We start from the raw sequence: 72,089 nt of genomic DNA, 5'->3' as shown, positions 1-72,089 counted from the left end.
GCCTATAGGACCTTCTGTCCTCCTTGAGCTTCCCTTCTTTGTGGATGACCACTATGGAAGGTTGTCACTGGTCTAACAGGAGTACTCCCCCATTCTGGTTCTACTGAAATATCTGCATCAGATGTGGGTTAAGCTTAGTGGCTGACAACTTGTAGAGTTCTATTGGTATTCTATTGGACCCTGATGCTTTGCCTGGCTTCATATCCCTGTTGGCTCATACTATTTCCTCCTGAGAAAGTTCTTCTTCTAAGCATTCCCTATCCTGTGTAGGGAGGGTTAGGAGGGGGATATCACCCAGGAGCTCAGCTGCTTCGCTTTTCATGGAGAAACTCCTTGCTGAATAGATTGTAGAAAGTAGTGGGCCAGAGTTTAGGCTATGGCTTCTCTAATACTTCATAAATGTGGTGCTGTGTTGCCTATGGTGCATTTTAGCAGCTTCCTTGGCCAAATCTCGGTATTCCATTTGCTTAAGGGCTAGGATGTGGGCTTCCCTTGACCCCTTCTTGTTGGATAAGCCAGCCTCAAGGGACATTAACTCACATTCAAATAGCCTCCAATTTGGCCTTTTTTTTCTACTTTTTTCCCTCCTGCCAAAAGAGAGAAACCCACCCCCTTGACTACTGTTTTATAGGCTTCCCACAACAAGAGTGCAGCCTCAACTGAAGTGTTGTTTTCCTCAAAATAATGGTCTGTTGCGGCTAACTCCCTTCTCAAATTTGTGAAACTTTAAGTTACCAAGGGCTCAATATAATGTGGATAGTTTCCGGCCTCTTATCCGACCATACACCAGCCACAGGGGAGAATGGTCAGAAACTTCCCTGGCTAAGTTAATAATCTCCCTGATTTTTAATAAATAGAGAGCCGGCATGAGAAAGTGATTACTTCAGGAGAGACTATCATGCACTCCTGAGTAAAAGGTAGAATGCTGGGTCACTGGGTTAAGGGTACGCCATACATCTGCCAGTCCTTGGGCAGTGAGGAAGTCTGTAAATGGTCAACGGAGTCCAGGGGCTTGGGGGGATGTTGGTCCATGCTATCACTCTGCATTGCATTCCCCTCCTATGATCAATTCCCCATATGGAAGACTGTACAGCAGAGGGGTCAGGCCTGTAGTACCGAGCTGTGAAGTCATGGTGGGATATATACTGAAAGTATGTTGAGGAGGTCCCCTTCTCCAGTGCCCGGAGAGCACCACATAGGAACTCTGCTGATCTTGCCATAATTGCTGAATGACCAGGGGCAGCGTTCTTCTCAACAAGATTCCCACTCCTCTAGAGGAGGTGGTATGGCCTGCATGAGCAGCCATTTTATATCCCCAACAGTTCAGGGCATGACACCTATTACCCAGGCAGTGAGTCTCTTGTAGGAGAACTATATCTGGGGAGCCTCGTTTGACATATTACCTTTGGCCAACCCGCTGTATGATTAACAGACCACATCCTGGGGGTGCGAGGCCAACGTTGGGTAGGGTTCAGACTGTGTGAGTGAATGTCCTCTGTGTATCTTGCCTGAACGTAATTGAGAAAAATAATCCAATAACCCCTCTTGAAACATGAATCCTCCTTCCCTAGTGCACTGCGCTGTATAATCCAAACTGCCCGCCTCCCCAACTGCACAGAGCGCCTGTTGCCCAAACTAAACATACTGCAAACTAGGAAGCGTAACTACCATCTTCTGGTCCCCACTCGGCCCCTTACTGGAATGTTTTAACCAAGTTGGTTTCTTATATCCTCAGTCTCTATCTTTCCCCAATCACCGATTTAGGACCATCGAGGGCTACTCCCTGCTGACCCACCAGATGCTGCGGGTGCATCTCCAGTGAAAAAATCTCAATCTCCATGGCCTCTCTCATCTCCCCATAGGTTCCAAGCTCTATCCTGGGGATCAGGGTGATGGCCTCGGCTAGGCAAACTGTTTTTGCCCCAGCAAATCTTAAGGTGGTTGCATTGTCTTGACCCTCCTGCCACCTGCCATCCATGCAACCAATCACACCCAGCTTCTGGGATTGAAAAAAAAGTTAATTTTTTCAGCTGCAACTACTCAAATCTGCTCCAGGAAAATCATTGAATACTTGAGGTTCTGTTCCCTCATAGCTTTCTTCACCTCAAGGAAACTGCGGTGCAGCCTCTGGACCCAAAGAGTCCAGCTCTATGCTCTATGCAATGAAGGAGCAAAGCGAGATGCTTGGAGAATCATTTCCTGGTCTCGGAGGTTGAAGAGTCTTGCTACGGTGGGATGAGTGGGTGTGTCCGGCTTCAGTGGTGTGCCTGGGATGCAGTGAGCTTGCTTAACCTAAATGAAGTTTGAAAGTCCATGTGGTTGCAGCTGTTTCAGGAAGAGATCCTCCACGAACAGGGCCATGGCCGACCCATCGGTCTTTTCAGGTACCCCTATTATCCATACATTATTTCTGAAGGATTAGCGCTCCAAGTCTTCCAATGTATTTCTCACCTGTTCTGCTGTAGCCACACCTCCTTCACTCTGCAGCAAGGACCTAGTGCCTCTTTGTGACGCCTCTGCTCCTTCACCCCACAGCACCGGAACTGATGCCGCACCAGATCCAGAGATGCTGCGATCCCTGACTCCATGCACCAGCGTGTTTCCTCATTTTCACAAAGTACTGTACTTGGGAGTCCATGTGACTCCATGACCGGCTCCATTGGCTTTGGTTTGCTGGAAACCACTCCATCCCAATGCCGCGATATCAACAATTCAAAACATTTGTGTTTCTACGCGCTATAATGGAGATTAATCTTTAAAAAGGTATAACTTTTCTTGTGTATGTTGGAGTTTTGTTCATTCTCAGGATTTGGCCAGTGTAGCTCTTGGGGAGGAGTTGGTTCCAGCTGGGATGACCCTTGTCTCACTAGGGGACAGGTCAAGACAACTCTTGTGCCTGAGAACACTAAAAAGTACAGTTAGTGAGTGACCATCAATGGACAGCTGGTGGAGGCTCTGAGAGACACAGGAGCCATTGTGATTACTGTGAGAAGTCATCTGGTGTCTGAAGAGCAGATAGATCCCCATGTACTTCATCAAGTACTTGCGGTAGACAACTCAGAGCACCTGTGCAGAGTGGCACAGGTTCCCTTTGAATGGGGGTTGGGGTCTCAGGTACCTTGAGAGTAACTGTGACTCCAACCATGTTTGTAGATTGTCTGCTTGGCAATGACCTGGGGGATTCACCTTGGAAGGAGGTGGAACACTGTCTCACCTGGGTGGGTGTGTGTCCACCCAGTTGATGGCAGCCCGTCAGGGTGATCAGGAGACCCTGGAGCCTGAAAGAGTGGCCCAGGTGTCTACCAGAAGGAGGAAGGGCATAGGGCACGGGAAGCCCACTCCATAAGTTCCCACAATCTAGGAGGAGGCTGAACCTGAGGAGGATGCCCGGAGCCTACAGGGGGACAGGTGGCTGAACTGGGTGAGGTCCCTGAGCTGACTCAGTGGCAGCAAGAAGGGGTACCCACCAGGGAAGCAGTCTGTGAAGCACAGAAGGTATGCCCTAATGTGGTGGCTGCAGACCAGGCATCTGGAAACAAGTCTGGTTCACATCTGATGTATTGGGAAGATGGCCTCCTATATGGCGAACCTAAGGTTGCTGAGCCTGGGTCAGCCCGTGTGCTGGTGGTACCCCAGTGTTTCAGAGCTTTCCTTCTGAGTCTGGCTCACGATGTGCCTTTAGCTGGACATTTGGGGCCGCACAAGATCTTTGAACGGCTTGTCACCACTTTTACTGGCCCCAAATGCACAGGCACTCTGATGCACACTGTAGGTCTTGCCAAACTTGTCCGTCAAGTGACAAGTGTGGGGGTAAATGTAAGGCTCCCCTCCAACCATTTCCTGTAGTCAGCATTCTCTTTGAACGGGTTGGTATTGACATTGTGGTGTCTCTGGATACCAAGACAGCCCTGGGCAACAGGTTTATCCTGGTCTTGGTGGACCATGCCATCAGGTACCCAGAAGCCCCTGTGGTAGGACGTGCATTGATGGGGGGGTTTACCCACAAGGGGTTCCTCAAGCAGTGGGTATCTGATAGGGATATCAACTTCATATCCACATATATGAAGTCTCTGTGGAAGGAGTGTGGGGTGACCTACAAGATCATCACTCCTTACCACCCCCAATGAAATGGTCTCATTGATAGAATCAACCACACCATTAAGTGGAGATGATCATGGCCCTGTCAGAGGCCTTGAGGCGTAAGTGGGACATCCTCTTGCCATGCTTTCCGTTCGCCTACAGAGAGGTGCCACAAAATGGTCTTGAATTTAGACCTTTTGAGTTACTGTATGGCCACCCTATGAGGGGACTTTGAATCTGTTTAGGGAAGTCTTGGAGAAAGCCTCCAGTAAGCCCCGCCAGGATGTATTCAGTGATATGCTGGCTTTTAAGAACCAGACTTCCCACATCAGGAAGCTCTCACAAGAGAACCCGGAAGCAAGTCAGGAAGATATGAAGCAGTGGTACAACCAGAATGCCACTCTGGTTGAGTTTCATTCTTGACAGAAAGTGTGAGTGATGGCCCCAGTGGAGCCTCATGCTCTCCAAGAAAAGTGAACTGGACTTTTTGAGGTGGTGGAGGGTGAGAGTGATGTCACCTACCTTGTGAACTTTCAGACTCATAGGAACCCTTTGAGGCTCCTACATGTGAACCACCTCAAACCTCAATTTGAGAGGACAGAGGTGACAATGCTCCTAGCAACATATAATGGGGTGGAGGAAGAGATTGAGCCTCTTCCTGACCTCCCCTCTGCTAAGGAGAAAGATGGGGTCTGTGGAGGGTGTGAACCTCTCCCCCTCACTGACCACAGAGCAACAGAGGGACTGTTGCCAGGTGTTGGGACAGTTGGCCTTGTTCCCCTTGATCCCAGGGGTCCCTCATTGGTGTACACATAGGTGGTCATTCTGACCTCGGCGGTAAAAGGCGCCTACCGCCGGTCAGAAATCCTCCATAATTCCGCCGCGGTAACCCGCCACGGTCATTCTGACCCGCAGCAGCCAAACCTCCGAAAATCCGACAGCCACAACAGACCGCCAGACCAGCGGTCGGCGGAAAAGTGGAGGTGACCAAACCTCCACCGTCACGCCAACAGAAATACGCCCATGCCATTACGACCCACGAATCCACGCGGCGGTCTTTCAAACGCGGTTTTCCATTGGCGGTACACACCGCCGCGGTCAGAATACACACAAACGAACAAAACTCAGCCACATTGGCCGATTTGAATTCCACACACCTGATACACATACACACACCACTCCCACACACACAATACAATATAAAACACACACCCACATCACCCACAAACCCCTTCGACCAAAATCCAAAAAGAAGCACTGAGAGACACAGCAGCGATCACAGAACACAATCACACAGAGGCACACTACACCATCACCCACACAATATCCACACACAAAACAACACACACCACCACACTCAACACACTTAACTACACATACTCCACCCCACACATCATACACACCACTCCATGGCACCCCAAAGACACCCCCGCTTCTCAGACGAAGAACTCAGGGTCATGGTGGAGGAAATCGTTCGGGTAGAGCCCCAGCTCTTCGGCACACAGATCCAATACACCAGCATTGCCCGGAGGACGGAGCTATGGCAGAGGATTGTCGACAGGGTCAACGCTGTGGGACAGCACCCCAGAAATCGGGAAGACATCAGGAAGCGATGGAACGACCTATGGGGGAAGGTGCGTTCCATGGTATCCAGGCACAACATCGCCGTGCAGAAGACTGGCGGAGGACCCCCACCTCAGCCCCCACAATTTACAACATGGGAGGAGGAAGTCTTGAACATCCTGCATCCTGACGGCCTCGCAGGAGTCGGCGGAGGAATGGATTCTGGTAAGTTGAAGCTTCACTACTGCTTCCCCCCCACCTGCATGCCAAATCATACCCCAACCCTCACCCCCATCCTCGAACCCCACCCTCACCCCCACCCCCATCCTCACCCCCACCCTCACCCCCACCACCATCCTCACCCCCACCACCATCCTCACCCCCACCACCATCCTCACCCCCACCCCCAGCACACCTATTCCCTGCCAATGTCTCACCATCACAACCCACACATCCCAAAACCTAGGCCTGCATGCGTCCACTAAGCATGGACACCCATCACCAAAGCATGCCCAATGCATATACACATCCCCCCCACAAGCCACCCTCACCAAAGCCCCCACACACGAATGCCAGCACTTGGGGACACGGGAACCCACAGATACACCCATATGGCACACATTGAAATTATAACCATACCTCTATACCCCTGCAGGACCCGACCGCCAACACACCGCCACGGAGGGCCCAGAATTCTCCACACCCCCCACCCAAGAGGCCGTCAGCGATGACAGCAGCTCTGTCGACCTGGACACTGATGACCAGCCCGGACCATCGGGGACCTCTGGACAGTCGGTTCCCCTCACACAGGCACAGGCCACTACAGACCCAAACCCCTCTGGGAACACCAGCACAGCTCCCACCCAGCGGGCCCATGCCTCTGTCTTCAGGGCGCGTCAATCTGCGGTGTGTCTACCACTACAGGGCACCCAGGATAACCCACCACCCCAACAACAACAGGGACCTGGGGGCAGTGGTAGTGGGCACACCGGCCAGGGGGCAGAGGCCCATGGAAACAGGGCAACTCGGAGGGCAGCTGTTCGACGGGGGGGGACGGGCCCAGGGAACCCACTCTCCACGAGGCCCTCACCACCATCATGGGAGCATACAACCGCTCCCAGGAGACGATGGCGACGGTACTGGCCAGGTTCCAGGAGATCCAGGTACTGCAGGAGGAACACTATCGGGGGTACAGGGAGGACATCAGAGCCCTCACCTCCACCCTGGTTACCATGGTAGGGCTGCTGCAGGAACTCATCAACACCAGGACGGACACTCAACAACAACAAAGGGCCCCTGCCACTAGCCTGGACCAAGAACAGCCAACCACCTCCGACGGCGCTAGTGGACAGGAGGCCCCCGCACAACAGCAGCCCACCAGACCCCCACCTCCTGCAGGAGAAGAACCACCCCGCAAGAGGGCCCTGAGATCTCGCAAGAAGACAGAGTAGGATGTCAAGACCCCCGACAGCAAAGGATACCACCTGATGTCATCCCACTGTCCCACATTGTCACCCTGTCCATCCTTGAACTGCCCATGCTCCATCTCTCCACAGGCCTATGGACAATGCACCTGTGTGACTGTTACTCTGGACTCTGCCATGGACATTCCTTCACCATAGCCCCCACCCACTTGAAACCACCGATCCCATTTTGAGCACTGAAATAAACACCTATTTTGCACAAAACTTTCTGGAGTCTGGCTGTGAATTCAAAATATTGTAATTGACATGACAGTGCAAATATGTCCTTGTACATAGTGAAGTCAACAAACAGTTGCCACAAAGCTGTAGTCCATGGGGAAACGAAGCACAGGACTCGTAGTGGGGACCCCAGATCTGAAATAGGGAGGGAAAAGCCACAACTCAGTCATCATACACTGGGGCAAATAGACAGGCAGCAGAGATGCAGGAGAGTATTTTACATTTACAAAATTATGTTTGAATTGTTACCTGTGTCCTATTGGAAGTACTGTGCAATGATTCTGTCCCTGTTGTCTGTTTCATCCCCGTCGTCTTCCTCCTCTTCACTCTCCACAGGTTCCACAGCGGCCACAACACCACCATCTGGACCATCCTCCTGCAGGAAAGGCACCTGGCGGCGCAAAGCCAGGTTGTGAAGCATGCAGCAGGCCACGATGATGTGACACACCTTCTTAGGTGAGTACATTAGGGATCCACCTGTCATATGCAGGCACCAAAACCTGGCCTTTAGGAGGCCGAAGGTGCGTTCGATCACCCTCCTAGTACGCCCATGGGCCTCATTGTACCGTTCCTCTGCCCTGGTCCGGGGATTCCTTACTGGGGTCAGTAGCCACGACAAGTTGGGGTACCCAGAGTCCCCCAATAGCCATACACGGTGTCTCTCTAGCTGTTCCATCACGTAAGGGATGCTGCTATTCCTTAGGATGTAGGCGTCATGCACTGACCCAGGGAATTTGGCATTTACATGCGAGATGTACTGGTCAGCCAAACACACCACCTGGATGTTCATGGAATGGTAACTTTTTCTGTTCCTGTACACCTGCTCCCTGTCTCTTGGGGAAACCAAAGCCACATGGGTCCCATCAATGGCACCAATGACGTTGGGAATATGTCCAAGGGCATAGAAATCACCCTTCACTGCAGCCAATTCGCCCACCTCAGGGAAAAGGATGTAGCTCCTCATGTATTTCATCAGGGCCGACAACACTCTGGATAACACCTTCGAAAACATGGGCTGAGACATCCCAGAAGCAATTCCCACTGTTGTCTGAAATGACCCACTTGCCAAGAAATGGAGTACTGACAGGACCTGCACCAGAGGGGGAATCCCTGTGGGTTGGCGGATGGGGGACATCAGGTCGGGCTCCAGCTGGGCACACAGTTCATGTATAGTGGCACGGTCAAGCCGGTAGGTCAGGATAATGTGGCGTGCTTCCATTGTCGACAGGTCCACCAGCGGCCTGTACACGGGAGGATTCATCCGTCTCCTCGCCAAACCCAGCGGACGGTGCCTAGGAAGGACAACATGGAGCACACAGTCAAGCAACCCACAGGTACGTACTCACAGCTTGCACAGTAAACGATTCTCTATGCAGTGAATGGCGTGTCTGAGTGGCTATGCAAGGCCTAGGCCTGTGTGTCGCAGTCAAAATTAAGCCATGTGGACCCTCGAAATGGCGGCTGCCTGACCTGTGAGGTGTGACAATGGGATGTGAGGTCAATGCGCTGGCGTGGCACACCGCGGCGGTCGGCGGTCGAAGACCGCGGCGCGAAGCCGCATTGGTTAACATTGAAGCCTATGGGTTTCAGGAGCCAATGGCGAAGGGCACCGGCGGTGGCGGTACGCACCGCCGTGGTACGCACCGCCGCGGCCGTGACCGCCATTTTCTATCTACTTATTCACTCGCAACTTGAACTTTCACAGGAGAGGACCTATACTGCAAGTGTTGCTGTGACCTCGGTCTGGAAGGGACAATGGCTGCTGCGCCTGGGGAAAGGGCCCCTGCCTTCACTGGAGAAGAGTTGGAGAAACTTGTGGATGGGGTCCTCCCCCAGTATGTGCTACTCTACGGTCCTCCAGACCAACAAGTGAGTTTAATTCAATATGGATTTGGGGCCACTGGCTGGCTTGGGGGCCTGGCGGGGGGCCTGGCGGGGATGGGGGGCATGTTGGGCCTGGCAGGGATGGGGGGCATGTTGGGCCTGGCGGGGGGGCCTGGCGGGGGGCCTGGCGGGGGGCCTGGCGGGGATGGGGGGCATGTTGGGCCTGGCGGGGGGCCTGGCGGGGATGGGGGGCATGTTGGGCCTGGCGGGGGGCTTGGCGGGGGGCCTGGCAGGGGGCCTGGCGGGGATGGGGGGCGTTGGGCCACTGGCAACGAAAATGCAGACAAACTTGAACGTGGTATTTCTCCCTCCCTGTACGTGTCACATAGGTCCGCGCCCATGAGAAGATCGGGATTTGGCGTGCCATCGGCAAGGAAGTCCGGACCCTGGGGGTCCACCATCGACGGGGCACCCACTGCCGCAAGAGGTGGGAGGACATCCGCCGCGGGACCAAGAAGACCGCCGAGTCTCTGCTGGGGATGGCCTCCCAACGTAGGCGGGGTGCCTGCCGTCAACTGACCCCCCTGATGTTCCGGATCCTGGCGGTGGCCTACCCTGATTTGGATGGGCGCGTGAGGGCAGCACAGCAGACACAAGGGGGTGAGTACAAGCATAGTCTACTCTGTTGTCGCGCAGTGGAGGTGTCTGGGTGGGGGAGGAGGGCTGTGGGTCCCCCTAGGCCAGGGCGATATCTGTAGGCTGGGCACCCCCGTAAGCCCCTGTGTCCCCAGCCACCACCCTCAGTAGTGTGCCAGTACAGCCATCCCTGGGCTGTGTCATCCATGGGTGCAGTTGTCAACTCTAGGCGTGTAGGGCATGTTCCACGGAATGCGTAGGGGACCCCAAGTGCGCAACTTAGTGCAGGGGGCATCTGTGTCTGTCATGTCCGCTAACTGTACCGGTGATCCATGTACTCAAAATCTCTTTATTTCTCTCTCCCCCCCCCTTTTTGTTTGTCTTTCTGTGCTTGTGTGCATCAGCATCATCAGGCGGAGGAGAAGTGGCATCGGGGCAGGAGGGAGCTGCATCTCACATGGTGCCACAGAGTCTGACTGGACCAGTGAGACGGAGGGCGAGGGGAGCTCCACAACGGGGACGAATGGACCCTGCAGCGACACGGACACGTCCTCGGAAGGGAGCTCCCTTGCGGGGGTGGCACCATCCGTGCCCCCCGCCATTACAGGTACAGCGGCCACCCAGCGCACCATCTCCGCCCTCCCAGCAGCCCCTCAGCGTTCGCCCCGTGCCCGCTCTGCCAGGAAGCCGGGCATCTCCTTCGCCCCAGGCACCTCAGGCCCTGCCCCTGTTACCCCCGCTGCCCTCAGTGAGGAGGTCATTGACCTCCTCCGAACGCTCATTGTTGGGCAGACTACCCTTTTGAATGCCATCCAGGGGGTGGAGAGGGAGGTTCATCGCAGCAATGCGTACCTGGAGGGCATTCATTCGGGTCAGGCTGCCCATCAGCGATCGTTCCAGGCTCTGGCCTCAGCACTGACGGCAGCCATTGTCCCTGTCTCCTGCCTCCCTCTACTAACTCCCTCCTCCCAGTCTCCTGTTCCTCTGCCTGTCCCACCCACACCATCAGACCAGCCTGCACACACCTCAACACCCAAGAGCAGCTCATCCAAACATAAGCAACACAGATCACGCAGACATTCACACAAGCAACATTCCGATGCAGACATGCCAACAGTCACTACCACCTCTGTGACCCCCACCTCCTCGTCTCCCTCCTCCCTCCCTGTGACGTCTACACTCACACCTTCATTCACCTCACCATCAGCCAGTGTTTCCATCACCAGCACACCCTCCAGTACAGTCCGCACACGTGCAGTCACCACCCCCACTGACATTTACACGTCCCCTGTGTCCTCTCCCACTGTGTCTGTCACCCCCTCTTCCACACCACACAAACGCAGCCACCCACCCACCCAACAGCCATCCACCTCACGACAGCCTCCCGCTCCTGCACCTGCACCCAAAGACAGCAAACTTGTCTCGCCTACAACCACATCCTCTCCCTCCACTCCCATACCCACTGTACCTACCACTATCCATTGTCCCAGGAAAATCTATCTCTCTACTGCTACCTTCTTTCCTGACCCTGAGCCACCCCCTCCTTCTCGTCGGGGTAAGAAGAGCACCTCAGCCACCACCAGCCCTGCAGCCCCCTTGACAAGGGTGCAGGGGTATTGGAGCCCAGCAGCCCGCAGGTCTGGATCTTCGCCCAGCAGCAAGGGGACAGCCAGCCCACCCCCTGGGAAGAGGAGCAGAAGGCGGAAGGGCCGCCGCAGGAGCCCGGGTTCTATATCCCCCCAGGACACTAGCCAGCCACCGTCAACAGCCACAGCTCCAAAGGGAGGAAAGGGCCACAGACTCCCGACTAAGGAGGGCAAGGGCAGCAAGGCGGAGAAGTCAGGCAGCAGGCCTGCTGCCCATGGAGGACCCGTCACAGCTGCCCAGGAGGAGCCCGCAACTCCCATAGCCGCTGCCCAGGGAGGAACCGTCACAGCTGCCCAGGGAGAGCCCACCACCCCCATAGCCGCTGCCCAGGGAGGACCCAGCCCAGCTGGCCAGGAGGGCCCCACCACCCACAGCCCAGGTGGGCATTGAAGGAGCACCATCCCCGCTGCCCAGGAGGGCACCACCAGGCAAAGAGCAGTTGGCCATAGAATGGCCGCCGTCTCCAGCACCGCTCCGCTGGGGACCGCCGTCTCAAGAACCGCTGAACTGGGCCCTTCAAGGCAAGAACCGCTGAACTGGGCCCTTCCAGGCAAGAACCGCTGAACTGGGCCCCGCCGTCTCCAGCACCGCTCCGCTGGGGACCGCCGTCTCAAGAACCGCTGAACTGGGCCCTTCAAGGCAAGAACCGCTGAACTGGGCCCCGCCGTCTCCAGCACCGCTCCGCTGGGGACCGCCGTCTCAAGAACCGCTGAACTGGGCCCTTCAAGGCAAGAACCGCTGAACTGGGCCCTTCAAGGCAAGAACCGCTGAACTGGGCCCTTCAAGGCAAGAACCGCTGAACTGGGCCCCGCCGTCTCCAGCACCGCTCCGCTGGGGACCGCCGTCTCAAGAACCGCTGAACTGGGCCCTTCCAGGCAAGAACCGCTGGCCCTTTGGCAGACGTGGCAGGGCAGGATCTGTCTCGGGCAGGGCTGCAGGATGTCCTCTGGCCAACATGCCTCCTCCAGTGGCAGTGGAGTCTGTTATGGACTGTTTGGACTGTGGCTTTGCACTCCCCAGGATGGCCCAGTGGGCAGGCCACCCACTGTATGGACTGTATGGACTGTGGCTTTCCTCTCCCCAGGATGGCCCAGTGGGCAGGCCAACCACTGTATGGACTGTATGGACTGTGGCTTTGCACTCCCCAGGATGGCCCAGTGGGCAGGCCACCCACTGTATGGACTGTATGGACTGTGGCTTTGCTCTCCCCAGGATGGGCCAGTGGGCAGGCCACCCACTGTATGGACTGTATGGACTGTGGCTTTGCTCTCCCCAGGATGGCCCAGTGGGCAGGCCACCCACTGTATGGACTGTATGGACTGTATGGATTGTGGCTTTGCTCTCCCCAGGATGGCCCAGTGGGCAGGCCACCCACTGTATGGACTGTATGGACTGTGGCTTTGCTCTCCCCAGGATGGCCCAGTGGGCAGGCCACCCACTGTATGGACTGTATGGACTGTGGCTTTGCTCTCCCCAGGATGGCCCAGTGGGCAGGCCACCCACTGTATGGACTGTGGCTTTGCACTCCCCAGGATGGCCCAGTGGGCAGGCCACCCACTGTATGGACTGTATGGACTGTGGCTTTGCTCTCCCCAGGATGGGCCAGTGGTCATGGAGTCCCCTCGTGGATCTGGCGTCGTGTACTCAAGTGGCTGAGGTGCCCCCCCTTCCCTTCCCCCTGAGGTGCCTGTCCTTTTTTCTTTCTGATGCCCCTGCAGTGTTCTCTCCGTGGAGTTCTTGTCGTGGGACTGGGCCTTGCCCCTTTGCTCAGGACCCCTGTGGTCCACGGACAGTGGTTGGACTACATATAGTAGATGTATATATTTTGTACATAGTTTATTTATTTATTTGAATTACTGCTGTCCATTTTTCAATATATCTGCCCGTTTAAGATCTCTTCTTTTGGTCTTTGCATTATTTCGGAGGGGGGGGTTTGTGGGTTGTGACAGTGATCTGTGGGAATGCATTGATGTGTGTGTTGTAGTGGGTGTGGGTGGGTGGGTGTGTGCCGGTAATCTTTTCCCTCCCCTGTGTCGTAGGTGCAGTACTCACCGATGTCTTCCGCGCCGCCTGGCGTGCTCCTGGTACAGGAGCAGGTATAGGAGTGCGGGGATGACCTGTAACTCGGGTTCCATACTGCCGGAATCTCGCGTGGAGTATGTGGAGGTGAGCGTTTTCCCGTTCGTAGTCTGTTTCCGCCGTGTTTTTATCGGCGGTGCTCCCGCCCCGGAAAAGGTGGCGGATTGGTGGGTCGTGATAGGGTGGGCGGTACATTGTCTGCCGCCTGGCTGTTGGCGGGGACCGCCGCGCTGTTTGTTTGTTCCGCCGTGGCGGGCGGAGTGTTAATGCGGCGGGCTGTGTTGGCGGTTCCCGCCAGGGTCAGAATTGCATTTTTTGGACCGCCGGCCTGTTGGCGGGTTGGCCGCCGCTTTATCACCGACCGCCAGGGTCAGAATGAGGGCCATAATGTAGACACTGGGAAAACTCTACCTGTCAAACAAAGTGTACAGGGTGACTGACAAGGTTAAGGCCAACATAAAGGATTAGAAATCTGAAATGTTAGCTCTTGCGGTTATTGAATTCTGCAGTTGTGGTCTTGGTCCCAAAAGTTGCTGCCCCTGGTGCTACTCCAGAACTAAGGTTCTGTGTGGATTACTGGAGACTCAAGGCGGTCACTAAAATTGACACGCACCCAATCAGCCGAGCTGATGAGCTCATTGATTGGTTGGGGGCTGCCAAATATCTCAGCACGTTTGACTTAACGTCTGGATATTGACAGATTGCTCTGGCTGAGGGGGTCAAGGAGAGGACTGCATTTTCTACCCCAGATGGGCATTACCAGTTTAGGGTGATGCCATTTGGGATGAAAAATGCCCCTGCCATCTTTCAGAGGCTGGTTAACTAGGTGTTGGCTGGATTGGGTGATTTCAGTGCAGCCTACCTGGATGACATTGCCTTGGTTTCAGCTCTACATAGGAGGAACACTTGCTGCACCTCTGCAAAGTGCTTGAGGCCCTGCAGAAGGATGGCCTCACTATTATGGCTAGCAAGTGACAAATAGGGAAGGGATTTGTAGTGTACTTGGGGCACCAGGTAGGGAGTGGCCAGGTGGCACTCCTACAACCCAAGATTGACACTATTCTGTCTTGGGAGCCTCCCAAGACCCGGACTGAGATGAGAGACTTTTTAGGTCTCACAGGTTACTATAGGAGGTTTATTAGGCGTTATGGCACCGTTGTTGCTCCCTTAACAGAGTTAACTTACTAGAAGCAACCAACTAAAGTGATCTGTACTGAGTCTTGCCAGACAGCATTTGATGCCCTGAAGACAGTCATGTGCACGGCACCCAGGCTAAAGGCACCTGACTTCTCTCAAGAATTTGTCATGCAGACTTGTTGAAGTAAGCCTCAGCAAGGCCTACTAGTGCAAGGGGTTCGCCCTTCTCTGCACAAAGTCCTCAGACCATATAGGAAGAAGTTGGCACAGAAACTGAAATAAAAGACAAAGTTTATTAAACATCATGAGGTGGTACTACAGTTCAAACAGCACCCTTCGGTAATGTTTGAAGTAGCACAATGAACTGAGAGAGCATGGTCCTTTTATACCCACGCAGGGGCTAAAAGGAGGTGGTACAATTATAGAAGCAAGACTTGCATACATGTAAGGTCATGTGGAAATGCACAGTCGACAGGTAGGAGGGGCTAACAGTTTTCAAGGACTAACAGCTGCAGACCTTACTGGGCATGTGCAAAAGTGGGAGATGCTAAATATAACTTGTCACTAGGCAGATTTTCAAGAGTATGGGACAAGACGGCCACAGCACACAGAATGTAATGTCCAACAGTAAAGCAAGAATAGATATTCCTGATGTCGTTCTGTAGGTTGGAAGAAGTATGAAGTTGAAACGAGTCTCAGATCCTGTTTGCAGATGGTGTCTTTATTTATAGTTGTTAGAAATCATTGAGTCATCATGGAGATACAGCCAACACGTGTTTCGTCACACAGGTGACTTCATCAAGGCTGTAATACAGTAATGAAAGCAAACATTGGATGTATATGTGTGTTTTTAAAAAAAATTGTGTGGAACCCAGAATCTGGTAACCAGTGGTACGAGCTTGAGTAAGTGAGTAATTAGTGAACATGGCTAGAAAGGTAAGTAGTAGTTGGGACCCAAATTGTGAAGCATGAAGATACAGAGTAAATCACCGTGATCAAGTGGATAGTGTTGGAAAAAAAAAAAAAAGTGTTGGAAAGCTTATACCTTAAGTATTATGTAGGTAGAAACAGTGTTATTTAGTAATAAGTATGCAGGTGGGTGACTCGTGCAGGATTAAGACAAACCAGGAAGAGAAAGTGAGTAGAGACTTCAAAGAAAGGGGAGCTACGGCTATGCACATGGTGGGAAAGCAGAGAGGTAATAGGGGCGGGGGGCCCCGGAGGGCACACAAAAGTAACTCATACCTGTGGCAGCTGGCCGATGTGGGTAAGTGGTGATGCTAAGTAGCAAAATAGCTCAGAGATCAGTTGAATGGGCTGGAAGGAAAGTAAAAGAGATGAACCAAAGAGAGAAAAAGCAGAGACAGGGGGGAGGGGATAATTACAGCTGTGAATAGCTACTTATGTTGAAAAGGGGTGATTAGAAAATAAGCGTAGGAATATACAAAGAAGGTAGTCTGGAGGAGAGATTTATGATAAAAATTAGACTTGAAAGAAAGAAAAGAGAGAAAAAGAAGTGGGTCAAATAAGAACATACCTTAGTAAAATGGTAAACCTGTAAGTAGTATTGCTGCGCCAAGCAGCTGCAGGTGCGTAAGGTAGAGAGCTTGTGTGATAATGCAGATATAAGAGGCCCTGATACGCCTGTGATCATAACCTATGAAAGTACCAGGAAAAAATAATGAAATCACGTTGGGTTTTAACCTGGATGAGGGGAACAATAGGCAATGTAATATAGATATGTGATATAGAGCAAGATCCGAGTCAGGGGTTGTGTAATAAGATTCAGGGCTAGTGGTGAGTCTAGTATTAAAAAAGGCAGTAAGAAAGTCCTGATAAGGTGAGAGATAACCAGTAAGTCTAAAAACAGGGAGGAATGCAGGCACGGGAAGACTAACCACGGAGATTAGTGTGGAAAAGCAGGTGGGCTTAAAGCGACATATTATCGTGAATGTGAATTGTACGAAGAATATGGACATAAGGAAGCCAGCGTGGTCAAAATACAAGTGAAAACAGAACGTGCGGTCGGATAGTGAAGATTTAGTTACGTGGTAATGTGCCAGTAGTTAAAACGAAACTAGTTTGAAAAGGCAGAATCGAAGCACCCAGTAATGTCGTGTTGGGCACGTAGCTCAACCATAAATAAACCGTGGTTAAAAAAGTAGAAACAGCCCATATGGTGGTGGGCAGCTAGTGAGGATTTGAACAAAGTGTATCGAGATTTAAACAGTGAATGCAGGAGCGTGGGCAAGGAATCAGCGAGTAGAAATGGCAGGAATTGTCAAGTAGTTTTCGCGGTAAGGTAAACGCTACAGAATACATTGTGAATACGAGTTACAATAAGTGGAAATGGCCGGAACTATAAGGTCATGTTAACGGTGAAGTAAACTCTACAGAATACGTTTGTAAAAACGAGTTGGTCACTTACCATGAAATAGAGTAGCGGTGAGTTTCCCGTAGTCGCGAGATCGTGTAATGGTCTGCGAGGGATGGTGCTCGCTAATGAAATAGGAAATGGAAGTGCAGTAGAGATAAAAGAGGGACTGGGCTGTAATGGCTAAAACGGCGGCCATCTTGGGTGTAAATGGGAGAAAGTGTAATGTAAAGGAAATAGGTACGAAAAAAACGCTGTCAAGATGTGAATGAGGATGCGGCAATGATAGTATTGATGCTAGGCACCGGGTAAGTGCCTAAAGCAAAGGTAAGGAAGATAAAGTCACACCGTAAGTGGGAAAAGGGAAGTAAGAGGAAAAATGGGAAGGAGATGAGGAGAAAAATGGTAACAAAGCACACACAGTGAGACCAATTAAAGTTATTTGATAGTGGAGAGTGTGAATAGAAACTATAGCTGGCTATAAGTTATAGAGCGTGACAGTGTAAAGGTGTCCAATGATATTAAAAGAATGTAATAATGCAACGCTGGGCAAGGACACCAGTAGACGATAAGTAAAACATATAGGAGCCATTACCATGAAATGCAGTGAAAAGGTGCAACTGTCAAATCGTAGTATATAGGTTTACAGTTGCGACAATAAATAAAACATGTAAGAGCAGAGACCAAGAAGTGCAATAGTTAGGTGCAACAGTTAGAACATTGTATATATGCATAATTACATTAGTGGGATACACGGTAAACCACAACATTGTGAGAGTTAGAAAATAATATTGTGTACATTGTTGCAGACAGAGGAAAAGAACAATCATGCGAGAAAGAAGTGTAGTTCACGATCCGTGTTCAGGCCTAGTTCCACTGCGCGGAGTTTTATAATCCATTTGGATTCGCATCTACGCAGATCTCTGGTTCTGTCACCCCATCTCGGTGAGTTGGAGACCTGAGTGATGCCATGGAACCTGATGTTCAGGAGATCCTGTTCCCCGTGTGAAGTGTTAAAATGAACTGCCAGAGGATAGTTAGTGTTGACATTTCCGATGGCTCTGACATGTTCCTGTATGCGTTCCTTCAATGGGCGTATGGAACTACCAACGTAGATCAGACCACATACACATATCAGGCAGTAGACAGTAAACTTTGTGTTACAATTCATGAAAGTCTTAATATGGTGTGTGGTCACTGTGTTGTAGGAAAAGGAAATGGTTTTGTTAAGGGCTAGTTGGCAGGATATGCAGCAGCCACATTTGTAAAAACCATTCGTTTTCTCTGGAAACCACCCTGTAGGTTGTGTCTGAGGGGAGGGACAGAGAAAAATAGGGCACAGAATGTTCCTAAGGGTCCGACCTCTGCTGTGTACGATGGTAGGTGACCTGCCTATTGAGTCCTTGAGGCACGTGTTAGATTTTCAAGAGTAGTTAACAGGAAGGTAGGACAGAGCACATGGTGAGCACATGGCAACATGTGGCAGAGAAAATGGCTGCCATGAATACAAAATGGATTCCGCGAAATGTTCACAATAGTTACTAAATACAAGATGTCTTCTGCTAATGCTTAATCTAATCGCTGCTAAACTACAACAGACGACCCTTTCAGTATTAGCTGAAGACATTCGTCTTTCTGGGATAATCTAAATATTCATCCTGTATATAACACACTGCAGAAGCAGCAGGAAACTAAACAGGGGTTCTACGCAATCAGTGGCTTCCCACACGTCCTTGGTGCAATCGACTGCACACATGTACGTCTTGTGCCACCTGCTGCAACTGAACACCTCTACCGCAACAGGAAGCACACACATTCCATCAACGTGCAGGCCATAGTCGATCACCGGGGATTGATCACCAACACCGTGGCTAAATATCCTGGGAGTGTGCATCAAAAATTTTGATGCACAATCAGCGCAAACGTTGCCCCGTATTTAAACTTTGATGCTCGAGCCCGCGGATGACAAAAATCTGCTGCGTGCATCATTTTTTGGATGCGGCAACCCACCTTGCGTTAATTATATGCAAGGTAGGCGTTCCCATCCAAAAAATGGCTTAAACGGCTGTGCGTCGTTTTTATGCTTTCGAGCAAAAATGACGCACGGCCGGTAGGCGGAGACAGAAAATGACGCACAGCCCGGTTTGCGTCAAATTTTAACGCCTGGGTCAGGGCAGGCGTTAAAATGGGGCAAACACACCTGTATTTAATCAGAACACACAGAACAAACAGCAGAGCAGCAGAGCAGCAACAGGGAGCCATGGAGGTGATTCTAATCCAGCGTGCACGCAGACGCAGAGCCCAGCGGCAACAACAGCAGCTACAACAACACCAGCAGGGACCCCAAAGGCAGCGCAGAAGGCAGGAGAGGATATTCTGCCCAAGAACAACCCTTCATGGCCTCAGGGAACACAACATCATACAGAGGTACCGGTTGAACTGGCAGGCCATTCAACAGCTGCTGCAAAACATTGAACAGCAGTTGGCCCCCACTTTGGTGACAACCCACACCATCCCAACAGAAACAAAGCTGCTTGCCGTACTTCATATGCTGGCAAGTGGCTCTTTTCAAACAAATGGTGCCCTGGTTGGCGGAATATCACAACCATCATTCTCCGCCTTTTTGCCCAAAGTACTGGACACCATCATTCGACTGACACCCCGCCACACCTGCTTCCCTAACACACTGCAGAAGCAGCAGGAAACTAAACAGGGGTTCTACGCAATCAGTGGCTTCCCACACGTCCTTGGTGCAATCGACTGCACACATGTACGCCTTGTGCCACCTGCTGCAACTGAACACCTCTACTGCAACAGGAAGCACACACATTCCATCAACGTGCAGGCCATAGTCGATCACCGGGGATTGATCACCAACATCGTGGCTAAATATCCTGGGAGTGTACATGACTCATACATCTTCTGTCACTGCACCATCACTGAATACTTCCAGGATGGACGATATGGCAATGGACTACTTGTTGGTAAGTACAAAAACCTACATATACATACACTGCACAGCAACCCTCTAGGACACACAACACATACACCACTACAGCAACATGTGAACAGGAACACAGGGAGGTTGTGACATCGCTAGCCATGTTTCTTAAGTCACCATTGAACCTGTCACACATTGGAATTTACTGTACAGCCTAATGTGAAGATGTCAATGAGTGTGGTTGCCTAAATGTCACCTTGCAAATTGTAAGTGTCCCAATGACCTTTACATTAATACATTGCATAAGTCTAAAGGTATGGGATGTCCAGGGTACTTTGATATGAACGTGTTAACAACACTTTCAATTTTAACTGTGCATGGAACTATCATCTCACCCCCAGTGAAGACACACGGACACCAGTATCACAAGTCACAATGCTAGGGGGGGCACACTGTACTGAAAATCCCAAAACATACTGCTGACAAACGGTCACCAGGCAAACACTCGTTCAGCCAAGGAAACAACACAATGCAGATGGTATAGCCTACAAGCATAGGATGTCACATTAGTACACAAAAGAGTCACAGACAACACAAGACAACTACTGCCATTAAAGGTCTTTTCAATAGTGCCAGCTATATCAATTGATATGATCCCATTAATTTTCTCTTGCAGCTGATCAGGGGTATGGCATCCAGCCATGGATTATGACCCCAGTTGGCAACCCGAGTACAGCTGCAGAGCGTGCATACAACGAGGCCCATAGGAGGACACGCAGCATTGTCGAGCGGACCTTCGGCATCCTCAAGTCAAGGTTCCGCTGCCTCGACATCACTGGTGGTAGCCTCCTATATTCCCCCGAGATGGTCTGTAGGATCATCCTCACATGTGCAATATTGCACAACATTTGCATCAGAAGAAACATTCCCCTCCTGGAACCAGAGCCACACATGCCTGAAGAGGAGGAAGATGAAGATGCTGGCCTGCAACAGGAGGGGGAACTACAGAACACAGCTGCTGGTATACGCAGGCGGCAACAGATTGTAAATAATTTCTTCTGAATATGATCACCTTCACCACTTTAGTTAACTATTTTAAATAAACACCTATTATAATCACCATATCATGGTCTGGCTATTCCTTTTTACACACCTTCATCTCTACTTATCAGAATAAGAGTGTTGCCTCATGGAGCATTGCTGAGATACTGAGTAGGACATGGAACATCCCAGAGCTCATGGGATGCCTAACATACAATGGTCACATACACACACACTCTTAATGACATATATCATGTACATATCTCCTTTGAAGGCCTATAGCAGAGGACCACAACTATTTCACACATACATGTTGAAAGCAAGGTCCAACGCAGCATATGGCACACAACTATGACACCATCACTCAATAAGGGGAAAACAAGCCTCATACAAGAGGCAGTCAATGTGCTTTGGCATCACTAACAGGAATGTCTGACAAGACCCTTGACAGCAGTTAGTCCAACTGCATCCTATATTAGCAAGGATTATCTGTGACTAGAGTTCCATAGAAGCAGAACATAGACAGCACAAGTGCCACACATATGACATGCATTGTGCACATGACATTCCATGCACATTTCATCCCATTTCCTAACTCCTGACACACCAATGCACCTGGTCACAACCCACCTGTCGGAAGAGGTCCCTGGAATACTAAGATGTGTACCCTGATAATACCTCCTCTACACACACAGATCAACATTAGCAAACCAGTGTACTACACCCTTTCCTAAGGTATGCCATTGTCATAGAACATCTGACTGCATGGATGTCAGGTCAATTTATACACTGTCTTCTAGTTTCAAAGCCCTGTTAGCACATGTAGATTGCTTCCCCTTGTGAAAATGTCTGTTGGCCCTTAGAATGCAAGTCTCACCTACAGGACTGGTGAGAAACAGATGCAGCCCACACCTGTGATCACCTCCATGCACACCACCCATTACAAAAAGCACTGCCCCTGATGATGCCTGGAACAGCATAGTAGTAGCCATTATGTCAAATACATCGTCAACCATTGATAGTAATTAAGCCGTGTAACACAGCCCTTGGGTTCATTTGTCACCTTCAAAAACACAGGACATACACAGATTGACATGTCAACTGTCTAGTTTGTCCTCCAAACAGTCTCAGTCAGACCACTGATTATGTAACTTGTCCGGTAGCTGGCTCCTGAATCATCTTGCATTCTGTCAGCCTGACTGGCAACTGTCTGTGCGTCACACTAAGGTATCCCTGTGTCTACATATATACCACACTTGAGTTAGCAAACCTGCCATTCATCATGGGGCATTGGGCATGGGCTTCTACCATACATACACAAATACATTGTATAGCATCATCTGCCTTTTAACTGTAACATTTGAGTTATATCCTCTTGGAAAAGCAAAATTCATGGCCCATCCCTTGTCTGTGTTGCATTTATGCATGAATGACAAAGTGTGACAGTGTCCCAGGGTCATAGGCAGGGATTGGGTACGGGGCTTTCAGCACAACCAGCAACCTCTGATAATGTCCATGAATAATTCACAAATGTCAGAACCATGACAGTTCACACACAGCATCACAGTGCGCACAACATAGTGATGGGCCGTGTGTGGTGAATAGCTGCGAGAATAAACAGCACAGAGGCTATGATGTTCCCAGATGCAGTGGTAAGTGCAGAGGCCAACCTGTGTACAAATGTTGTAATGACACCTGCCGGAACATGACAATTGGGACATTATTTCACTCAGCAAACCAAGGTTGCCCTGTTGACTGTCTCATTACACGTCTTTAGTGACAGGGTGGGACCATCCACATGTTGGTTCACATGTCCACATCTACTTTACTCACATTGATCAACTAAGGATACTCAGGGCCTTATTTATACTTTTTGGTGCAAAACTGCACTAAGGCAGTCTTGCACCAGCTTGCACCATTTTTAGCACCAGCTGGGCACCATATTTATGGAATGGTGCAAGCCAGTGCAAAGGGTAGGCTAGCTTAAAAAAAATGACGTTAGGCAGTTTTGAGTCAAAATAAATGATTCTGACCAGATTAGCATAATTTTTTGACGCTAAGGGGCATATTTATACTCTGTTTGCACTGAATTAGCGTCAGTTTTTTTTTACTCTAATTCAGTGCTAAACTAACTCCATATTTATACTTTGGTGCTAGACCCGTCTATCGCCAAATTTATGGAGTTAAAGTCATTTTTTGGAAGTGGAAACCTACCTTGCCTCAATGAGATGCAAGGTAGGCGTTCCCGTGCAAAAAAATGACTCTATGGCCTTAACACCATATTTATACTCCCATGTAAAAATGGTGCAAGGGAGGGAGGAGAGGTCAAAAAATGGGGCAAAGCTTGCTTTGCCCCATTTTTTAAGACCTGGGTCAGGGCAGGCGTTAGGGGACCTGTGGCCCTATTTCCATGGTGGAACACCATGGAATAAGCCCAGAGGTGCCCTCCCTAGGCCCTAGGGGCAACCCCACCCACACTAGAGGGACTGCAAGGATGGGGGACCCCATCCCAGGTAAGTACAGGTAAGTGCATTTTATTTTTGAAAGTGCCATAGGGGGCCCTGAAATGGGCCCCCATACATGGCACAGGGTGCAATGTCCATGCCCAGGGGACCCCTGTCCTCTGTGCTGGCCATTGGGGTGGTGGGCATGACTCCTGCCTTTTCTAAGGCAGGAGTCATGTGGCATGGTAGGTTTAGCACCATAAAATGACGCTAATCTGGTTAGAGTCTTTTGTTTTTACTCTAACCTGCCTAAAGCCATTTTTTGGTGCTAAACCCTCTTCTTCTATACTGCCAGCCCCACCTGACTAAAGTCATTTTTTAAACTCTAGCCTACCCTTTGCACCGGCTTGCACCATTCCATAAATATGGTGCCTGGCTGGTGCACAGAAATGGTGCAAGCCGGTGCTAAACTTTTTGGTGCAAAACTGAGTTAGTGCAGTTTTGCAGCAAAAAGTATAAATAAGGGCCAATATTTTGTAAGTTTGCGCCACTTTTGCGTCAGAAAATGAAGTTAATGTGGTGCAAAAAAAGTTTAAATCAGGGCCTTGGTGCTAGATGGGTCTAGCACCAAAGTATAAATATGGAGTTAGATTTGCACCGAATTTGAGTTAAAAAAAATGATGCTAATTTGGTGCAAACAGAGTATAAATATGCCGCAGAGTATAAATATGCCCCTAAATATGGCGTTAAGGCCATAGTGTCATTTTTTGCATGGGAACGCCTACCTTGCATCTCATTAAGGCAAAGTAGGTCTCCACTTTAAAAAAATGACTTTAACTCCATAAATTTGGTGCTAGAGGGGTCTAGCAGCAAAGTATAAATATGGAGTTAGTTTTGCACCGAATTAGAGTAAACAAAAATGACACTAATTCGGTGCAAACAGAGTATAAATATGCCCCTCAGTAGTTACAGGAATAGCTGCCACTGACTCATGATGAGTCCTGGTCTGAACTGTGACAAATTACACCCCAAAAAAGCAACAGGATCATCATTGGACCATACACATGAACAAGACACCTATGTGCAATTGATCACTGGAAATGTGGACACGTGCTGTCTTGAATGCTGGTCCACCACAGCCGCTTGATAGTTGGGGCTTACTTCTATGGCCTCAACTTTGGTGTCATCATACATATGAGACTGACCCTTGTCTGTCTGTGCAAACAACATGGTACCCACTTCCTGAATGTGTGTGTATGACTCACTGTGGGATTAATCAACTAGTGCCTAGGAAGCTGTTACCAATGCTCTAGGACATAAGATGTAGAAATTGTGGACCTTTGACATGAACATGCGTCTGCCATCCATCTGGTGCATGCTATGTCACATGTGGTGTCTACGTGACCCTAAAACTTGGAAGTATACTTTGCGGGTGTTGTTACATGTATGACTAACACATGCCCTTGCTCATTCCAATTTTTACTTGCATCTTAGGGTTGGACACATGGCGGTCGCATTCATACAACCAAATGTACAATAATGCTTCATGTGATGTACACACACACTTGGTCAACCAACAAATTAGTTGTCAAAGCACACACTTTGAGCCAAAGGCAATTAGGTATTGTACATATGTGTGTCACATTGCTATCCTCTCCTTATGGCAAACATGCACAATTTGTGCCACACATATATGTAGGGCACACTTATGACCATCTATGACGTCAGCCAACTGTAAACATACTGTGAAGGGTGTAGTGGATGATGTTCCGCTGCAGTATGATGTCACACACCATCAACACCATTCTGTCTTCAATTAGCCAATCTCTGATGTGTTCCAAATGTAAAATAACCAAAAAAGAAGTAAAAATGTCCCAAACCAGTTAATGCACTGTAATTTTGACGTCCCTAGGGGTGTGCGTCATTTTTTTGTTTCCCAAAACTGTATTTGCGTCGGTTTTTTTTGACCCACAGGAGTGAAATTTAGCCTGCATCCAGATATTTGTACAGTCCATGTATCAATATGGATGGGGGAAGTGGAGTTGGGGGGCTTCATCTGGCTGGTGACACATTTCTTGCCGCTCATGATCCAGGCAGGGGGCAGGGTCATACAGGGGTACCGAACAGAGGCGCGCAGAATCCGATGGGGAAAGGTGCTGGATCACCTGCAGCGTGTGTATGCCAGCCAGAGGAGTGACCACCAGCTGAAGCACCAGTGGGCTGACCTCATCACCAGGGAGCAGGATCTCTTGGACCACCTGGGAATCATGATTGGTGGCACTGTTGGTGAGTACGCCTATTGTTATTGTGCACAATTAAATGCTCTCTAGTGACATCAGTGGATTAGTGCAATGTCTGCCGGCTAACTTGATGACTGTGTGTAATTTTGTGGAAATATAAGGGGATCATTGATGCACTATGGCAAGGATCACAATTGCTAGCTGTCAGGTAGCACGTGCTCAGCAAACTTACAGGTAACTTTACCATGAAGGAAATTGGTGCAGCCTTTTTGTCAGCACAGCTAACAAAATAGGAGCCAATCTTGTCTATATAGGGTATTATTGACAGAGAAGTACAGATGTACCAACATTTAGGCCCTACTATGTTGACGCAATTGCTAGACTGACTTTAGAATCACTACATGATGCTGAAAACGAATGCTGCCTTCACGTCAATTGATAATAGCAAAGGGGCTCAAACATTGGTCTCATGTTAGTCTGGTGAGTGTGGAAGGAAAGCGTTCACCGAAGTACTATGAATGTGTGGGATTATTGTGTTTCTTGATCTTTTTGGATACATGTCAGTTCATGATTTGAAAACATCGTGAAAAGGTGTAAGATGCCCTCAGCTAACATCTTAAGATGTTGGTTGGAATTGGTTGAGCCACAATCCAAATATGGATGGCAGTCCAAGTGTATGCACATGGCTTTACATCTCCATGGTTGGTGCAAATCACCATAGCTGGGCCATATCAATTGACTATACTGTAACAACAACAGGATGGCTTACAGGAGTCCCTGCCCCTCCCTCTGTACATTGGGCCTATGTGCACTAAATGTGTCATGGCCACAAGGCATGTTTGACTGGTAATGCAGTCCTCAAGTAACCAGGCGTTGGATGTTTCTCTTGGATGCACATGATAAAACGATTACACTCCATATTTTTTTGTGCTCACCAATTATGGGGCAAGTTTGCAACCACATGATAGTTAGGGCCAATGTATGTGTGCAGATATGTGTGTAACTGTCACAGGAGACCCATGCTATGTACAAGTTGGCCGTGAAATATTAGATGCAGTACCATCATGTCTGAATGGCTGCCATTTCCTTATTCAGCCTACACATTGTAAATGATACTGAAAATGTTGCACTGTGCACAGATTTTGAGCGCATTTCTTCCTTTCATACCTTACAGGTGGACCAGCGCCCTACACTGTGGGAGAGATGGCGACATTTGAGGACCCCGACCACTACAGTAAGTGTTGATATGTCTGTTATGTGTTGTGTTTGCTGGTTATGGACTCGTGTGAGTTGGACGCATAGCAAGGTGTGATGCGGTGGGCAAGTTTTTCACTTGTTCCATGAGTGGGAATGTAGTTCTCACATGTTTTGAGTTAGCCAATGCGTATCCAATGGTATCATGTAGGGATTGTAGGACATCCCTGTAGGCCCCACTGTGAGTACAGGGGATAGTCATGTCTCTGACACTTGTATCACCAAGAGTCACAATGGAAGTCAGCCCCTATTTAGTCAGCCTGTCAGACCCAGATTCTCTAAGATTGGTGGAGCTAATAGCTTCCCAATAGACATCTGCTTCCCTATTTACCTACGTAATTTTGAAACAGTAGGTAGAACCTCCTAGCAGCATGTACTTCCACATGTAGTGCATCAAGTCTGTGGAACCTGAGTGTAATGGCCTAGGTGTGCATGCAATTCATGATCATGGGTGTTCTAGCAACTCTGTGTCTGATGTAAGTCAGGCCTCACTGGAAGTATATGTTGTGTACTAAGTTCTGATTTTCCTGACATGTCTGACCCTATGAGTGCTCCAGGGTTTGCTGACTCCAAATTGTAGATAGACCTTACCTGTGGTGTGTCTGTAGAGACAAACATGTGTGGATTATCCTATACACTCCTCGGTGTACATGTTGTTGGCAAATTATAGTTGTGTATCCACCGCCCCCCCTCAAACACGGCCATGGGTTTGTGAATGGGGTACCTAGTATTGATGCTACCAGTATGTTACACATACTGGTGAATAAGTGACGGTTTGGTTGCATAGTAGTATACACACTCAGGTTTGGCACTTGGTACCATACTGGAAAGTCCAGTTACAACTTGCAGACCATGTGGCTTTAGTTTTGCTTTCCGTACACTGACATTTGTAGCCCAGCTCTTGGTGGAGGAAATGCAGCATGATTCTTAGATGTTTACTCTTAGAACTCAGATTGCAAGTCAAGGCCAGTTGTTACCCATCTTGTGGGTTATGAATGTGCTTTGTGTGATGTGACCTTTGTAGTCTGGCCTGCCATGTACTTCCTCAGGGACATTCGATGCTTTGTATCGTGATATGAGCTGTTAGAAGTACAGTAGATGTAATGTCTGATTAACTTGCTGTGCCGTTTCACACAATGCAGTTACTAATGTGGCATATCTGCATTTGTCTTCACAGCAGCTAACTTGACTCCAGACCAGGTCCGTGAATTTCAGCGTCGGGCCATGCGATACCAGCACATCCTGCTGGTGGAGTCGGGGATCCGGAGGATGGCCCGGCGATATCGCCATGAACGTGCCTCCGGGGCATGGCGAGCCTTCCCACAGGGTGGGCCTACTGTGCCTACCACAGCCACCACAGAAACAACCACCAATCAGAGCCAGGTGGCCCCACCCACAGCTGCCTCTGTTGAATCTACATCTGCAGGACTTCCTGGCCCCAGCATTGCCACCGGTGCAGGACAGCCCACACAGACCTCCTCCACCGGTACCCAGACTGCCACTGCTCCAGCTGTTGACCCTGCAGCCTTCAATAGACTTGAACACAAGATGGACAAAGTGCTACGCAAGGTGAGCCACCTGAGCCGGGACGTGCGGCACATTAAATTGCGGGTGAAGGATATCAAGAGGACCCTCCGGAGGGCCAACCTCTAGACAGTTGACTAGATGGACATGATACCCTCCCCTCCCTCCTCTTTCCTTGTTCTTATAGTTAGTGGGCTTAGGTGGCCTAGTGTTAGGTTCGTATAGGCTGTTAGTTTAGTCAGTGTCAGTGGGTGGGGGTAGGGTATCCTGCTTATTTCATTTTTGACTTATTACATGTGTGGGTGGGTGGGTGCGGGGCTATGTTGGGGTTATTGTGTGTAAAAAAAAAAAAAAAGAAAAATACCAAAAAAAGAAAAAAACATTAAAAAAAATATATATATATATATATTTGTTTAGGATAGTATAGTATGTGTTTAGGTTAGTATGTGTTGTCCTCAATGTGTCCCGTCTCATAAGGGGGGTGGGGGGAAGATGTTTAGAACGTTCCGTTACATGTGATAAGTACGTGTAGCTTAGGTTAGTTAGGGACAGTTGTGGGTAATGAGTAGTCAGGGTAGATTAGGGTACATAAGATTTTTCCTTCAGTTTCCTCATCTATGGTTAGCTTTTAATAAATATTTGGTTACCCCTTAATAGTATGTGTTGAATGGTACTTGATCGTGGGTTTGGATTCCGTGTACATCTCTTTTGTACTATACCATCTGTGTCCAATGCTACAAACAAATCCCAACTGAGCTGTACGATTGGCAGCTAACCCAGAGCTACCTTGCAAAGTGTCTACCCTTTATTGCAAACACCAATCACAGTTAATATGGATGACAATGTGTTTCTGTTGATAAGTGTGTTTTCAAAGTCACTAACAGTGCTTCCAGACTTGATATTGGGGAAACAGTTTTAGGTCTGACTGTAGTGTGATGATCATGCACACCCTTATAAGATGAGTTCTCATTGGCAATCTTGTATTCTTGTCTTCATGACCCTCATACATCATTTGTGACACAGTTCGGCATGATTACCTATTTGTATGTTAACTCAGACACCTTCATTTATGCAGTTTTTTTTTGTATTTACTTAGATTAGTGTGGCATGTTTATTGTGTTATTTTTGCATGTTGACAACATTTAGCGGGCACTATTTGTTGAGTTAGGTATCCCCTGAGGAAGCATTCTTCTGTCCAACACAGCATGGTGGTGTATGGTTTCTCACTTCATCAGATTATTCCCTCAGGATGGGCAGAGTATGATGCAATCATGGTCACTGTGCAGATTTCTCTAACTACATAATATCTGGACAGTTGTATTGACAAGCTACGTTATTTGACAGTAGGGACATTTCAATTATCTACTTCACAGTTGATATGTCACATTACCCAGAGACAGATTTGTTGTGTAAGTGCTATTTATTGAAAAGTGCTGTAGTTCTATATGTACATTGTCCATGCTTGTGAGTCCATTATAGTGATATCTTCCAGTGTGATCCAACACAAGGGTTTACCAAAATGCTTTTGTCATGCTGGGGTTGCTGTTTCAGACAGTGCAGAGGGACAGACTTAGCCAATGAGTAGGAGAGAGACAATCACTGGGCTGGGTGACAAGTTATACAGTGGTTAGCAGAACAGTGCTTGAGTACAGTTGTTGTAAGACTGTCATGTTTCAAAACGCAGGACTTTGGTAATAGTTGGTCATGTGGCAGGGACTAGTGCTTCCGGGTACTTTTCCTTGTGAATGTGATCTGTTCCATGTCTTCTTCTTCTGATGTGTGTGTTGCCTGGTTTGTCCTTGTTGTTGTTGGTTGTGAAGGGGCAACACACACCTCAGTGTTAGAAGACGTGTAGTCAGACATCCCGGTGGCTGCTCCCTGTGAAGGTCTTAAGGGCAGTACTGCTGCAAGGAGGGCCTGCTGGTTCTTGAGAATAGCAGCCACATCACGATGGTAGGCAGCCAGGTCGGCCCTAAGGGGTTCAATGTTGCATTCGTGTACGCGTTGACAGGATTGCTGTTGTAGGTGTTGGGTCAACTGTATTACAGCTGTGCTGATTTCCTTCTGGGTTTTCTGCAGTTCCTGCAAGATAGATGTTAGGGCTTGCATAGCTGCTGCCTGATCTGCAGATGACATCATGCACGAACGCATCCCCTCAAGGCTGGCTACCATATTTTGCATCCCCACCGCACCTCCTTGGCCAGCTCCCGCTGTACTCCAACTACAGTTCTCTCAAAGCTGGTGCCAGGGTCGTCTGAGTCCTCAGCTGTATTGGAGCTGGCAGGTCTTACAATTGGGGTGGTGGGTGGTTCCTCTGCGATGGCTGCTTGTTCTGTGCTCCTCCTTGTGACTGAAGGTGGGGTCTGGAGGGTTTCAAGGACCTTTTGGATAGTCTCCTGGGGAATTTTTATCGGCTCGTCATCCATGTCATCAGGGAAATCTGGGACAGGCATAGCGGCAGGAGATCCATCTTCCTCTGCAATGAAACAGGGTACAATTAGTGTGTCTGTGTTGTGACAATTTTGACGTGACGTGCCTGCCTTTTGATTAATTCACTTTGTGATCTTGTTTTGTATTAATATCTGCAGTCCTTCAGATGGGCATTGTTTCAGGCCTATGGCCCACCTGTGTGTCACATGTATGTTATTGAGTTTTCAGACTTGTCAGCCTCATCGCCTCTAGGTGTTGGTTTATGCCAAATAGAGAATTGCCACCTTCTTGTCCTACTCGACCCTCCGTGTATATCCATTCTCATGGTGAGACCTTTCACTGGCTGTGGGTGTTCTGATTGCCCTGGCAGCAGACTTAACTATCAGGACCTGCCCCAGTCCCTGATCGTTCACATCAACTTAAATGTAATTGACATGTTGCATATCCTATGCATGGCAATGTAATGATCTGATATGGATGTTGACATTGTTAATGGGTCCTGCTGATGTTGGGTAATGTGTGTTACATTGGATTGCCCTGATAGTCGTATCAGTGTCCTATTTCGTCCTCTGACTGTGCAGGTGTATTTCAGTGACCAGTTACATTTGTCCCCTCCTCAATGCTGTTGTCTGAGCAGTATGACATTTGGGATGTTGCCTTGTTACCTAGGCACAGGATGGATCCTGACATATGCAGCATGGGTGTGTCCTTAGTGCTGTGTCGCTCCTATTGTTGTTTACTTTGGCTGATGTTTGTGACAACTATGGGCATTGACATTTGAGTGTACTGGGGCCTTTGTCTTGTTTCAGGGGATTGTTGCAGATGTCATCCTCACCCCCTTATTTAGGTGTGTATGTTCCATGGGGAGGTTACTGCCATTGGCTACTTGAGCTGCACACAGATCAGAGGTGGTAGAGGCAACTGTTGTCGCAGTTACATTGCAGTTGTTGGTTTGGCTAGAGGATTGCTAATAGGGCCCTAGTTAATGTAGGAGGTATGTTGGCTGACGAGTGCCAGGATGTCAGTTTGACGTAGTGGTCTTCCCTCCTGTCGTGGCTTTCTCTTTGCTCCATCGTTGGCATGACAGCATGCCCCCATGGGACTGTTGTTGGTGTTGTGTAATGGTGTGCCCCAGGTCTTCTCAGAACGGGCCATACTCCCATGCCGTGCCCCTTTACCCATGCCACTCCATGTATTAGATGACTTCCATGCATTTAGTGGTCGGTATCCCCCACATGCTCACAGTTAACATTATTGCATTATAATTCCCCATGCGACTTACCCTTCATGTGCGTTGTGTATTGGTAGTCTGTGCTGTCCTGTCCTTGAATCCCTGTGACAATCTCCTCAGGGATGACGGCTGCGACCATCTCCTCCATGTGGTCCAGGGCCTCCTGGTGTGCTGGACTCTCCCCTTCAGTCTGCAGTGCTGCCTTCCTGTTCCTGGCCATCTTTTCCTTGGTCCTGCGTTTGCAGTCATGCCAGCGTTTCTTGAACTTGATGACTGTTCTGCGTACTTCTGCCACACTGTTTATCTTGTCAACAATTTGTTGCCATATAGCCTCTCTCCTATTAATTGGCAACTTTGATGTTACAAACAGTTGGTGCTGGTGTTCCGTCACCTCTTTAACCAGGATTTCCTGCTAATCTGCACTGAAGCGACACCTTCTTTTCTTCTTAAAAGTGTCCTGGTTCTTGTGTGGGTACTCCTGGCTGGTTCCTGGTCTGCTGTCATCTTCCTGGGGTCTGTAGTGGCATCTGGGATCCATTTTGGCTCTCCTCTGGTGAAATGGCTGTGTTCGCTGTGTTTTTTGACGCTATTGCGTCAAAAAAACGGCGCATACCCAGTTTGCGGTGTCGTAAATTGACCCACAGTCATTTCTGCAACGTTAATGTCGTTTTCCTTTACGACTTGACGCCGCGGTGTGCGTCAAAAATAATGACTCTCACCTGTTGTTTGTGCCGCCGTGCTTCAAAGTATAAATCTGACGCCCGCACGGCGCACCAAAATGGTGTTAGCCGGCGGTAATATTTTTGACGCAAAACTGCGCCGGCGCAGTTTTGCGTCAAAAAGTATAAATATGGGCCTTAGTTCCTTTGGCTTGGGGATACCCATCTTTGTCTTGGTAGCATACTTTATTAAGGCGAAAAAGAAGTCCGTCCTCTGTACGTTTTCCAGATGCAAACAAAAGCGTATACCAAGCTTGACAAGAACCATTGTGTGAAAAAGGAAGAGGAATGAAAGGTGTTCCTCCTTTCTTTTGATGCGCAGGTATCATTCCACATACCCAACAGTTAGTAGTATTTGTAGCATTATGAGTATGATGCAACATCTGAATGAAAGTATTATTGTAGTACGATTGTCGGTGCTTCTGCTCATGATAGGGAAGCGTAAAGTAATAGTGATCCTCTGGTACTGGAGTAGTGGCAACAAAAAACTCACGAGCAGGAGCCTTCTTTTCAACAAACCAAGTGATTATTGCTATAATCACCAAAACAACAACAAACCCCATAGTACTAATGATCAGTTTGTTATTCATTTTAGCAACAGTGATAATCGACTCTTTCAGAAATGAATTAAAAACAATCATTGGAGCTCTTATCCCTGGGCAGCTGCTGATTTCTTCACCACGGACCAAGACGTGTGTCACTACTCTAAAGCATGGCTGATCCCCCCCCCTTGCTACATTGGCACTCCGTTTCACTAACCGAGGGCGGTAGCTCAACCAGTTTTCTCCAGCACTACGGGGTCTTTCCTCGGTCTCAAATTATATCGCAACACTCCAGAAATCGTATGGTCCGGGAAGGCCTCCGCAGATTCGTCAGGTGATATAGCACGGCCTTTCTCCGTAGTCAAAATCTCTCAATGATCGGTCAGCACAGCAGGTTCCACCAAGGTAGGTAGCACTCTCTTGCAGTGAGTACTATGACCCAATTCTTTCTGTTCGTCACTCGAACTGCTGTCCTTGTCACAAGGAGCACCTGTTCTGTGCCTCGCCACCTTGGTTCCAAGCTGCTTGATCTTTCAAAGGACTTAATCATCACCTGGTCACCAGGTCGGAGTTCACCTGTAGATCTGTCAGGAAGTGCTTCTCGAACCTGTTGATGAATAGAAACCAAATTGTCGGTTAACTGTGCCAAATAATCATTCATCAGGACACAAGGTACATCATATACAGAATTTGGCTTAGGAACTCCCCAAATGTTCATTGGCCTCCCAAAAACCACTTCATAAGGACTAAGGCCGATTCTAGAGTGTGGCACTGAACTAATAGACAATAATGCCAATGGTAATGCATCCGGCCAAGTTAAGGATGTGGGAGCCTGTATCTTCGCTAACTTCAGCTTCAAACTAGCATTATACCTTTCCACCAACCCTGCTGATTGTGGGTGGAAAACCGCATGGAACTTCTGTTTGATCCCTAATCCTTTCAGGACATACTTAATAACTTCCTCAACAAAATGAGGTCCGTTATCATTCCATAAAAGTCTGCAAACACCAAACCTAAGGAAAAATTATTTCAAAAGAACCTTCGCTGTGGTAATGGCAGTCTTATCCTTTGTGGGGTACGCCTCTATCCATTTACTAAAGGCACATACCACCACCACAACATACTTTAAATTGTTGCAGCGTTCAAGCTGAATATAATCCACTTGTAGAACTTCAAAAGGTGCAGTTGGTGTAGCAAACCCTCCCACAGGAGTACGTGTCCCTTTTCCAGGATTGTATTGTAAACAGATCAAACAAGACTGTACTACTCTCTTAGCTGTACTGGAAATTTCTGGATGCTCCCAAACTTGCATAAGCAACTTTGTTTTTGTTGAAGCTCCAACATGTGCCAGCCCATGTGCCATCTGAACCATAGATTGTACAAAAGCTATAGGCAATTTCCATTTATCCATCTGCTTATTCCGCCAACAGCCCTCATCATCCAATTCTCCTTCTTCAGACCGTTGCTCACGTTCTTTCACAGAAGCAGATTTATGTATATCTAATACGTCTTGTCTAGCATTATGCCAACGTTCAGCTTGTGACTTCACTACATACATAGAAGTAGTATTTCGCTGCATCACAGTCTCACGTGCTACGCGGTCCGCAAGAGCATTACCTTGCCCTAGCTTATCGGTCACTTTCTTGTGTGCACTACATTTCACAATAGCTAGTTTCTTTGGATATTGCAATGCAGTCAAGAGGTTATGCACTAATTCTCCGTGCATTATCTCCATCAAGTGGGATGTGAGAAAGCCTCCCTCCTTCCAAAGCAAACCAAAATCATGAGCCACTCCAAAAGCATAGTGGCTGTCTGTCTAAATGTTCACACATAAGTCAGTACTAAGCTCACATGCTCGTGTCAAAGCTATTAGTTCAGCTGCTTGAGCTGACTTCTGTGGTATACAAGCTGTCTCCACTACCGTGTTTATCGTGGTGATTGCATATGCAGCTGAGGTCATACCGTCTGGCAATTTCAAACAAGACCCATCAACCCACAATTCCCCGTCTACATCTGAAAGGGGCGTATCTTGCAAATCAATACAACCCTTTGTCTGTTCTTCGGTAAGGAATATACAATCAAGTGTTTCTTGTGACTGAGGCCAAGTCACCGGATATGGCAACAAAGTGTCTGGATTTAGTGTTGCACATCTCTTCAGTGTAATGTGAGGAGCAGCAATGTCAACTCATATCCTGTCAGGCGAGCGCTAGTTAAATGTTGCGTCTTTGTTTGATTTAAAAGATCATCAACCGCATGGGGTACTAACACCAACAGCTTATGTGACAAAACTATCCCTTCACTCTGACGTATCGACACAGCTGTTGTGGCAACTGAACGAAAACACCCAGGCAACGCTCGAGCGACAGGGTCAAGTACTGCTGAAAAATATGCACAGGGACGCTGCTTATCGCCATGTGTCTGTACTAAAACTGACAATGCACATCCATCTTTCTCATGTACGTAAAGTGCAAAAGGCTTCATGTAATCTGGAGTACCTAACACTGGTGCTGAACAAAGGGCTTGTCGTAGATGCCGGAAAGCAGTCTCACATTCATCTGTCCATGGGAGGGGCATTGGAGTATCTTTAGTCAAAAGTGCTAGCAAAGGTTTGACAATGTGTGAAAACCCTAATATCCATTGCCTACAACAAGAAGTAAGACCAAGGAATGCACGAACATCTTTCTGAGTAGAGGGTACTGGTGTGTCTAAAATTGCTTGAATACGATCTGATGTAAGTGCACGGCCCTCCTTAGACAAAAGGTGGCCTTAATAGGTTACCTTTGGTCTACAATATTGCAATTTCTTTCGTGACACTTTATGATGGTATGAAGCAAGAAAAGAAAGTAAGGACAAAGTGCACTTTTCACATTGCTCAGGGGTATCAGTTGCCAACAACATATTGTATGAGAGCCACACCTTCAGGTAAAACAAAAAAATCAAGTTGTCGTTTTAACGCTTAACTATAAATACTAGGACTCTCAGAATAGCCTTGAGGAACTTTGCAAAATCTATATGATCGTTTATTCAAAGTAAAACCAAACAAATATCGGCTGTCAGGATGAATGGGGATCGAAAAGAAAGCATTCTTCAAGTCTATCACAGAGAACATAGTTGCTGTCGGGGTAACCAAAGTAAGAAGTGTTGTGATGTCAGATACCACAGGATATTGTGGTATCACAATCTTATTGCCTTCTCGTAAATCAATAATGAATTGGTAAATCCTAGTATCAGTATCTTTTTTCAGAATAGGAAGAATCGGACTGTTACAAACATTGTACGGAACTTCCTCAACAACTCCAACTGCAATAAGATCATGCACAATTTGTGTGAGTGCTTCTTCGCCCTCCTGTGAAATTTTGTATTGAGGCAAACGTGGCAATACAGCTCCCTCCTTGACACTAATATGTACCGGTGGAATAATCATTTGTCCCACATCAGTATCTGAAGTAGCCCACAAAGTACTAGGGAGTGAAGCTAATGCAATATCCTCTTTAACAAGACAAACTCTTTCCATCACAGGATGATTATCATTCAAAATAACACGCACCCCTTCAGGAGAGCATCGTATTGTAGCCCTGAAATACTTGAGCATATCAAGACCCACAATATTGTCTGGTGTATTTGGAAAAAGCAAAAATGGACATGGAGCAGTAAATTTATCAACATGGAATGCAAGTGGTTGTGACAATGGGCTAGGGGAAGGTGTTCCATCGAAACCTATCGATGTAATGGTTAAGCCAGACAGGGGAGCCCTTGGAATCAATTGTTTAGACAAGGCGCTACGAGTAGCTCCTGTATCAACCAGAAACTGATCAGTAGAACCCAAAACATGTGCTGTAACATAGGGACCCCGCTGATCTACTGGAACTTCAACTGATTCCTTACCCCATCCTAGGCAATCCTATGCATAAGCAGAATCTTGGAAATCAGGCTGCACATAGTTAGATATCTGGTATTGGTTCCGTCTATCAAAAGTGTTAAACCCATCCTGCCCTCGTACATTAGCATCAACCCTAGCATGATCATTTGTGCTTCTTCTAGGCCCTGAATATCCTGAGCAATTTCTCATTAGTCACCCGACCACGTGAACACTGCTGAATACGTAGTGCTGGACAATCGGCAGCCCAATGCCCAAATTTCTTACAATACGTACACTGATCAACAGACAAATTCGAACGAGTGTAAGAAGAACCATAAGATCCACGTCCACCTCTATCACTACTTCTAAAAGGCGGACCATAAGCTTGAGCCAACATAACCTTCGTCTTTAATTCTTTAATCTTTTTATCCTCGCTACCTTTTGCTTCTAATTCCTGACGTTCATAATACTGAGCCATAGTCAAAAGAGAAAGCGGAGTAGAGGTAGTCCATGAACTTTCTCTAGCTTTTAGACGACTAGCTATTCCTGGTAACAGATTTGCGACATATTTATCGACAAACAAATGTCTGCCCGTATCATCTGACAATAACTAGCCGCTAAAATCATGAAATGCTTCTTCAAAGCGTGTAAAGAAATCAGAGACCGATTCATCTGCCTTTTGCTTACAAGACGCTAAAACAGTCCAATCTATCTTTTTAGGGGGACTAATTGTTTTTAACTTAACTAACATGGCTGCGAGAAGATCTAGAATCAACTGATATGACTTTTTCACAGGTTCCCTATCCCCGTCCATCTGTTCTAATTCTTTCCATGATGCCTCAAAAACTACACGATCATCAATTTTACGAACAGTTCTCCACATATCTGGCGTTAATATAAATCCGAAAAATAAATCAATGTCAGCCAAAGTCACAGTACAAGAACTAATTGCTCCCTCAACTTCCTCATAAAAGGCGGCTGGATTTTTCCACGGGTCAGGTAATGCTGTTTTAAGTGCCATTACATCTGCCCTATTCCAAGGAGTATACACCCAATTATAAATAAAATAACCCTCAGCATCAACAGAAGTTTTACCATCACTTGTACCCAATCCTTTAGGAGGAACATACTAAGGCGCGGCCTCCCGCATTGGTTTCGCGTGAACTATCATAGTCTTATCTGTTCCGAAGATGGAAGCTTGCACCCCGCCGGTCTGAGATGTCCATGCAACTACGTCCAACGCCCTTTTCTCCTCTTGCAAATGGACTGCCACAACACATAATTTCACCAAATGCCTGATTGCATCAGCCACCTGGGAGAAAACAAAAAGACCATCACGCATTTGCTTATGATCATCTGCTACATCATCGGGCTCTAACTCATCAGAATATTTCCGATATAGTTCAATAACTTCTGTGCCAAATGCCTCAGTAAAATATAGCTGCTCCTTTTCCGTCCACCCTTTCATGTTGTCTAAAAGTTCAGAAGCAGAGACAACGCTACAAATTGTTTTACGAGCAATAGATCTAAGCTCAGACGCACGGTCAGCAGGCAACATAGAGCAACTATCTTGCATCTTCTGTTGCTCCGAATCGGAGACCTTAGCTAACTCATGAGGGGCAGAAGGAACGACATACGGATGTAGAGGGTGATCTAGTAACAAAAAATCATCGTGTGGTTTATTAAGGATAGGATAGTGAGGTTGCCTAACGGTGTATTGGCCAGTTACCTGTAATTTACGTTCTTTCTCTTCTAGCTCCTTTAAGTCATTTATTTCTTTCTTTCTCATTTCCAGTGCTTTCACATATACATTCTTCCGCTGCTCTTTCTCAAGCAAGGCTTGCTCACGCTTCACTCATCCACGCACCTCTTTCTCCCACATTTGTACACAGTCAAACATATCTTGCCTAGATTTTCACTTACACATACATTGTTCCACATACTCAATCTTTCGCAAATCAAATGACCCATGCATAGGCCAACATAACTCAGGATCCACACGAGTGTATTTATTCCATAATGTGCTGTACATTATAGAAGAAAGATACATATCTCTATTGGGCGTCCCCTCTGGGGGTGCTGGTTGCGATTCTTCCAGTCTCAAATTGGTACCATTAAAAAAGCAACACATCCTACGAAGTGCGCTAAAAACAGGCATGCCAAAAATAGTGCAGAATATGCAATATTATAATCAAAGTAGCACTTAAGGTGCCATTCAAATCAAAATTAAATTGGAGAACATTCTCCTCATTACCTGCCTATATAAATTGCAATTTATATATCAATTCAAAGGACACAAATTGACTAGTCACCCAAAACACGAAAGCCACAGTAAGTAGTGCTAAACTTCATTACCAAACAAAGGCATCAAAACCCACAGCAAGTGCCGTAAAACAGCTCTTACCAATCACAGGGTGTCCAGGTTCCAACTGCCAAGTTCTAAAATCGACCAAATGGTCACTGCATGACGAATTAACAAAAAGGATCTCAGTTGAGGACTGGCGCCACCTGGATGGTCAAATCAGAAAGAAGGGAAAAACGCAGTGGTTGCCAAAACTCGGGTCTCTTCAGGCATTGATCGTCTGCAGCGAGATCCCAATCCTTCGTCGCGACCAATCCGTTGGGCGTCCGAGTCGCCGATGAGTCCCTGTTCGGGCGCCAATTTGTTGAAGTAAGCCTCAGTAAGGCCTACTAGTGCAAAGGGTTCACCCTTCTCTGCACTAAGTCCTCAGACCATATAGGAAGAAGTTGGCACAGAAACTGAAATAAAAAACAAAGTTTATTAAACCTCATGAGGTGGTACTACAGTTCAAACAGCACCCTTCGGTAATGTTTGAAGTAGCACACTGAACTAAGAGAGCATGCTCCTTTTATACCCACGCGGGGGTTAAAAGAAGGTGGTACAATTATAGAAGCAAGACTTACATGCATGTAAGGTCATATGGAAATGCACAGTCGACAGGTAGGAGGGGCTAACAGTTTCAAGGACTAGTTGACACATAACTGTCTGTTACTGATTACTAACAGCTGCAGATCTTACTGAGCATGTGCGAAAGTGGGAGATGCTAAATATAACTTGTCACTAGGCAGATTTTCAAGAGTAGTTAATAGAAAGGTAGGACAGAGCACATGGCAGAGAAAATGGCTGTCATGAATACAAAATGGATTCCGCTAAATGTTCACAATAGTTGCTAAATACAAGATGTCTTCTTCTAATGCTTAATCTAATCGCTATTAAGTTACAACAAATGGACACCCACATACAAAGCAACACTATATTGGACAATTCAAACAACACACACCTGACACCCATACACACACCACACCCACACCGTTATAAAACACCCACCCACAGAACTCACAACCCTTTACGACTACAATGCATTGCTACCAGACAGACACCTAGACCACTGACACAACTAGAGTCGCACACTACTCACACCTATACACCACTCATGCACTTCACATCACACACCCCAACACATTACCCAACACACCCTCACCAGCACACCACACAAAACAGTGTTGGCACTATCAAGACACCCCCATTTCACAGAGGAGGAGCTAAGGGTCATGATGGAGGAAATTGTCAGGTTAGAGCCACAGCTATTTGTAGCACAGGTGCAGCAGATATCAATAGCCAGGAAGATGGAGCTTTGGCGTAGAATTGTGGACAGGGTCAATGCCGTCGGACAGCACCCCAGAACTAGAGATGACCTACGGGGGAAGGTACGTTCCATTGCAGCAAGACACCAGCTCGCTATCCAGAGGACTGGCACTGGACCTCCCCCTTCTCCACCACAACTCACATTATGGGAGCAGCAAGTCTTGGCAATACTGCATCCTGAGGGCCTGGCCGGAGTCGGAGGAGGACTGGACTCTGGTAAGTCAACTTAAAAAAATTATCACCCCCATACCTGCATGCCATTACACACCCTTACCCCCACTCCCATCACTCCACCACATCCCACACACTCCACCATCACATCTCACTTATCCCAATGCCCAGCCCTGGGGCATTTACCAATGCATGGACACTCCTCACTGCCCTGCATGGACACTCATCACTAAAGAATGCACAGAAGAGAGAACTAACAATCCCACCTCAGACTAACATACACAAGTAAAAGCTGGCAGGGCAAAACCAACCATAGAGGGGAAACCATGGATGTACAATATGTCAGACACATAATCCATAACACATCATTGACATCACCACAAGTACCCCAGCCAATGTCAGCGGAGAGGAAGTGCCAGCACGATTCAGCCCCCCCAACAGAAGAGGCCCACAGTGATGACAGTAACTCTGGTCTTTAGGATCTGGACGATCTACCTGGCCCATCAGGGACCACTGGGCAGCCAGTTACCCAAGGCCAGTCCCACACCACCACAGAGCCTCCCCCATCTATAAACACCACCAGAGCACCCACCCAGTGTACCCACATCTCTGTCCCCAGGACACATCAATCAGCAGTGTGCCCACCTCTAAAGGGACCCCAGGCCAAACCTTGCCCCCAAGACAAACAGAGCCCTGGGGTCAGTGGCAGTGGGAACACAGTTCAGGGGACAGAGGCACAGGCCAACAGGGAAACTGGGAGGAGTGCTGTGCGCTGGGGAGGACAGGCCCAGGGAGCTGACTCTCCAAGAGGCACTCTCTGAGATCCTGGGAGCCTATCAACATTCCCAGGACACGATGGGCCAGATCCTGGACAACGTACAGGAGAGCAGGTGGATACAGGAGGGACAGTAACTGGGGATCAGGGAGGCCTTGCAGGTCATCAACAACACCCCGATCTCCATAGCAGGGGTGCTTGCAGACATGCCCAACATTATGAAGGAGACAGTCTCACACCAGCGGGCCCCTGCCACTAGCCAGACATCTGAACAACCTTCCACTTCCACTGCCGCCAGTGGCCAGGAGGCCCCACCACAGGACTTACAGGCCACCAGCACACTTCTGCCTGCAGAAGTTAAACTACTCCGCAAATGTTCCCTGTGATCCAGACAGAAGCCAGAGACACTTGCCAAGACCCTCGCCAAGAAATGAGACTCTCCTGATTGTCACGCTTGTGTCCCACTCAGTCACTCTGTCTACTGCCATTGCTCCCCTTCCTTTGTCCCCTTTGACAATGCACCTCTGCTACAAACAGACTGGAACAATACCCTAGACTTTCCTCCATCATCACCCCATCCCATTGCACTTTCCCTCTATATGTTACCAATTTAATAAACACCCATTGAAAAAAATCCATTTGGAGTATGTCATGTATATCAAATATGTTTTCTTTGAAACAGGTACAAACATTGCAAAATTAACTCTACATAGAATGAGTATAAATTAATGACCTGTAGCTGGCTGTAGTGATCACATATGGAGTATATGTCAATTCACCAACATCTGCAAAATGAATTCCCAGAGGGAACAGTAAGTGGGCATAGTAGTTGGAAATATCAGCATGCCATTGCCACACAGAGTATAACCAAAGTCATTGAAATGTAAAGTTACACCGTCCATCCTGTGTGTCATTGGAAGTATTGTTGTATAAGTGATATTCTGTTGTCCTCATCCTCATCCTCCTCATCCTCACTGTCCACAGGGTCTACTGCTGCCACACGTCCTGGCATTCCTCACAGGGATCCGCAGCCATGAAAGGTTTGGGTAACCAGAGTCACCTGCAAATATTGAGGGACAACATTTAACCACACATGATCATATATGGCCCACACCATACCCATACACCAACATATACTGGGTGGGAACGAGGGCTCACCTATTAGCCACACCCTGTGCCTCTTAGTTGGACCATCACATTTGGGATGCTGCTATTCCTCAGGACAAATATATACAACCAAAAGGGGCCAGTCCATATAACCCCACTACAAGTGGACTGGAAAACAACCTCACTAAGAATCAACTGTAGTCGGGACAGATACCTTCACATTCTTATCAAAAGTGACATGTAAATTAATCACCTGAGTGTCCTATATTTCTTTACTCTCTATTTACTAGAGTCTCTTTTACTATTTATACAATTATCTATTAGGGCCCACACCATACCCATACACAAACATCCACTGGGTGGGAACCTGGGCTCACCTATTAGTGACACCCAATGCCTCTGGAGTTGGGCCATCACATTTGGGACGCTGCTATTCCTCAGGACAAAGGCATCATGCACTGACCCAGGATACTTAGCATTGACGTGGGAGATGTACTGGTCTGCCAAACACAGCATCTGAACATTGATGGAGTGGAAACTCCTATGATTCCTGAACACCTGTTTATTCTGTCGGGGGGGGGACAAATGTCACATGTGTACCATCAATCGTCCCAATTATGTTGGGGATATGTCCCATTGCATAAAACTCAACCTTCACTGTGGCCAAATCATCAACCTGGGGGAAAGCAATGTAGCTGAACGTGTGTTTTATCAGGGCAGCCAACACTCTTGTCAGCACTATTGACAACATTGGCTGTGACATTCAATAGAGTATAGATAGCACTTGCATGAGGGGGGAGATCCCAGTGGGGTGACGGATAGCAGATTTAAGGTCAGGCTGCAAATGGGCACACAGCTCTGTGATTGTGGCCCTGTCAAGTCTTTAGGTGAGGATAATGTGCCTGTCCTCCAGTGCTGCCAAGTCCACCAGGGTTCTGTACACGCGGGTATGTCCTACTCTTCTGCAGCGGTAGGTATCTAAGGGACACAAGAGTGAGGAGGATGTCACAAACTGAACATTAGAGCCACAACAGGAGTTTGCAATCTGTGAACTTGTAATGGGTCAGTGTGATTTGGTCAGTATGTGCCTATTTCTCCTGTGACGCAGCATGAATCCATAGGGCTGCCCCCCCCCCCAATAAAATGGCATCCGCCTGTCCTGTGTGGAGGGACAGGTGGAAGTGAGGTAATTCTGCTGACGTTGTGCACCACGGCAGGAGGTGGTCAGGGACCCCTGTGCAACTCCTCTTTGGTTAATATGTGCCCTATGGGTTACATTCACAAATGGTGATCTACGCCAGCAGTGACAGTATGCGCCGCCGTAGACGTGACCGCCGTTTTCTATCTGATTACTCACTTGCTACCTGACCTTCCATAGAAGAGGACCTACACTGCATGTGCTGCTGTGCCTTATGTCTTGAACCTACCATGGCCTGTGTGACCAGGGAATGGTCCCCAGCCTTCACTTTGGAGGACTTAGAGTGAATGGTGGATGGGGTTCGACCCCAGTACGGACTGCTGTATGGGCCTCCAGAGCTGGATGGGCACTTGGGGGCATCACAGCAGCCACAAGGGGGTGAGTGCAGTGGCTATCATTACAACTTACAGCTGGTGGGGTGGTATCTGGGTGGTAGATGTATGTTAGTGGGTGCCCCTAGGCCAGGTTTGACATAGCATCTTAGGTCCTCTGGTGGCTAGGGTTCTGAAGGGATAATCCTACCTACCTAGCTTGTAAGCATCTACTACTGGCCAGGGCTGCGTGGATCCCAGGTGTGCTGCAGTTGGCAGTATGTGCCCCTCTTCATGCCTTGGTGACTAGCAATATCAGTGGTGGTTCAATGAACAGTGAGTAGGGATTTTCCCTGTGTGTGAGGTGCTGTGTACGCCAAAGGTGGTGTTGGTGCAGCCATTGACCCAGTGTATCCTTTGTCTCTCTCCCCCTTTCTTGTTTTGTCATCCTGTCCTTATATGCATTAGCATCATCTGGCAGAGAAGCAGGGGCACAGGTGACAGAGGGAGCTGCATCCCACAGGACCCAGGAGGCAGAGTCCACTGACGCTGAGGGCACCAGTGGGACAGAGGGCGAGGGAAGCACCATCACATTGAGGCCCTCATACCATGTCCGCAGCAGAAATCCGCTATGGGTATTTTGAACCACACTTAGAAATCCTCCACAATACAGACACCCACACAAGTCTGCCACACCAAAGGTCAGTGATAAATTGGCGGTACCAAAACCCATACCGTTACGCCAACAGGAGTACGCCCACACTATCACGACCCATGAATCAACATCGCGGTCATTCAACCGCCGTAAACCATTGGCAGTACACACCGCTGTGCTCAAAATACACACACATTTACAAAACACAACCACATTCGACAATTCAAAATACAAACACCTGATACACATACACACACCACACCCACACAAACAATCCAATATAAAACACACACCCACATTACCCACAACCCCTTACAATGAAAATGTCTGAAGAAGCAGAGAGAGAGAAAAGCAAAGACAACACCACTATCCAGAGGCACACAACACCATCACTCATACACCATCTACGCACAAAACACCACACACTCCAAAAAATCACCCCGCACATCACATCAACCATCACCTCACACATTACTCACACCACATCATGGCACCTCAACGACACCTCAGGTTTTCTGAGGAGGAGCTCAGGGTCATGGTGGAGGAAATCATCCGGGTAGAGCCACAGCTATTCAGATCACATGTGCAGCAGACATCCATTGGCAGGAAGATGGAGCTATGGCAGAGAATTGTCGACAGGGTCAACGCAGTGGGACAGCATCCAAAAACACAGGATGACATCAGGAAGAGGTGGAACAACCTACGGGGGAAGGTACGTTCCTGGTAGCCAGATACCATATAGCCACAGAGAGGACTGGCGGTGGACCCCCGCCTCCTCCCCCACAACTAACAACATGAGAGGAGCAAGTCTTGGCGATCATGCATTCTGAAGGCCTCGCAGGAGTAGCAGGAGGACTGGACTCTGTTAAGGCAAATCTATACTACTATATCCCCCACCCTACCTGCATGCCGTCACTAACTCCTACCCCTACCCTCACACCCATCACTCCACCACCTCACATATACCCCACTATCACAACCCACACATCCCAATACCAAGCCCTGCATGTTACATCAATGCATGGACACCCATCACAGACCTGCATGGACACCCATCACCAAAGCATGTTCAAGGGAGATACTCACCCAGGGCACACAATCACCACTCACACAAGGGCCAAGGTGATGTTGCAAGCACAGTAGTAGAAGGGAACACACCCATTGCACAATATGGCACACACAGATACAATAACATACAATAACAATGCATTTCCACCTCAACAGGATCTCTACACAAAGTCAACGGACAGGAGGTGCCAGCCATATCCAGTCCCCCCACAGAAGAGGCCCACAGTGGCCACAGCAGCTCTGCACGCCTGGATCATGATGACCAGTCTGGCCCATCAGGGACCTCTGGACAGTTGGTTCCCCTGCCAAAGTCCCAAACCACCACAGAACCTCCACCCTCAGGAAAAAACACCACAGCACCCACCCAGCGGGCCCATGCCACTGTCCCCAGGACACGTCAATCAGCAGTGTGTCCACCACTACAGGGACCCCAGGCAACCCCACAAACACAGGACAATCAGGGACCTGGGGTCAGTGGCAGTGGGCACACAGTTCAGGGGCCAGAGGCACAGGATAACAGGGAAGCTGGGAGGCCTGCTGTGCGATGTGGGGAGTACAGGCCCAGGGAACCCACTCTCCACGAGGCACTCTCAAACATCATCGGAGCATACCACCATTCCCAGGAGACCATGGGCACAGTACTGGCCAAGTTTCAGGAGACACAGCGGCTGCAGGAGGGACAGTACCTGGGGATCAGAGAGGATTTGGAGTCCATTAACACCACCATGGTCACCATTGCAGGGGTGCTGGCAGACATGGCCAACACCATGAGGGAGACAGTGGAATACCACTGGGCCCCTGACACCAGCCCAAATGATGAACAGCCTTCCACGTCTGCCGGCGCTAGTGGACAGGAGGTCCCGCCACAGGACCAACAGGCCACCAGCACGCCACCCCCTGCAGAAGGAGCACCACCCCACAAATGGTCCCTGCGATCCAGGCAGAAGACAGAGAACATTGCCAAGACCCCCGCCAGGAAATAAGACTCTCCTGATTGCCTCCCTTCTGTTCCACTCTATCACCCTGTCCACCTTGAACTGCCATTGCTCCCCTTCCTATGCCCCCTTGTACAATGCACCTGTGATACAAATACTCTGGACTCTATCCTGGACATTCCTCCACCATCACCCTGTCCCTTCCACATACCCCTATAAACATTAGCCCATAAATAAACACCCTTGAATCACAAAACAATCTGGAGTCAGTCTCTACTTTCACAAATGTATAATTACAACTTCTTCAACAAATATAAATTTAAATGTTCATTTGCACATACCAATGTATGACAGTTGTTGAGCAGAAGTAAACAGAGCAGAAGGCAGAATGAGGTACCCAGATCTGTGAAGTTGAAAGCCAAAGTGAACTGTCAGGGTCCATACACAGAGGTTAAGAGGCTGACCTATTCAATGTCCTACAGTAGTCAGATATGAGATGAGCAGTGCCATTCTCTAAAGTGTCTCACTCGAAGTACTGCATGATGATGTTGTTTCGGTTGTCAATATCTTCTTCCTCTGCCTCCACTTCCTCACTGTCCACAGGCTCCACAGCTGCCACAATACTATCATCAGGCCCATCCTCCTGCAGATAAGGCACTTGATGTCGCAAAGCCAGGTTGTGCAACATGTAGCATGCCACGATTGTATGGCACACCTTCTTCGGTGAGTAGTATAGGGAGCCACCTGTTAGATGGAGGCACCGGAATCTGGCCTTCAGGAGGCCAAAAGTCCGCTCAATAATTTGCCTAGTTCTCCATGTGACTCATTGTAGTGTTCCTCTGCCCTTGTCCTGGCATTCCTCACTGGAGTCAGTAGCCATGAGAGGCTGGGGTAACCAGAGTCACCTGCAAATGTCGAGGGAAATCTGTTAGACACACACTAACCCTTAGGGACTGCCTCATACCCAGACACCTATTCATACTGTGTGGGAAACTTGGGCTCACCTATTAGCCACACACAGTGCCTCTGGTGTTGGCCCATCACATAAGGGATGCTGCTATTCCTCAAAATGTAAGCATCATCCACAGAGCCTGGATACTTTGCATTCACATGGGAGATGTATTGGTCCGCCAAACACACAATCTGCACATTCACAGAATGGTAGCTTTTTCGATTTCTGTGGGGGGACAAATGCCTCATGTGTACCATCAATGGCGTCAATTATGTTGGGGATATGTCCCAGTGCATAGAAGTCAGCTTTCACTGTAGGCAAATCCTACACCTTGGGGAATACAATGTAGCTGCGCATGTGTTTCAGCAGGGCAGACAACACTCTGGTCAACACGTTGGAGAACATTGGCTGAGACATCCCTGATGCCATGGCCACTGTAGTTTGAAAGAAGCCACTTGCCAGGAAATGGAGCACTGGCAGGACCTGCACTAGAAGGGGTATTCATGTGGGATGGTGGATAGCTGACATCAGGTCAGGCTCCAATTGGGCACACAATTCTTGGATTGTGGCATGATCAAGTCTGTAGGTGATAATGATGTGTCTGTCTTCCATTGTCAACAGGTCCACCAGGGGTCTGTACACCGGAGGATGCCACCATCTCATCATCTGTCCCAGTAGTTGGAGCCTATGGAGGAGAACGGTGAGCAGAGGTTCATTTACCACATAGGTTGCACAACTGTGTCCGCAGTGATGTTAGCAAATCCGTGTGTGAAGTAGTTAGTCTGTATATGTGCCAAAATTTGCTGTGACGCAGTTAGGTGCCATGCCATGTGCCCCCCTGAAATGGCGGCTGCCTTACTTGTGAGGAGGGACAAGGGGAAATGAGGTAACTGCGCTGGCGTTGTGCAGCATCGCAGTAGGCGGTCGAAGACCGCTGCACAATTCAGCATTGGTTATCATTGTGCCCTATGGGTTCCAGGAGCCAATGACGATGTACACCGGCGGTGACGGTACGCACCACCGGGGATGTGACCGCCATTTTCTATCTGTTCACTCACTTGATACCGGACCTTAAACAGGAGAGGACCTACACTGCAAGTGCTGCTGTGACCTGTGTCTGGAAGCGACAATGGCTCGTGTGTCTGGGGAAAGGGCCCCTGCCTTCACTTCGAAGGAATTGGAGAGACTAGTGGATGGGGTCCTCCCCCAGTACACACAACTCTACGGTCCTCCAGACAAACAGGTGAGTACACTGTGAGCATGATGCGTGGGCCAAGAATATATGGGGTGGTGTGGATGGAAGATACGTGTGGGGGTGGGGGCTGAGGCCTGCATGTGAGGATGGTGAGTGTATGTGTGTCGAGGAATGGGTGGAAACTGGTGGGCAATGAGTATGACTAACCGGACGGGAGAGTAATTTCCTTTCATTCTATACCTTTCCTCTAGCTCAGTGCCCACCAGAAGAAGGGTATTTGGTGTGCCATCGCCAAGGAAGTGCGGACCCTGGAAGTCTATCACAGATGCAACACCCACTGCTGCAAGAGATGGGAGGACCTGCGCCGCTGGAGCAAGAAGACGGCAGAGACCCAATGGGGATGGCCTTCCAACGTGGAAGGGGTGCCCGTCGCACCATAACCCCCCTGTTGTTCCGGATCCTGGCGGTGGCATATCCAGAGTTGGATTACACTTGAGGGCATCACAGCAGCCAAAAGGGGGTGAGTACAGTCTCATTTATCTGACTCTGCCCGCTTTACGGGGTGTCTGGGTGGGTGATGTGGGCTGTGTGTTCCCATAGGCCAGGGCGAACTTGGCAAGGTAGGTCCCTTGTTAGGCAGGCTCTGAGGCACTCCAACCCTAATAGTGGTAGTGGGCATCTACAAATAGTCAGCCTCCTGTGGGTTTCAGATGTGCAGCAAATGGTGTTGGGCATGGTCGCCCATGGGCAGGTGATTTTACTACTAACTGGTAGTGCATGGTCTAGTGAATAGGGCTGCTCCCTGTGTGTTGTGTCCGCCAACCATAGTGGTGTTGCTGGCATTGACCATGTGTTTCCTCTGTCTTTCCCCCCCTTCTTGTTTTGTCACCCTGTCCTTGTGTGCATTAGCATCATCTGGGGGAGGAGCAGAGGCACCGGAGACGGAGAGAGCTGCATCCCACATGGCCCAGGAGGGTGAATCTACCGACGGTGAGGGCACCAGTGGGAGGGAGGGCGAGGGGAGCGTCACAACGGGGACAGAAGGGGACACCAGCAACAGTGACTCCTCCTCTGATGGGAGCTTCCTTGCGATGGCGGGCACCTCTGTGCCCACCGCAACAACAGGTACAGCAGCCCCTCCCCCTCCCAGCACCGCCCTCCCAGCAGCCCCTCAGCTTGTTTCCAGTGACTGCTCGCCCAGGAGGGTGGGCATCTCCTTCGCCCCAGGCACCTCAGGCCCTGCCCCAGTCAGCCCTGCTGCCCTCAGTGAGGAGGCTATTGACCTCTTGAGATCTCTCACTGTTGTGCAGTCAACCATTTTGAATGCCATCCAGGGTGTCAAGAGGCATTTGCAGCAAACAAATGCATACCTGGAGGGCATTCATTCTGGTGTGGTGGCCCAACAGAGAACATTTCAGGCTCTGACCTCAGCACTGATGGCAGCCATTGCCCCTGTGTCCAGCCTCCCCCTCCAACTTCCACTACTCAGACCCAATCCCCTCTACCTCAGCCTATCCCAAGCACACCTTCAGACCAGCATGCACACACATCAACACACAAAAGTGGCTCAGGCAAACATAAGCACCACACATCCCACAGGCACTCACACGAGCACCATACCCATGCAAACACACCAACATCCATTGCCTCCCCTCATCCATGTCCTCTACCTCCCTCCCTGTCTTGTCTCCACTCACACCTGCATGCACTACATCCTCAGGTACTACCTCCATCACCAGCACGTCCATCACTACAAACTGCTCATGTGAAATCACCACCCCCACTACCACTCACACGTCCCTTGTGTCCTCTCCCAGTGTATCTGTGAGCCCTCCTCCCAAAGTACACAAACGCAGGCACAGACCCACTCAACAGCCATCCACCTCACAACAGCCTCCAACCCATGCACCTTCACCCAAACTCAGCAGACGTACACCTCCTACACTACCTCTTCCTCTACTCTCAAACCGCCTCCATCTTCCCGTCCCAGTGTGTCCAAAAAAATTTACCTAGCTAACCTGGAGCTCTTCCCTACACTTCCCCCTGTCCTTCTTCTAGGGCCAGGATGTCTATATCCCAGCCCAGCACCTCAGCCACCAAATCTGCATCCGCTGTGGTCCCTGCTACTCCAGTACGGTCAAAGCTGCCAGTGTGCCACCGACAGAAAAGAAGGACCACCATTTCCACCACCTGCAAAGCTCAAAAAGGGACCGGTTTCTAGCAGGGGACAGTCACACCACCCACCCAGCAAGGCCTTGCACAAACACAGAGTGGACAGTGCCAAGGTCCCTGCAGTGGCTGTCAAGACCACAAGCCAAAGGGCACATCACCTCCGGGCCCGATGTCACCTGGGGAGGGGCTGGTGACCACCAAATCATCAGGTATGGCAGTCACATGCACCCCAGTCACCACCGCCTCTCCGACTGCCACCTGCACCGCCACTTGCACCGCCACCTGCACCACCACCTGCAACGCTGCTGCCACAATGTCAGTCTGCAGCATCCTCCCAAAGGATCAGCCATCCAAGGCTGCCGGAGACAGTATGGTGTCTCCATCCACCCCAATAGTCACTTTCACCATGGCTTGCACTGGCAGCATCTCCGCCGCAGTCACCACTGCCTGCACCACCATCAACACTGCCACGTGTACAGCCGATGCCACTCTTTCGAACGTCAGCCCCATACCCAGTGTGCAGCTGTCAGAGTCTGCAGGTGACGTCCTTGACCCTGGACACACCACTTGAGACACCACCTCCAGCACTGACACGAACCAGCAATTGGCAGCCTAAGTCGCTGCAGGATGGAGTGTGGGTGTGCCTCCATGGAGTATTATGCTACCTGTTCCGGGTACCCTCTGTGGCTGTGACAGAAGTTGACGATACCCAATTTCTATTCGGAGTCTAAAGAGAAACAACAATTTTGTTTGCTCTGTGTTGTTCAATTCACATAATTTTAGGGGAAGGACACCACTCTGCTACCCAGACCTCTTAAAGTCTCCTAGTTGTAGTGAATATGTTTCATAGCTAGACTGAAGCCTACCATGTGCCTGAACTCACACAGTTACTGTAGCTAAGAAACTGCTCTCAGATGTCAGGTAAAGTCTACTGATCATGGATTCCAATGGGGGTGGTCCCGTGATGCTGACACATTTGATTAGACTGACCAATGTAATGACTTGCATGTGCATGACACTTCATATCTGAATGCAGCCATCTATCATGTTCCTTTCATGTGCAGAACAATGCATCATGCCCCTTACTGTTAATCTAGTTGCTGCCGTGCAAGGGCTAGCCTGTGAAGTCTACATTGTAGTGTCTCCATAAGATATAGGGAATGTAACTTGAACTTACTCAAGTGCACTGATCTAACTTACTGATTCTACTCAGGTGAATGTGACATGAACAATGTATCCCTCAGGAGCCCTTCTCGCATGTATTGGGACTGAGGCGGGCTGGTACTTATATATGCGGGAGCAGAGGTTATGTGTAGTTATCCAACGACTACTCTGGATCATTATATCACACCTACATTGTGTCCTCTATCAGGAGTTTCTTCAAAACCACTGTGATCCCACTGAAGAATGTGTCTAGTCTTTCTGGTTCTTTGCTTTTCTACAGAGTGGAGAATTTAATCTGTGAGATATAGCCATTTTCTAAAGTATTGGATGAAGTCACAAAATGAGAGGCTGGTTTATATTTGGAGAGGGGCTAGTGCTCCAACAGGTTGACTGAGCAAATTACTCCAGTGCCCTGATGGAGGTGCCAACCACCAAACCTTGGAGAAAATTTCAAGCCTGACCAAATCCAATACATTTTAACTTTGCTGTACTTTTCAGTGAAACATAATGGGATAGTCCAGCAAACTTATCATTTTTTTATTTTAAATAAAATCCCAAAGTCTGATTTAATTTTTGAAACTTCCCCACTCACCATGGAATGAAACTCCCATGGTGTGGGGGCATTGAGCACTTTTCAATGATTTTTACTGCTACATTTTTCTTGGGAGTGATGAACATTGAAAAACAGCTATATGTCGGCCCATCTAATCCAGGTGGTGTGACATATATCCAAATCTACAATCCTTACTCCATTGGGTCACTTGAAATGTTTGACAGAGGACATGGGGTAGTCTCTCTTGTCGCCAAACTATGATCCACTCAAATCAAAATTGGGTGGGCTGACCACAGTTAAGGCAGTAAAGGAACTCTGTTGCCATTGGAGTTGCAATCACTTTAGAGTTGTTCTCTGACCAACAAGTGGCTTAACAAATTGTTATTTTATGGATTAAAATGACTCTTGAGTGTCCTGGTAGTCCAGGGTGGATTTTGTGTTGTTATAGATATAGAATGTTGTACCTCTATCCCAAACATTTCTCTTGGCATCCATGAGCAAATATATTATGTTAATGGAAATGGTAAAGGATTATATACTATAGACAATTGATTTGCAATTGATAATGTTTGGTTAAGTTTAAAAGGCAGTTATGGTGGTTTGGAAATACAGATTTTATAAACTGTGTTGAGCCTCTTTAATGCACTTACACTAATCTGCATCCTTTTGGGTCTGTATAGTGCCCAGATAGCCAGCTCTGCCAGAGGCAAAGGTATCTTTAAATATATTTGATGGTGTTAGCATATGCAGTTAGTGTGGGTTTATAATGTGTTAGTTCATCTGTTTTTGTAGTATTTAGCTTGCACTCTGACAAGCTCCCATATTCAATAGCTATTTTCTTCTATAGCTGGTATGGTTGCCTCCTCATAACTAGAAACAATTACTACATCATCTGCATATGCACCTATATTTAATTCACAATTGTTTTAGTTGACTAAAGGTATATGTGCATTGTATTGAACTGTATTGTAGATTTGTATTTTGTATTGTATTGTACTTCGGATTTATAAGGTGTGTGGCTACCCAAAGGCTTCCCAGTGCTACGCTAGTCAAAGAGTGCATCGGTGATCATCTGTGGGGTGTATGACACGGTTAATGGGGGTATAGACACGTTTTAAGTAATTTAATGAAAATGGTCTCATTGGGTTCATTTCTTGGATATGTCAGCATTGATTTCCATAGTTTTGAGGTCAGATAAGAGAACGATCCTTCCCCCATCTGGTTCTAATTCGCGAGACCATAGGGAGTCTATCAATACAGGATCTTAAAACCCTACTGGGGGAGTAGGGAGACATAAGGGTCTTAATCAAAAAGGGTCCCTTGTGATTGATTCTCTGTGTGCCAGACACAGTGGCCCTCATTATGATTTTGGCAATCTCAGGACTGCCATGTTGGCGGCGGTGGTCGGACCACCACAGGCTGGTGGAGAAGACCGCCAATTTATGACCATGGTGGTCTTCCCAACACAATACAGCCAATTCACCTCTGGCACCATGAGTGCGGTCATGATGCCATGGACGGTGGTAGCCACCTTCAGGCTGGCAGACACCATGGCCCTCAGTTGCCGCCTGCCAAGTTGAAACCGCCGGACTGCTGCCAATCCGGCTGCACTCCCACTGGGCCTATTTGGAGATCCCCGCTGTGCTGGCAGGCGGAAACCTCATTTCCAGCCGCCGGCCCAGCGGGGATCTCGGCCGCAACACAGGAACCAGCTCCAAATGGAGCCGGCGGTGTTGCGGCTGTGCGACGGGTGCAGTTGCACCCGTCGCGCTTTTCACACATGCAGACAGTGAAAAGCTGCATGGGGCCGTGGCAAGAGGCCCCTGCACTGCCCATGCCAGTGGCATGGCAGTGCAGGGGCCCCCAGGGGCCCAAGACTTCCCTTTCCGCCAGCCTTTTCATGGCGGTTCAAACCGCCATGAAAAGGCTGGCGGGAGGGGGACTCGTAATCCCCTGGGCAGTGCTGCAAGCAGCGCTGCCCTGGGGGATTTAAACAGCGGGGAAAAAAGTGGTGGGAAACCACTGGTCCTGGCGGTGCGACCGCGGCGCTTCCGCTGCGGTCGTAATTCCCAAGGAAGCATCGCCAGTCGTTTGGCAGTGCTTCCGACTAAACAGCCCTGGCGGTTAAAGACCGCCAGGGTTGTAATGACCCCCCCATGTTACTGCTGGACAGATTACAAGGCTGCACATTACCAAGGTTTCCGCCACAGTCGCACCACCACAGAAACCCTGGCGGAAACCAACTCCATAAAAGAAGACTCATCTTCTGGAACACATACCCATTCGGAACTGCCATGGAACCTGAACTGTATGTCCTCCCACTGCTCCTGCTCACACAACAACTCCAGAACCAGCCATGACGACAACAACGGTGAGTACACACACCTACCTGACACTGTAGGGAAAGCCAAAGTACCCACGCACATACAACATACACATCCGGGATGGGTGGCGAGGGTGACACACACATGTCACCGCACACCGATATGCACATTCTCACACAGCTACATAAACATACGCTCACACATGCTACACACACCACAGCCAACACACACACCAACCTGCAGACACACAGCACTGGAACATTCGAACACAACAGTTCACAACACCACCGATTCACACAAGTACATCACAACCGCTACAACATAAAAGCTTCAGCAAGCAATTACAATACCCACCTCGATCTCACACTACATACATTTAACAACATGTAAGAACACCTGACAACCAATACACACAGTCACACAGCCATACAACGAAGCATACATCATACCACGCTTACACACCACACAACGCTTCTGATATACCCATCACCACACACATGCATGCAGAATGGCACACACCATCAGCATGCCAACACTAACAATACACAAAATATCAAAATATATGTAAGTTGGGTTTGGGAGGGGGTTCATTGGGTGTGGGCTTGGGAGGAGGGGTCTAGGACGAGCTTTAGGGAGGGCTGGGAACTCTTGGGAGGGGTTGACTTCTTGGCAGGGAGGCATGGGTAATACCGGGGGCAGGGGAGGACTTTGAGGTGGAAGGGCTGGACTTGGAGAGGGACACAGACCGTTTGGGGGTATCCTGGGGTGGGAGAGGAGTAGGCAAGAGGGATAACTCAGAGAGGAACACCTTAATAGATACATGAGGATGGTCATGGTAAAAGGGATTTAGAGTAGAGGGAGAGGGTGTGGATGTAGGAGGTGTCTTGGTGGATGTCTTGGGTGCATGTGCGCGCAAGGAATGCTCATGGGTGCTGAGTATCTGTTGAATGGGTGAGTATGGGCATTTATGTGTCTTGGGAGGAGAAGGGGAGGAGGTGCTGAGAGATGCCATGCTGGATGGGTGACTGTCTGTTGGGGTGGTGTCTGCAGATATGGATGATGTACTCCATGTGGATGTGTCGGTGGTGGCTGTGTATGTAGTGACTGGGGTGGATGTCTGCGGGTCTGCTATTGTGCTGACTGTGGGAAGGACAGGTGTTGTGGCTGGACTGATGAATGTTGGTATGGTGTCTATAGGTGTGCCTCGTGTAGTGTCTGTGAAGGTGGGGTCATGGGGGTGTCTGTGGAGGTAGTGGATTTTGGTGTGTCTGCAGGTGGGTGTTGTTTGTGTGCATGCCAGTGGTGGGTCTTTTGGTGCCTGTGTTTCTCAGCTGTAGCCTTGGATTTTGAGGTGGCTGCATGCTTGCCTGTCTGTGTGCTTTAGCTGGGTTTGGGAAGAGGCGCTTGGGATTGAGAAGAGAGGAGGGGGTGGAAGATAAAGGGTGACTGGCTGCATCAGTGTTGAGACGAGAGCCTGAAATGAACACTGTAGGCCAACCAGTACACCGTGAATGCCTTCTAGGAACACATTGCTTTGCTGGACTTGAGCTAATAGTCCCTGGATGGCATTCACAATGGTCAACTGACCACAGAGATCGACATCAGGAGGTCAATAACCTCCTCACCGAGGGCAGCAGGGCTGACTGGGGCAGGGGCAGAGGTGCCTGCAGTGAAGGAGACACCCACTCTCCTGGGTAAATGTGCACGGACAACTGGGTACGGAGCTACAGAGAGGGCAGTGGTAGTAAGGGAGCTGATGGACAAATATGGTACTGGAGTGGTCCCTGAAACGTCCACCACTGCCAGGGAGTGTCCAGTGAAGATGATGGTAAAGATCCCATCTAACCATGGCACTCAACCTACGTGCCACTGGGTCCTTTGCTGTCGCTGCACTCTGGGTCCCATGACCTGCATCATACCCACTCGCCTTTGCCTCATCTCATTTGCATGCCAATGCTGATGCACAAAAATAGAGTGAGAGAGAGAGGGAGGGAGGTGGATAGAGTGAGAGGGAGAGAGAGATTTTGACATGCACATCTGTAGAAATAAATCCTCTGGCTAGGCTATCTCTGGTGCCAATACACATCCTACATCATGTCACAACATGTTACTACTACCCACTGCTGTATGGCAAGCCTCACACCCACATCTAAATCCAAGTAAGTCAGCATGACTGGAGTCATCACATGATCACGGCCAAAGCCATGTTTGAATGCTCATCATGCCTTGGCTGAAGTACAAATGACTACCAGAATCCTCTTCATACCTCTCCATACTCCTATAACCTATTGGAAATGCTGGTGACTGAACAAAACACATCAGGCCTGTACAGTTACAACACCTGATCAGTCCATGTCCTTTGGAAAGTTCCATGCTAGTGAAGACTACTCCACTCACACCACGCAGCACTTTCCTGTCACATAACATGGCTGACCTAACGCTCTATACAGAAAAAACAATAGTGAACTGATAACCGATGTAGGCACTACAAGTTGGACACCCATGCAGGTAACATCTGATGGTAGAATACAAGTCAGGGTGTCAGGGAGACCAGATCCTTGGGGCTTGCACATGTTCCCAACATGTCTACCTCTTGGCAGCTCCAAACTCCACTAGATATTATATCACAGAGTTAAAGAATTGCCAAGTGGGGGAATGGGTGTTGGGTTGGGAATAGCGGGGAAGGAGACCTGTGGAAGCAAGAGTTAAACAACACAATTGCAAGATTAAACACAATGACTTTCAATAAGCTTTGTTTTCAAATAGCGTTATACTGAGAACTTGAATGGCCTACAGTTTCACTATAACTAGGCATCAGAAATCTGGGTACCTGGAAATCGAGAAGGATTATGCAAACTGCCATATGAGCATTCCAGAGTTAACATCTCACACTTTGAATATTAAACACTCTCCATTTGGTTCTTAGAGTAGTCACTGCATTATAACAAAGATTAAAGAACACATGTTTTTTTCCTTCATGAATGAACTGTACTAGAATCATGAATAACACTACAATGTCACACTCTGTCTAAGAGTCTTAAGTTTCAATTGTTCAGGAATTATTTTGCACATTAATAATCAAACTGCACATCAAAGATTTCAAGATCTAAAAATAATCGTGCATTCTGCTGATCTGTAGTTCAAGAGTTAAATGCCAGGAATGAATCGTGCACTCTGTTGCCGATTCAAGCATCAATATTCAAAAGCCATGAAATGATCGCGAACACTGCCGACCTGAATGCCAAGAGTTTAATGTCTGGAATGAATCACGCACACTGTTGCCGACTCGAACATCACAATGCAAATGCCAGGAAATGATTGTGCAACCTGCTAATCTAAATGTCAAGAGTTTTATGCCAGAATCACGCACACTGTTGCTGATTTGAACATCACAATATAAATGCCATGAAATGATCGCGCACACTGCCGACCTGAATGCCAAGAGTTTGATGCCAGGAATGAATCGTGCACACTGTTGCCGATTCGAACATCACTATGCAGATGCCATGAAATGATTGCGCAACCTGCTGATCTAAATGCCAAGAGTTTAATGCCAGTAATGAATCGCACACACTGTTGCCGATTTGAACATCACAATACAAATGCCATGAAATGATCTAGCACACTGCCGACCTGAATGCCAAGAGTTTAATACCGGGAATGAATCGCGCACACTGTTGCCGATTCGAACATCATGATGCAACTGCCATGAAATGATCGCGCACACTGCCGACCTGAAAGCCAAGGTTAAATGCCAGGAAAAACAATCGCACAAGCGATTTCAGAATTAGGCCCAAAACTCGAATGTCACTGAAAACGGAGTCAGGGGCCTAACCCGACCTCCGCCTTAACGCAGTGCTTGAGGATCACCAAGGAAATGAGGGCAGTCCTAGAAATGCCAAGGTAGGCCTCTGGAACGGGAGCTCAGGAAAATGCTGCTGCTTTGCACCGGGACCACTGAATAGTGAGCATGTGGAGCTGGGCTGGCTCTCTTAAATAGAGCAAAGCCCCGCCACGAGTCACGCCCAGCCGTGCTGCAGGAAAGGCTTCTAGAAAGTCTTAGAATAGGGACCACTCCCTAACCACACCCTGTAAGCCTGCAGCAAAGCCTTGCAAATGAACAATACATTACAAACAGCATTAATGGCCTTTCAAGGTAAAAGTTCTGCGATGCAAAAGGTTAACATACTGCATAGAAACACAATGCATGAATTATGACCCTGCTTAAGAACTGGGTTTTTGCATTTACGTAACCCGTAGAGTGTGCACTTTCCTGATGTTGACAGTACTCCCCCTCCCAAACGCGCTCTAGGGCCTGGTTTGTCTGGATTTAGGTGATGAAAACGCCTCACTAGTAGTGGAGCATGAATGTCAGATGCGGAGACCCATGAGTTGCTCTCTGGACCATAACCTTTCCATGATATTAGATACCAGAGATTACGACCTCAAAATGTTGAATCCAGCACCTGTTTTACTTCGTATTCCAATTCTCCTTGCACTAGAACTGGATCTGGCTGGGAACTGACTTTTTGGACAGCTCTTTTCAGAAGAGAAGTATGAAACACTGAATGGATATGTAGTGATCTTGCTAACTGCAGTTTATAGGTCACTGGATTGATTTGCTGAAGGACAGTGTATGGACCTATGAATTTGGGATTAAACATGTGTTTTTTCTTGAAATATATATGGCGTGTGGAATGCCACACTCTATCTCCTGGCTTGTATTGGAGTCCTTCACAAAGTTTCTTGTCATAGTGCTTTTTATACATTGTTTAGCTTTATCTAGATGTTGTTGGATTTGTTTCTGGGTTCGATGGAGTTGTTGAATTGTCTCGGACAAGCTGGTGTAAGAGAACGTTCTTGAGGAATCGTGATTGGCAAGGTATCAGGGTGATAGCCAAATAGACCAAAAAAGGGTGTGACACCAGTGGAAGTATGATACGAGTTATTGTAGGCTAATTCAGCTAACCAAAGCATTGATGTCCAAGAATGAAGTGCTTTCTCAGCGTAATCACGCAGATATTGTTTCAATGTCTGATTTAGCCTCTTAGTTTGGCCATCCGTTTGAGGATGATGACTGGTAGACAGTGTAGATGTGACCTGAAGCGTTTTGCACCACGTTTTCCAGAAATCGGAGGCAAATTGTGAACCTCGATCAGAGAGAATCATTTTTGGTAATCCATGATAATGGACCACTCGATTTAAAAGGATTGTTGCCAGTTCACTGGAGGTGGGCAATTTCTTGCAAGCAATAAAATGTGCATATTTAGTGAGACTATCTACCACCACAAGGATTACTGAGTGATGTTGAACAACTGGTAGACCTGTAATAAAGTCTAATGAGATGTGCTCCCAAGGTTGAAGTGGAGATGGGAGAGGATGTAACAATCCTTTCGGTTTTGAATGACTTGTCTTGATGCGAGCACAAACTTCACAGCTAGCTACCATTTGCTTGACGTCTTTTGTCAGAGTTTTAGGAATACCTGGATGACATGCCGTAGGTATAACATGCAACCAATGAAACATTAACTTGTGCAACTTGGTAGTTGGAACAAATAAACATGCATCGTGAAAAGGTAGGCCTTGTTTGATTGATCTTTTGAAATCTGCTTGAGCCCATGTCTACCATTTTTCAATGGTGAATGAATTATGGATTTCTTCAAAAAAATCTTCGGTTTTTATGATGCAGAGGACCTTGTCTGGAGCAATGATAGCTCTGGGAGGCTGGATTGCAGGTAACATGGTAGATTCTTGTCGGGACAAAGCATCCGCTTTTCTATTATCTTTACCTTGTTTTTTGCCGAGTTTGATTTTGTGGTAACCTTCCGTGGTTACCACAAAATCAAACTCGGCAAAAAACAACATCCATCGTAATTGCAGAGTAGTCAAATGTCTAGGTGAACTCATGAACTGGAGATTACGATGATCTGTGTATACTGTGATAGTATACTTGGCGCCTAGCAAATGGTGTCTCCATTCTTTGAAGGCATCACGGATTGCCAGAAGCTCTTTCTCAGCAGTGACATAATTTCATTCAGCTTCGTTCAGTTTTCGAGACATGTAAGCTACAGGATGTAGTTGACCAGCATCTTTATTACATTGCGATAATACTGCACCAATTGCCACATCTGAAGCATCTGCTTCCACTATGAATGGACGCTCAACGTTGGGGTGAGTCAAGACTGGGGCAGTGGAGAAGGCTTCCTTTAAGGTTGAAAAAGCTCTGTCAGCTTCTGGAGACCATACAAATGGTTCTTTCTTTCTTAACAACTTAGTGATTGGTGCCACTGTCTGAGAGAAATGATTTATGAACCTGTGTTTGCAAAACCTAGGAAACACTGCACGTCTCGAACAGTCTTTGGAGTGGGCCAATCAGCTACTGCTTGTACTTTTCTTTCTGCCATGATCATACCTTGAGGGGTAAGGATGACCCCTAAAAACTCAACGGTGGTAACATGAAATTCACAGTTGGTTAATTTGCAATACAGATGATGTTTTCCAAGGGCTGCGAGAATCTTCTTGACATGTGGTACATGTTCGACTTTGTTGTCAGAATAGATTAAAATATCATCGATATAGACTATTGCAAATAGATCTAGATACTCTCTAAGGATGTCATTCAGAAAGAATTGAAATGCTGCTGGAGCGTTACAAAGTCGAAAGGGCATGACTGTGTATTTAAACAGACCATATCAGGTTTTAAAGGCAGTTTTCCATTCATCGCCCTCTCTCATTCTGACCAAATGGTAAGCACCTCTTAGGTCTAACTTAGTGTAGATCTTTGCTTTTTTTACTTGATCCAATAAAACAGGAATCAGAGGTAATGGGTATTTGTTCTTGACTGTGATTTTGTTCAATCCTCTATAGTGTATACAGGTTCGAAGATCTACATTAGCCTTGGGGACAAAAAAGAGGAGAAGCTGCAGGAGACTTGGAAGGGTGAATGAAGCCATTAGCTAGAATTTGATGTAAGCATTTTCTCAGGTGTTGATTCTCGTTTTCTGACATGGAGTACACACGACAACTAGGGAGTATAGCACCAGGAGTTAGATCAATTTGACAGTCATAAGGTCTGTGAGGTGGCAAGGTCTCTGCTTCTCTTTCATCAAATACGTCTACATAGGATGAGTACTGCCAGGGCAGCATTACCTCTTTTTCAGCAGCTGTGGTTATGTGCGATTTGCAAGGATTTGTGACTCTAGATGGCTGAAGACATTTTTCACTATGCAAGATGGAGGAGAACACGAATTTCGGTTCTGACCAGTTTATTTCAGGGTTATGATAAGTGAACCACAGTAGTCCAAGGATAATGCCATACTGTGGATCAGGGATGGCATCAAAGATGATTTTTTCTTCATGCTTGGTATCCTGATTTCCCCCATCATAGCTCACCGACAAGGGGACGGTTTGCAGTGTCACTGGGCCTCCAGTTAAGAGTTTTCCATCTATGGTTTGTACTATTTCTGGTGTTTTCTCCTTGATGCATGGGTTCCCTCATGTTTGAACCAATTGTGCATCAACAAAGTTACCAGTAGCCCCAGAATCTATTAAGGCTTTCTTGAGATAGTTGTTTTTCTTTACTTGTACTTAAATGTCTAACTTGAGATGCCTTGACTGTGAAGGGTCCATAGTGACACCCAAGAACAACCCTTCTTTAAATCTTGGGTGATCTAGTTTTCCTGCTCGATTTGTACATTTGCTGAAATTTTCTTGATGGGACCTTGTTTGCTTTTTAGTTTGATTGGACACTCTTTGGCGAAGTGGCCCTTGTGCCCACAATAAAAACATTGGTGGTCATTACAACCCTGGCGGTCGGTGTTAAAGCGGCGGTAAAACCGCCAACAGGCCAGCGGTAAAAAAAATGAAATTACGACCGTGGTGGAAACTGCCAACATAGACAGCCACTTTAACACTCCGACCGCCACGGCGGTACAAACAAACACCGCAGAGGTAACTGCCAACAGACAGGCGGAAGACAATGTACCGCCCACACTATTCCAACAGTCCAATCCGCCACCTTTTCCGGGGTGGATTCCCCGCGAACAAAAACACGGTGGAAACAGGACTTGGAAGGAAAAACGCTCACCTCTACACACCCCACAAGGTACCAGGCCGCCATGGAACTGGAACTTCAGATACTCCCGGCCTTTATCTTCCTGCTCCTCTACCAGGAGCATGAACGCCGGCGGCGAAGACCACGGTAATTACTGCACCTACGACACAGGGGAGGGAGGAGGGAAAAGAGAGTGACGCACACACGCAACACCCCCAACCCCACCCTCACCCACAACAACACACACACTAATACAGCATGATAAATTACAATTACACCCCCCAAGCCACCCTGGAAGAATGCAAGGACAAAAGGAAATGAGCTGAATAATGGTCATATATTCAATTACATTAATAAACAATTATATACACCAAGAACACAAGTCCAAGGGATTCCACCATCATAGTCCGTGGACCACTGGGCCCAAAAGGCATGGGCGAGGCCCACACTCAATACCCGATCAAAACGGAGAGAACACTGCTGGGGCATCAGATAGAAATGCAACAGGCACCTCAGAGGGAAGGGAATGGGGGGGCACCTCAGCCGGATGAGTGCACGACAACAGATCCATGAGGGGGCTCCATGCCCACTGTTCAATCCTGGGGAGTGTAAAGCCACAGTCTCTCAAGTCTCTACAGTGGGTGGGTTGCCCACTGTTCAATCCTGGGGAGTGCAAAGCCACAGTCTCTCAAGTCTCTACAGTGGTTGGGTTGCCCACTGTTCAATCATGGGGAGTGCAAAGCCACAGTCTCTCAAGTGGATAACTGTCTCCACTGGTTCTGGAGGGGGCTTGGTGCCCAGAGTGCTTCATCCTGCCAAGGACTGAGGTAGTGGATGCCTTTCTCCACCGGTTCTGGAGGGAGCTTGGTGCCCAGAGTGCTTCATCCTGCCAAGGACAGAGGTAGTGGATGCCTTTCTCCACTGGTTCAGGAGGGGGCTTGGTGCCCAGAGTGCTTCATACTGCCAAGGACAGAGGTAGTGGATGTGAATCTCCACTGGTTCTGGAGGGGGTTGGGTGCCCAGAGTGCCTCATCCTGCCCGTGGCAGCCTCAGTAGCGTTGTAATCATTGGCGCTCACTGTCCTGCGCTGGTGCTGACGGTCTTGTCCTGGGCAGCGGGGCTGCTGCTGGCGATCTTGTCCTGGGCAGCGGGGCTGCTGGCGGTATTGTCTTCGGCAGCGTGGCTGCTGCTGGTGGTCTTGTCCTGGGCAGTGGGGCTGTTACTGGCAGTCTTGTCTTGGGCAGGGGGGCTGCTGGCGGTCTTGTCCTGGGTAGCGGGGCTGCTGCTGACGGTCTTGTCCTGGGCAGCGGGGCTGCTGCTGGCGGTCTTGTACTGGGCAGCGGGGCTCATGGCGGTCTTGTCCTGGGCAGCGGGGCTGCTGGAGGTATTGTCTTGGGCAGCGGGACTGCTGCTGGTGGTCTTGTCCTGGGCAGCGGGGCTGCTACTGGCGGTCTTGTCCTGGGCAGCGGGGCTGCTGGTGGTCTTGTCCTGGGCAGCAGGGCTTCTGCTGGCGGTCGTGTCCTGGGCAGCGGAGCTGCTGGCGGTCTTGTCCTGGGCAGCGGGGCTGCTACTGGCGGTCTTGTCCTGGGCAGCGGGGCTGCTGGTGGTCTTGTCCTGGGCAGCGGGGCTTCTGCTGGCGGTCGTGTCCTGGGCAGCGGGGCTGCTGCTGGCGGTCTTGTCCTGGGCAGCGGGGCTGCTGGCGGTCTTGTCCTGGGCAGCGGGGCTGCTGGCGGTCTTCTCCGCCGTGCTGATCTTCCCAGACTTGCCAGTTTTACTTTGCCCCTTCCCCACATCGATGGTGTCGCAGCTGTCTTCACACTCCCAACTGAACCCCTGGGAGCAGCTTTGGTGGCTTATTTCTTTCCCCTCTCCCACCGGGCACTGGCCAACTTTTTATGCTTGACAGGTGGGGGACTGTCTGTCCTCTGGCTCCGTGCCACACTGGCTGCCCTGCTGCCTGGTGCACTCCAGAATCCGGTGACTACCGGCACCACTGGTCCCGCCGATGTTGTGGCTGAGGTGCTAGGTTGGGACCTGGAGAGTCGGGCCCTAGGAGACTGAAGGGGTCGGGGAGGTGAGGGCAAGGGGTCAAGGTTGTCCAGGAAAAGTTTCTTAGGAACACTGGGACGGGTAGCTGGAGGGGGTTTGGGAGTGGAGGAAGGGGTAGTGGTTGTAGGAGGTGTAAGTTTGCTGAATTTGGGTGAAGGTGCATGGGCTGGAGGCTGTTATGAGGTGGATGGCTGTTGGGTGGGCGTGTGCCTGCGTTTGTGTACCTTGGGAGGTGGCCTCACAGACACACTGGGAGAGGACGCAGGGGACGTGTGAATGGTAGTGGGGGTGGTGACTGCATGTGAGCTGGATGTGGTGGTGGGTGTGCTGGTGATGGACGTAGTGGCGGAGGATGTAGTGCATGCAGGTGTGAGTGGAGACGAGACAGGGAGGGAGGAGGGAGACTAGGAGGAGGGGGACACAGTGGAGGCAGTGGATGCTGGTGTGTCTGCATGTGTGTGATGCTTGCATGAGTGCCTGTGGGATGTGTGGTGCTTATGTTTTTCAGACCTTCCCTTGTGTGTTGAGGTGTGTGCATGCTGGTCTGATGGTGTGTTTGGGATAGGCTGAGGTACAGGGGTGTGTGTATGGGTGGAGGAAGTTGGAGGGGGGAGGCTGGAGACAGGGACAATGGCTGCCATCAGTGCTGAGGCCAGAGTCTGAAAAGCTTGCTGAAGGGCTGCCTGACCAGAATGAATGCCCTCCAGGTATGCATTGGTTTGTTGCAACTGCCTCTCTACACCCTGGGTGGCATTCAAAATGGTAGACTGCACAACAGTGAGGGACCTGAGGAGGTCAATGGCCTCCTCACTGAGGGCAGCAGGGGTGACTGGGGCAGGGCCTGAGGTGCCTGGGGCGAAGGTGATGCCCACCCTCTTGGGTGAGCGGGCACGGGGCAAATGCCGAGGGGCTGCTGGGAGGGCGGAGCTGGTAGGGGGGGTGGCGGCTGTACATGTAGATGCGGTGGGCACAGATGGGTCTGCCACCGCAAGGGAGCTCCCATCAGAGGAGGAGTCCATATCGCTGGTGTCACCTCCTGTCCCCACCGTGGAGCTCCCCTCGCCCTCCGTCCCACTGGTGAATTCAGACTCCGTAGTGTCGCCCTCCAGGGCCATGTGGGATGCAGCTCCCTCCTGCTCCGGTGCCACTGCTCCTCCGCCTGATGATGCTAATGCACTCAAGAACAGGGAGACCACAAAAAGAGGAGGGAGACAGAAGAAAGACATGTTGAGTGCATGCAATACCGCTACCGTTGGCGGACACGACAGACACAGAAGCCCCCTGCACTACGCCGCACACTTGGAATCCACTATTCACTCCCAGGGACATGGGATACAAGGCTATGCCCGATTTCTGCACACATGGATGTCACAGGAGCCTGACTAGGTGTAGTTGGCACTGTACACAGGTGAGGTGGGGTGCCACAGGGCCTGCCTCAAGAAGGGTCCTTGCCTACTAAACTCGCCCTGGCCTAGGGGAACCCACAGCCCACCTCCCACACCTACAATGCGCGCTGAATCAGCACAATGAAAGTGTACTCACCCCCTTGTGTCTGCTGTGATGCCCTCAAGCGCCCATCCAACTCCCGGTACGCCACCGCCACGATCCTGAATATCAGGGGGGTCATGGTGCGACGGGCACCCCTCCCACATTGGGAGGCCATGCCCAGCTGGGCCTCTGCCGTCTTCTTGCTCCAGCGGCGAATGTCCTCCCATCTTTTCCGGCAGTGGTTGCTCCGTCTGTGGTAGACCCCCAGGGTCCGGACTTCCTTGGCGATGGCACGCCAAGTGTCCTTCTTCTGGTGGGCGCTGACCTAGAGGAATTGTACAGGGAAAAAGAGAAGTAATTGCCATCTGCACCATCACAGTCAGTGGCCCGCATCCCTATCCTTGCCATGACGCACATGCACTCACCATCGTTTCATGCACGCCTCATTCTCACCCACCATCTTTCATCCAACCAACTCCACACAGGCATTGCCCATACAGCATGCTCACAGTGTACTAACCTGTTTGTCTGGAGGACCGTAGAGTAGCGTGTACTGGGGGAGGACACCATCAGCAAGTTTCTCCAACTCCTCTGTGCTGAAGGCAGGGGCTCTTTCCCCAGACACACAAGCCATTGTCTCTTCTAGACTGAGGTCACCGCAGCACTTGCAGTGTAGGTCCCCTCCTGTCGAAGACCAGGTATCAAGTGATTGAACAGATTGAAAATGGCGGTCACGTCCGCGGCAGTGTGTACAGTCACCACCGGTGTACATCGTCATTGGCTCCTGGGACCCATAGGGTCCAATGTTAACCAATGCAGGATTGCGCCGCGGTCTTCGACCGCCTACCGCGACGGTGTACAACGCCAGCGCAGTTATCTCATATCCCCCTGTCCCACTTTACAGGTCACCATTTCAGGGGCCCACAAGGCATTATTTTGGACTGCGTCACACATATCTAGGCCTTGCCTAAACACTCATACAGGCATATTTCGATTTGCTAATATTTTCAGAGTAAGCTATGTTTACGTACCTCAGAGTTGGTTGACTCTCTGCTCACTGTTCTCCTCCATAGGCACCGTCCGCTGGGGCATGTGAGGAGATGGCGGCATCCTCTGGTGTACAGACCGCTGGAGGACCTGTCTACAATGGAGGAGCGACATGTGATCATCACCTACAGGCTTGATTGTGCCACAATCCAGGAACTGTGTGCCCAGTTGGAGCCAGACCTGATGTCAGCTATCCGCCATCCCACAGAAATCCCCCCTCAAGTGTAGGTGCTGTCAGTACCTAGCAAGTGGGTCTTTTCAAACAACAGTGGCCATAGCATGAGGGATGTCCCAGCCTATGTTTTCCAACGTGTTGTCCAGAGTGTTGTCTGCCCTGCTGAAACACATGCAGAGCTACATCGTTTTCCCTCAGGTGGAGGATTTGCCTACAGTGAAAGGTGATTTATATGCCCTGGGACATATCCCCAACATCATAAGTGCCATTTATTGGACACATGTGACCTTGGTACCCCCCGCAGGAGTGAACAGGTGTACAGAAACCAGAGGACTTACCATTCCATGAATGTGCAGATGGTGTGTCTGGCACACCAGTACATATCCCATGTAAATTCAAAATTCCCTGGCTCAGTGCATGACGCTTACATCCTGTGGAATAGCAGCATCCCTTATGTGATGGGGCAACTCCAGAGGCACCGGGTGTGGCTATTAGGTGAGGACATGAACCCAATACAGTAGAAATAGTTGTCTGGGTCTGTGGATGTCCCTATGAGTTAGTGTGTGACTAACAGTTGTTCCTCGCCATTTTCAGGTGACTCTGGTTACCCCTACCTGTCATGGTTACTGACCGCAGTGAGGAATCCCAGGACAAGGGCAGAGGAATGCTACAATGAGGCCCATGGGCGAACTAGGAGGATTATAGAGTGGACCTTCCGCCTCCTGAAGGCCAGGTTCCGGTGCCTCCATATGGCAGGAAGTTCCCTATTCTACTCACCAAAGAAGGTGTGCCAGATCATCGTGGCCTGCTGTCTGCTTCACAACTTGGCTTTGCGACAACAGGTGCCTTTTCTGCAGGAGGATTGTCCAGATGGAGGTGTTGTGGCAGCTGTGGAGCCTGTGGACAGTGAAGACGAGGAAGCAGAAGAAGAGGACATTGACAACAGGAACACGGTGATCCTGCAATACTTCCAGTGAGACACAGGCAAAAAGACAACACTGCCTTCTACATCTGATTTACATCTACTACCTCTCTACTGTCTGTCATTTTCACCCAGTGTATGGTCACTGACTTACCCTTACTATTTCACAGATGTGGGTCCCACTGTGTGACATCTGCTTTGTTTCCTCATGGACTAGAGCTGTGTGACATAGGCATGTTGACATTACATTTGAAAGAGCATTTTGCCACTGTAATTGCTAATACACTATTTAGAAATCACAGACAGACTCCTGATTGTTTTGTGCTTTAAGGGTGTTTATTTAAGTGCTCAATATTGGTGGGGGTTGTAAAATGGTGAGGGGTGATGGTGGAGGAATGTCCATGGCAGAGTCCAGTCTATTAGTCTCACAGTGAAGCGGGGGCAGTTTAAGGATGGACAGGGTGACAAGGTGGGACAAAAGAATGACAATCAGGTTGGTCTCATTCTTGGCGGGGTTCTTAGCATCGTTCTATGTCTTTGTCCAGGATCTCAGGGACCGTTTGCGGGGTGGTTCTCCCTCTGCAGGGGGTGGGGTGCTGGTGTGGTGGTCCTGTGGCGGTGCCTCCTGTCCACTAGCGCCAGCGGAGGTGGTGGGCAGTTCATCGTCCAGGCTAGTGTCAGGGGCCCCTTGTTGTGCCACAGTGTCCTTCCTGGTGTTCACGAGTTCCTTTAGCACCCCCACAATGGTGCCCAGGGTGGAATTGATGGATTTGAGTTCCTCTCTGAACCCCAAATACTGTTCCTCCTGCAGCCGCTGGGTCTCCTGAAACTTGGCCAGTACCATTGCCATCGTCTCCTGGGAATGGTGGTAGGCTCCCATGATGTTGGAGAGGGCCTCGTGGAGAGTGGGTTCCCTGGGCCAGTCCTCCCCCTGTCGCACAGCAGCCCTCCCAGTTCCCCTGTGTTCCTGGACCTCTGTCCCCTGAACCATGTGCCCACTGCCAATGCCCCCAGGTCCATGGTGTTGTTGGGGTGGTGGGTTAGCCTGGGTTCCCTGTAGTGGTGGACACACTGCTGCTTGACGTGTCCTGGGGACAGAGGTATGGGCCCGCTGGGTGGGTGCTGTGCTGGTGTTTCCAGAGGGGGGATTCTCTGTAGTGGCTTGTGCCAGTGTGAGGGGAACCGACTGTCTCGAGGTCCTAGATGGGCCGGGCTGGTCATCTAGATCCAGTTGGACAGAGCTGCTGTCATCACTGTGGGCCTCTTCTGTGGGTGGAGTGGACATATCTGGACCCTCCTGTCCGATGACGTTGGGTAGGGGTCCTGCAGGGGTGTAAAAGCATGATTATTGCATCTGTGTGTGCCATGGTGCACAACGGTTGGGTGACCGTGTACCCCAGTGCTTTCATTCCTGTGTAGGACCTTGTGTGATGATGGTTTAGGGGGGTGTATGGGTATGTGCAGTGGCCATGCTTTGGTGATGGGTGTCCATGCTTTGGTGTTGCATGCAGGGCTTGGGTTTTGGGATGTGTGGTTTGTGGTATTGGGACATGTGTGAGGAGTTGGAGTGATGGGGGTGAGGGCAAGGGGGGTATGTGATAGCATGCCGGTGGGTGGGGGATGAAGTAGTGAAAGAACTGACTTACCAGAGTCCATTCCTCCAGCTACTCCTGCGAGGCCCTCAGGATGCAGATTAGCCAAGACCTGCTTCTCCCATGTTGTTAGTTGTGGGGGAGGAGGTGGGGGTCCACCGCCAGTTCTCTATACCGCAATGTGGTGTTTTGAGACCACGGAATGCACCTTCCCCCGTAGGTTGTTCCAGCTCTTCCTGATATCATCCCTAGTTCTTGGGTGCTGTCCCACTGCGTTGACCATGTCCACGATTCTTCACCATAGCTCCATCTTCCTAGCTATGGAGGTGTGCTGCACCTGTGATCTGAATAGCTGTGGCTCTACCCGGATGATTTCCTCCACCATGACCCTGATCTCCTCCTCAGAGAACCTGGGGTGTCTTTGCGGTGTCTTTGCGGTGCCATGGGGTTCTGTGGGTGATGTGTGGGGTGGTGTGTGTTGTGATGTGTGGGGTGATATTTAGAGGTGTGTTGTGTGAGGTGCGTGGATGTTATGTGAGTGATGGTGTTGAGTGCCTGTGCGTTTGTAGATGGTGGTGTCTCTCTATGTGCTTCTTTCTAAATTGTTGTTGAAGGGGTTTGTGAGTGATGTGGGTGTGTGTTTTATATTGTATTGGATGAGTGGGAGTGGTGTGTGTATGTGTATCAGGTGTGTGCATTTGGAATTGTCCAATGTGGCTGTGTTTTGTAAATGTGTGTGCATTTTGAGCCCGGCGGTGTGTACCGCCAATGGAATACTGCGGTTGAAAGAACACTGCGTGGATTCGTGGGTTGTGATAGCATGGGCGTATTCCTGTTGGTGTGACGGTGGAGGTTTTGTTATCGCCAGTTTATCACTGACCTTTGGTGTGGCGGACTTGTGTGGGTATCTAGATTTTTGCGGATTCCTGGCTTTGGGTCATAATGACCGTGGTGGAATTCCACTGCCGCGGCAGTGTGTTGACGGTCTTCTGCACGGCGGTAAGCAGCTTTTACCGCCAATGTTGTGATGACCCCCATTGTCCGTTCTTTCTACGTAGGTCTTTTTCTTCTTTTGTCAAAGGCCGCCTGATAGTTCCAACTTCCATTGGTTCATGATTATTCTCTTTCTGAACTCTTGATTCTCTACGTTCATGAACACGCCAGAAATATTTCTCAGTCTTTTTGCGTGTTCTCTGTCGTTCTGCAAGATGATGGTTAATTCTCAAAACAAAGTTTATCAGATCTTGA

This window comes from Pleurodeles waltl, chromosome 9, assembly GCF_031143425.1.
Source record: "Pleurodeles waltl isolate 20211129_DDA chromosome 9, aPleWal1.hap1.20221129, whole genome shotgun sequence".
In the NCBI taxonomy this organism is placed as follows: domain Eukaryota; kingdom Metazoa; phylum Chordata; class Amphibia; order Caudata; family Salamandridae; genus Pleurodeles; species Pleurodeles waltl.
This window is presented reverse-complemented; position numbering follows the sequence as displayed.